This window comes from Parus major, chromosome 1A (genome assembly GCF_001522545.3).
Source record: "Parus major isolate Abel chromosome 1A, Parus_major1.1, whole genome shotgun sequence".
NCBI lineage: Eukaryota > Metazoa > Chordata > Aves > Passeriformes > Paridae > Parus > Parus major.
In genome coordinates, this window is record NC_031773.1 from 18,053,794 (window position 1) to 18,125,882 (window position 72,089).

Genomic DNA, 72,089 nt, shown 5'->3' on the forward strand with positions numbered 1-72,089 from the left:
TCATATAAAAAGTCTCTCTTCCTCTCTTTTATAAGCCCCCTTAAAGTACTGGAAGGCCACAATGAAGTCTCCCAGAGTCCTCTCTTCTTGAGGCTGAATTACCCCAGCTCTCATCCTATATTTATAGGAGAGGTTCTCCAGCCCTCTGAATACTTCTGTGGCTTCCTTTGAAGCTACAGCAGCTTACACTGTGGTAGGATAAGATGCTGCATTCAGTCTCTTCCACTGATGAACCAGAGCTCAGTGAATGCTCAGGCCTTTATACACTGTAGAAGGATCTCATAAAATTAATTGCAGAATGCATTGTTTCTTCACAACAGCCAAGAGAAAATGGGACAGTCTTTAGAGGTGGGGAAACCATGGCTTCACATCCCTGGAGAAGGAATTGAACCAGCACGCTCCCAGTACACATCGAAATGCTCTTGCCTGTTAGGAAAATGTGAACACTCTCACCACAGCAGTTCCTTTCTTCTAAAATGAAAAACCTTAGCAAGTAAGGGTTGATTTAAACTTAGTAGAAAAATCTAAATAATGTTTCTCAGAAAATTTTAATTTTGTTAAATGTTTTATTACATACAATATGTTTAATGAAATCTACCTGAATGATCATTTTAACATATTTTTTTCCTTATAGACCAAAGAGTATAACACCCAAAGACACAATTATAGGAAGAATTATATGGGACATCTGTGAAGTGCGGAGTGTAGACTTTTTCTTCTGCAAGTTACCCTTCATGTAAAGTTCAATTTACTAAAATTAGTTCAGTTTTCAGAGGAAACAGTAGAGACTCTTTACTTTTAATTACAGTTTTTCGTAATCAGTGGCCAAGATTCTTGCATAAAGGAGCCCCACACTGGAGTGTTTAATGGTGATGGGAACTCTTACACTCAGTTGAAATGTTGGCTTTTAGCACAGCTTTATAACTTTTTAAATTATCAATACACTTCACATTAACTAGCATGATATTCTGTTAAGAATTGCTTTAGTCTTGGTTTGTCCAGCTTAGACTTTTCCCATACAGGTTTGTAAATTGATTCAGTTACTGAATAGCATGATTATGGCTCTTTCTGTTCTCCCAAAATGAGTAGCTGTCTAGTGCTTTGCACCAACAGAGAACCAAGACCATAAAAATAATCTGAAATGTTATCAGTTCCACAGATATGACACTTAAGACGAAGATAACGCCACCTTATCCTTTCAATAAGCATTAAAATTATTAAATTATGCTTTACTATATATAATATATTAAATAATTTCTTTTCTTGTTATTCAGCCTGTAATGTAATTAATGGGTCCCTAAGCAATGAATGAAAATGTACTGCTTCTGCTGTACTCACTGAAGCTGAAGGAATTAAGTCCATTTTTCTGCTCATCCCTAATTAAGTAATGTGCTAAAATACTACATTCTCATTAAAGAAAATTTATTACACTGTATTTATGGCAGAAGCACTTTCAACATGGTTCTATTTAATGAATGCACATTCATTGTCTTGATGAAGATCCCTGGATTTGAACTCAAAAGATTGGCTTGGCATTCATTATATTCTGCATTCATTGGAAGGGGGAAAGCAATTATGAAACTAACAAGATTGTTTGTGGGTACAAAATTTCCATTGTGAACAGCCCCAGGCAGAAAATGGTTGCATTTATCACACAGAACAATGGTGCATGTTCTAGGTAGCAACTGTGGCCTGGATGATGATGCAGTACATTTAGAGATTAAACGTTTCTCCCAGAAATTGTGAAGGCAAGAGATAGAGCTACATGGAATTCAGTGCATAGTTTTTGGGTGGTTTTTTAAGAGATTATATCTAAATAAGTAGTTTCAACAAGTTGGGGTAAATTTTCAATTTTCAAAGGTTGTTCTTTTCTGTTTGGGTTTTTTTTTTGTTTCTTTATTTGATTTATATATATATATATATATATCCATTTAATTTCCTTAGCCATTCACTTAAATCTTGCACATTTTTTGAGTATCTTTTTCTTATACTTTTACAATGTAGTCAAAATTTCAGGAACATTTCAAATGTGTGTTTGATTCACTCTTGTTTGACTTCTCACAGATATGGGATAAGTTCAATTTCAACTAACTTTTAACAGAAAAGAAGGGTTTAGGGAAGTAGAACAGTGAAGGGGGAAGTGAAGGAAGAAAAATAAGTGCAGCATAAATGCATGTATAATATCTTTCTCAGAGACAGAGAGAAAAAGAGAAAAAGAGAAAAAAAGAAAAAGAGAAAAAGAGAAAAAGAGAAAAAGAGAAAAAGAGAAAAAGAGAGAAAAAGAGGGTGTATGGTCTGTGAAAGGATTTTGTTTGACCTTACAAGAGAATAAGAAAAACATGTTTTACACAGGTGAATGGGTTGAAAACATGATTTCTCTCTGAGTTTAATGAGTGTCATGAAAGTCATGCTTTATAAGAAGGAAATGGTGTAAATCATGCATTACTAACGAAGGTATGACTTTAGATGCAGAACTGTGAATTTTACAGTACATTGGGCTCATATGGGTTTTGATTCTATAAAAGTTTTATATATGTACTTATCTGCAGTTATCTACATATGTGCTCTTGTGTTTCATTGAAATAATGGCTTTATTCACTGCAAAAAAAAATTCAGAACGCATGTAAAGATTTTCTACATGACAGGTTTTAAATACACCAAAAAGCAGATATAAATTTCAGCTTTCTTGACTAAAATGTAACAAGCAAAACCAAAACATGCAAAAAAGGCACAAAAAAAACCAAAAGAAAACCTCCAGTTTCACTAACAAAGCTATTGATCTTCCCTCCATACTGCATGTTTAAACACATACTAAATGGCTAAATATTAAGTCAAACTTCCTGTTTTTCTAATTCAGAAGGAATGTACAGTAAAGGTTTGATAACATCACACAAGGGTACTCTTTAAATCCTTCCAAGTAAAAATTTATTTCTGCAGTGCCCATAACTGGGACCTTAATTCTTTATTATGTTTCCATATGATGACATAAAGCAATAAATGCAACTGAAAGTTTAAAAGTGGGGAAAAAAATTCTAAAATTTCCAACATTTTATCAAGCACTATAAAAATTAATCAGGTTTCTCCATAATTGTATTTTTCATTTACACCAATTTCCTGAACAAACATATGTTCAACTGGAGTTTAATGAAGTTTTTTGTGTGATATTATTTTAAAGCTACAGAATATTTCTCAACTATCAGTGATGTTTCCAAATATAATTCTAGGTGTGTCTCAAGAAATTTAAATGTGTAATCCCTATTTTCATCACATTGAGTACACACTTAACACCTCTAGAGATCTTTTTGAAGCAAATTAGCAACATATTTCCCACTTATTCTAATGGACACTCTTCCTAAGTCCTTCAGACTTTGAAAACCTAATCCTTTATAGCTGATGTTTTATTTTCTGGGACTTGTTTATTGCTGAAGAAGTCTGGTGAATAACTGATGTGTTAGTACATTAAACAATGTTTGAGAAATATAAATATACAACAATTTTCCTTTTCAGATATTAAATCCAAAATATCTTTAAAAACTTCAAGAGTAATTTTGATTGCTTGTGGTTCGCTGCCTTTGAAGTGACAGCTGCTTCAATTCTTGGCAGACTAGAATGAGAATTGTAACTGATGTGCACCATTTAGATATAAAGGATAAAATTTTATCTCAAATTTACATTTTAATATATAAACTGCTGCTTAAATAATATTCTGTTTGGATCTTTGGGGCTGTGATTATCTGTAGGTTTTGCCACCAGCCAAGGTGGATCCCCATCCCAAATTAGTCATTTTTCCCTTTAATAGCTACTTACAGAACTGCATTCTCCAAACACTTATTCACAAAATATCTGGATTATGAAGCAACTCTAGCAATGCAAATAGGAAAATCTGGCTATATGTCATGTTCAGACACCGTGCAAACTGTCTTGCAGTACCAGCCTGGTATGCTGTAGTTAGATTTTTAGCAATAAATATCTACCTGTGTTGGTAGCAGATCTATGAACTAAAGATTGTAACCTTTACTCAAGTTCAAAACACTGAACATATGAAAACATTAGTATTACTGAACACACTGGTTATTTTTAAAACTGTCATACACTTCTTTGAAAGAAATTTAGTAAGGTAGTTACAAAAATTGTCTTTAGCTGATGGAGAAAGAGTGATCAACCATAATATTATTACTTCAACCAAATCTTTAAGATTCAAAATCACAGATCACAGCAAAAAATTATTGTAACTTTTTTTTGCTTTTCAGGATTTCTTGAAATATTCTAATTTAAAATACAGAGGAGGCATTTTTACACATATTTAACTGAAAGGAAACCTTTTTCTAATTCACCTTTAATATAATTTGAAAATATATGTAGCCTATCTTTTCTCTTTAATGGAAAAGTTCATATTGGAAATAAATTAAATATATGTTTACATTAATATCTTACACTGGATATTGTTTAAGGAGTGATTCTTGCTACTTATTGCAAAAATATTGATTCCCAGACAAATAATTTTTGCCCTTTCCCATTCAATATAGCATTTTTTAACTATTGCAAACCTCATAGCTCTTTCAAAGAAGTCTGTCATAGGAATTCTTTTTGGTACCTTCCAAAAGCAAAGTTCTGGCAAGCAAACCTTAAACCTACTTTACAAAGTAAATGCAATTTTTACAAATTTTTTCATTAAATTCTGTTAACCTGAGGAAGGAAGCAGAGATGCTTCTGCCACCCCAGAGGGAAATTTACTCTTTCTTGACCCATCCTTTATCCTGACCAGGCCCATCATCTTGGGCAGCTTGACACAAACTCCTCACAAAAGGGTCAAAACTTATGAAGAAATGGAAATCTCTCCTAAAGCAAGTTAAACTCCAGAAATATCTTTAAACTGTTTCACTGAGGAGGAAGCTGGGACTCTGTGGCGACTGCAAATTCCCTTATTTCCGTGAATGGGGCTATTCCTGTAAGGCAGGGGTGATATCTACATGTCATGCATTGTGCTCACAGAGGGGGAAAATGAATTCTTTGAAGAGACAAAGATTTTGTGAACAAAGTCCTGTAAACAGATGTCCATGCCCACACATTTAGCAGCCCTCACATGATTTGGCACTGGCTGGAGTCAATTGAGATGTTTAGTCTGCAGCTGTTGGGAATATAAGCAGGATCATGCATGATTGCGAAAGTGTTTCAGCTGACATCCATTAGAGGTGGAATATGTTACCACAGCCCACAGCAGGATTTCAGGTGTTTAAAAACTTCTTGCTTCATCAGAGCAACACGGACTATGAAGACTTACTAGCTAAAAGGCATTAGCTGTAGGATTAAAATTGCATGTTAAAGACTCTGTTTCCACATGCAGTCCTACCTTTGTCAGTGAGTTTTTAATGAATAATTAAATGGAGGAATAAATTATTGGTTTTCCATCCAAAACAATTCTGTAATTGAATTTGAAGTGGAGCAAAATTATTTTATTAGCATATTTAATTAGAATTTAGTTAGGTTATGTTGGAATAATTGTTAAAATAATTCCTTTTCTTCCAAAGGTCAGCTTTTTCATTAGGACTTTATGGCCTTGAAGCTAAAACAATGAGAAAAGGGGTTTACTTGGGTTTGGTGCTCAGTTTATTCATTCTTTTTACTAATTCAGGATAAATTCACTTTGACAGCTGGTCACACACAAAACAACACTTGTAGTACTAAGTAAATGATGTGAAGAGCCATGAAATATGCATTGACTTCAACACTGTCTGAGTGAAGACCTTTCCAAAACAGTACACAAATGTCTTGAAATAAATTTATTTAAACTTTTAAAAAAATATATAATAAATGACAATTTTTAATTGCTGTGGATAGGCAGGAGCACTAATTTATATGCAGAGAGGAACCTAGAAGCTTTGAGAAAAATCATGTGTAATTAAGATTAGCGCTATTACAATTAAAATCTTTTCCAAAAGGATTTTTACAGTTTACTCAAAGATATGTAAACATATCATAGGCTTTTTCTGTTAAAAGGAGTGGAACATAAGGAATGTCTCTGTTTCTTGCTTGCTAAGCCATAGAGAATCTAAAAATGTTGCATGTTAAAAGAGCCACTTGCCAGATTCAAAGAGGTTCTATTTCCCTGAGCATGCCAATCACCAAGTCTATTTATCAAAAGCTTCATTGAAAGAATATAATTTCACCTTTAAGCCTCAGAGAATTTCTTTGAATGGTTTCTCTATCCATTTTCTGGATGGACTGAATACTTAAACTTATCATCCTGCATTGAATTAATTAATAGTTAATTTTATTTTTTTCATAAAAACCCAAAACATTACTTAAGTCTTGCAGTACTATTGCATTACTGGAGTGGAAAGGAGGGAGGAGGGTGGCATGATAACAAAGTTCTTGCTTCTCAAAATGATTTCAAGATTTAATTCCATTTAAATACAATATTTTTTGTTTATACAGACACATTCTGCCTGAAATTTATTAAAATAAAATTCAAAATAAATGTTTATGGGAGCAGAATTTACACTCCTAAGTAGCTTTGGGTGAATTTTTAGCTACAAAGGCCTAATTACAAGGCTATAGTTTCTTTGGCCAGTGCATGCATTTTACAATCAGAATTGGATCTGAAACAAAGCAAGACAGACATCCTCTAGTTGCTGTACTTTTCTTGGCTACCAGGTTGTTAGATGAATGCAATTTAGCTTCAGCCTTCTATTGCAAAACAACATCTGGATCATAGGCATATGTTTTAATTCATTTCTTTGAGGCAAAAAAAAAAAAAAAAAGTATATTTAGTATTTTAAAGAAATACTAAGAATGCAAAATGAATGTAGAAAAGGCCAGAAATATAAATTTTTCTCTCTTACAACACCTATCAGCTCTTACCATAATCTTTTCTCAGAGGATATGTTCCTTGTCCTGCATGAGCAAATGTACAGAGTTGTGAAACAGGAACCTTGTGGGAAAACCAAACCATGACCACATGGACTCTGACAATGCATATGGAGCACAGACACGCTCCAGGCAACCTGCAGCTCACACGGGTACCAGATTTCCAGGTGGATGCTTGGTTAATGCTTGGACTGCTTTGCCATACCAAAAAACACAAACTGAGCTCCTTTTTTACATTGAGTAGGATGCCTGAATTTGATCTAGGTAGCTCTTTGAGAAGTCCTGACTTGTACTGAAGTGCAGAAATGCCTGCACTAGACATTGAAGAGACAAGTTTGTAAAAATATAATTTTGGCATTCCCCGATTCATTAATGATAAAGCTGCACAGTTGTTCCATTTAACAGAAATACAGCTACTTGCCTTTCAAAGTTATCACTGCCCCTTGTTTGGACTTATCAAAGCAAGATTTACATCTTTGTGATTGAATATGGCATGAATGCAATGATAGAAGAATGTTCTTCAGCAAAAGCTAACTTCTAAATTTGATTTTGACTTTTGGACCTACTTTTCCATGACAACCTTCTCTGTGCATCCAAAGATTGTTTGTTACTGGCTTTATAGAAAGCTGGTTCAAACGAAGACCTTGTCAGCCCCAGCTTTCAAAGTATATTCTGAGTTTTGTGATGGAAAAAAAAAAAAGGTTTCACAGTCTCTCATTAAAAAAATAAATATATGAGGTGAGAAATTTTATCAGATGGTCCTTGAGCTGCATAGTCAGATTTTAATAGGTATTTTATGACATCTGAAAACTCCTAAACACAATACCAATGTGAGAAGAATGTAATTTTGCAGAGTGTTAAGAAAATGTTCAAGGGTACATCTCATTGCATTTCAGTTTTAATCTTTATCATAGGTGAGGGCTAAGTTTTAATAGTGATCCTTATTACTGCACTTGCATCTCTTGGTTGACGTCATCTTTAAAGGGATTGGCAGCTTTTTTTTAATGTAGTTCTGTGTGGAATGCATTTGTAGGAATTCCTCCCTGCACTATGATTTTTACCCCTATGCTATGGATACTCAACATATATTCTCAGAAAATACAAATATGAGAGTGGAGTTTGCTGTTTTTGAAATCAATAACCAAGATAACTGGTAACAAACAAAATAAATTGCCGACCCACCACCATCCTGCCTTGAATGGTGCTAATCTCAAAAATATGGAAACATTTAGTAGTTTCATAACAAAAGAAATAACCATTTTGTGCTTCTGCCTTTGCTTAGCAGAACCACCCATTTCATGTCTGATCACATTTAAAGTTTCCAGTTTTGTTCTAAAACATTTGTGGATAGCAAGATTTAAAAATTAACTGTACAGCAAATGCCACACACTGAAAAGGCAAAACCAGATAAATTTAAATCACATTTGTTCAGAGCTTCCTGCTGATGTGTGGTGTGTAATACTCCTACAAATCTGTGCAAAGAGGCTGTTACACTAAGGGAGATTTTTCTTATATGCAATAAGTAACATGAGCCTATATCCATACCTCTAATATCTGGTGGTTATCATAGAAAACAGCATTAATAAAAAGTATTTTTCCTTCCACTTGCCCTTATTCAGACAATATATTGACTCATCTCAGCGGGAATTTTTCCCACGTCCCAAATTCAGGACAGAGATCTGAGAAGAAAGTTCTGGGTTTAGCTCCAGATCCACCACAGACTTCCTGTATGACCTTAAGCAAGATATTTAGTTTTTCTTCAATCACTGTTATTATGCTTGTTTCATTAATATATTAATTTCCTGATCTTTAAATGAGGACAAGACCACTCTTCTTTGTCCTTTGTTGTTGCAATACTTACACTGAAAATTGCAAGGTTTATAGTAGTGGAGTCAACACCTATAGAAACATTTCATTTAGGTTCATCTATTTTTCTTACTGATCAAGAGCTGGATTAAAACTGGGAAAGATAACTAGTTTTAAGAGTGAGATCTTATATATATATATATATATATATATATATAAGTTATCTAAAATAACAGAAGCTATATATCAGCACACATAAATTTACATGACTTTACAAACACAAGTTACTGCACATATTCTCTTGAAAATTATAAGCTATAGCTGATTCAGATATCTGTGAAATAAACAGAAGGAGTTTCAGAACAGCATCGCTGAAACCATCTAAACCCTGAGCATACCATCCTTGACTCCTTATTATCAGTGAAGAGAAAGTCTTTAAAGAGAGAGCAGTCTGGTCCTAACGTAGATGTTTGGGATTGGACAGATGAATTTCCCAACAATAGGTTGATCTATGATTTATTTCAGTTTAGATGTCTAATTTTTGGACATATAAAACCAATTAACTGATTCCTGCAGGTCTTCAGTGGTATTATTACTGACTTGTGTTCAAAGGCCCCAGTCAGAATATACACACGTGGGCATTTACAAAACTTACAGATGTTTAAAAAACATTCACATGCTTTTTTTTTTTTTTTCTGTTTTATTTAGCCACAGTCGCAAGCTTGGCTGGCAAATATACAGGGAAGCAGAGGAGTTGCACAAGGATTGAAGTCCTTTTCTTTCAGCTGTTACACTGTATGATGTTTGAAGAGATATCCTGGCTCTTTAGAAATAACAGACCAGAAAGAGTTTAATAAAACAATAGGTGTGTCAGTTTGTTGGCTTTGCCCCTCCTTTGTGCATAGTTTGGCACATCTCTAGTCTAGAAATCTTTCTAAAGCATCTATTCAACTTTTCTTCTCTGCCCATGTGTGTAATGGAAAAAGAACTGGAAGGCAAGAAAAAACATTCACTCTATTTAGTGCAAGGATGTCAATGAATTAAAAGAAATTCTTTAATGACATTACACAGTTAATTAATTGACATGTGTCTGGAAAGCCAGCCTCTGAATACCTTTGCAGTAATAACTCCATCCTGACTAGATGTCATGGTGTCTGACAGGGAGTCATGGTAGAAATCTGAGCTGTTGATCAAATCTTTTCCTGAACAGATCACCTGGGCTAGCACTCATCAGGTTCCAATTGTGGCAAAATTAGACTGTAACTCATCTATCAGATATATTTTCCTATGGGAAACAGGTTATGTCAAGTTATTTATGGACATCAAAGCATCAGATAACAAAGGCATGGAATTTAATTTAAACTCATATTTTTTATTTTATTTTTTTTTAAGATTACATAACATGGTTTAAGAAATCAATTTCTGCTGATTTAAGATGGTCATTTGCAATGAAATGGCCTGAAACTATTGCTTAGTTGTCTGAGGTAGGGTGTTTATGGTGACATTTTCAATTTGTTTTACTGACGTATGAGACATATATGGGGTTTTTTTTTACTTTATCATGGGCCAGAGCTGTGAACAAGAAGGTGAAAGGGAGAAAGGCAAGGGAAATAAAAAAATAAATTATTTTTCAAGTAAAAATAGTATTTTAAAATTTATAAAAATATTTTTTTAGAAGGTTGTGATGAATTTGCATTTAAGAAACAAAGGGAAACCCCTACAGAAGTTAAGGCTGCTGGAGGCTGATGGGAGTTTTTCTCCTGGCCAAAAGTAACAATGGAGGATTCTTAAAGTAGATTTATACTTGATTTCTTATCATGCTACAACTTAGCTGTCTTGGATTTCCACTTGAAAAAACAAAGATATAAGTACATCCATTCACAATTATGTTTTTTATTACTACCATGGGGGATTGAGGTCATTCATACTTGGAATTTGCATAAGGATTCAAGGGTATCTGCCAACAGAAAAATATTGAATTAACCAGAGAAAATGCCAACACACATATTTATCCACTTTTGTGTATACTGATTAACAAGAGTCAATTTGTAACCATCTTCACACACTATTTTTAGAAACATCCTTCCATTGATTTACCATCTGCATGAGTTTTTAAAAGATTTTTCTTTCTTTGGTAAATATTTCTGAGAAATATTTAGAGTGGTAAGAGCTTAAGAAGCTCTGCTTGGAATGCATAATCATCCCCTACTCATTCTAAGGCAGTCTAGATATCTAACTCAAGGCAAACATAATTAATGTGCATGTGGATTTTAGAAATAAGAAGGGAAAGGGAAAGCTCCTGAACTAATTGAAACAAATAAATCTTTGCAAGACCTGTCTCAGGAAAACTCTTAATCAGCATGTAATGTTTTGTGTTAGGCATAAACAGGACATTATGCAAGATGAGAGAAAGTGATTTTATTTTTTTAGGTATATATAATTTATATAAATGAAGGAGGCTTGGGTTCATGTTGTCCTCTAACATTTCCTACTATTTTTTAGTCTTTATTCTGTGAGGTGTTCTACCAGAATACACAGAGGAAATAAATCTCCAGGCAGATATTTATTGTTTTCTTGCACAAGCAGAAGCTGAATGTAGAGTTTTAACTTTGTGGCTCAGGTTTCTTTGCTACAGTTATTTTGTATCCACGTAGGTAGAGCATCCCTAAGGACAAAGATTATTTTGTCCCACATATCCATTCATAAACTGTCATGAGATTACCTTAATTTTTATACATAATTTTGGAAGAAGGTTCCATAAGTGAAATATATTCTAACATAGTATCCAAATTTATCCAAATGTAAAGACATTTGGATTACATCCCTTATTTGAATATATAAGCCAAGGTATATCAAAATTTATTAGAGATGAAGACTTTTATATTGCAGATTTGAACTTCCCCACAAGTTTTTATTTTTTGTTTGTTTGTTTGTTGCATAGTTGATTGTTGTTGGATTTTTTTCTTTTTTTTTTGTTTTTTTTATTCCCTCTGAATTATGTTTCATGGATCTATTTTCAAGACTCGTTTATAAACTTTCAGGAATACTGAACAAAGAGCAGTATTTAGATTATTCACAGTTGAATTAAAGTATGGTTCTGTTATGTTTTTTTTTAAATTAGGTAACCATCAACTGAAAAGGACTTTCTATCCAGAAAATAGCAATAGAAACAGCACTCATAACATCATATTTTAAAATACAGCCAAAATGTAGATGTTTAGTAAGACTTTGCTTCTGATCTACAAACAGCAAGGATACAAATAAAAATACTGTAATTCCTTAAGAAAAATTATTTTGTGGAGGGTATTGATACTCAGGTGTTTTAAATACCTCATTTGATTTGAGTGGGGACTCATAAATATGCAAACATGAACACTCTGATGAAAGGACTGGTGAAATGACTGAATTTCAAGAATGACAAATAATACTGTATAACACCATCATGAATTCCAGTAAATAATTACGTAAGTTACTGAAATTCTTACACTTTATTTCTTTAGAGGTTTTTCAGAATATGTAAAATAGCCATGTAAAGTTGCACAAGTACAGTTGATTCTGCCTTTGAGCAGGGTCAGGGTGATGTTCTCTTGGAGTTCTTACCACGCCCCTTTGTTTTCTTTATTTGTAAGATTTATACTAAGCTTTACATGTCCGTGAATTTCAGTGGTCTGTCTCACATGGATGGAGTTGAACACATAAATAGTTGATTGCACGTGAACTGGAAAAATTATGTATGGAATTATTTAAATACAGAGAGTGAGAGACAGAGGTGAATGCGGACATAATTATTCCTTTGCTTCTCCATGGTTCTCAGAAGGAAGTAAAATATAAAAAACATGTTTTTAGGCTGAAAAAAACCTGTGAATATCTTCAATAGAAGCAGCAACATTCCTGAATATTGCAAGGAACTGGAAAAAAGGCCTACTGAGATGGTGTTAGCATTCATACTTAGTGCCTTCTATATTTATGATGGCTCCCTTGCTTATCTGTGTCTTGAAATAAAACCCTCTCTTATGAGCCATTTGAACAATACTGAAAACCACAGCCAAGCAGTTCTGGGAAGGGCTGTAAACATAAGCTCTATTTTATATTTTTTCTAAAAGCATGGTAAAAATTTTTTCTATATGTAGACAAAAACTTAAATCTACATGAAAGATCAGACTTGCTAAGAGCTATTCCAGTATATAAAAGGAAGTTTAAACAGAGATATATAAACAAATTATATAAACACTTACATATGACAAACTATGTATATATATATATACACATAGTTTGTCATAAAGTACTTCTAGATTTCTTGTGGCTAGCCAGTTACGTTTTGCATGGATGTTTTTTGTGAATGTGCACATACATGTTGAAAAGATATTTTTTTTTCCACATATGTGTGCACACTCACAAAAACACTCGGAAGCTGAAAATTTGCAACTATGACCTGTATTCTGTAAAATATTATTTAAAGTTCACTGTAACATCAGGACCCTTAAAGCTTTTGTAAATGGAATGCAACTACTGCATTACATGGAATGAACCGCAGACCTGAGGTAAAAAGTCTCTCTCCATCTTTCTTATACAGCGAAAGGCTGCAGTGAGGTTTTCCCAGAGCCACCTTCTCTTCTCCAGACTGAACTACCCTAACTCTTGATCTTTCCTCGTGGAACGGATGTTCCAGTTAAATCAAATAACCTCAGCTGGATTTAATCTAGGAGTCTGCTAAAGAGCTGCATTGTCTTACATTTCTAGTCTTGGCAGACTTGGATTTTACCTTTTATTTTGCTGAAATGTAAAGCAAAATCTACTGTTGTTAGTAGAAGTACAACTCTGAAGGCCCCTGGGAATTTTCAGTTCATTCATGTGATCAAGTCTTGACCTCAGATCTGTGGGGAATCCACTATTAAACTGAAAAATATAGTGTTTAAAAATGTAGCTAATTTTTTTATGCATGGGCTACATGGAAAATGTGACATGATTGGTATGACTGAGAAATTTCTTCCTCTAGCACTAATATCTGCACTTTTCTTAAGAAAACTGAATCCACTCACATGAATTTGTAATTAAGTGGGTTTTTTTTTAAATTTTAAATGTTCCCTCAATTTCTTAATTTGTTTTTTTTTTTGCGTCAGTAATTCCTTCCTTTTGTTTTTGTTGATGCATCAGTAATTAAAATAGAAAAAAATCAACAAGGAAAACATTTCTTTAATACCAACTGTTGAGTCAATGAAATTTGAAGTGGATGATGGAATGCAGACCTTACCTAATTGTATTCTACATTTTACTAATTCCTCACAGGTTCAGGCAGGCAGATGCAAGAGGTTTAGACAATACCATTAAACATCCCACAAAAATGAGGAATAACTTGCTGAGACTAGTATTTTCAGATTTCAGAGCCTAAAGCTATTGGAACATGTTAATGAAACAAAAAGAGCCTCTGCATCATTTAGTATTCAGGACATTTGAAGAATGCTGAACACTGAACACTGAATGTTGAAGCATATAGTGGAAATATGAAGGTTTGATTTTCCTTCTTTTAAATACTTTGAAATTTTCCTTCTCAAATATTTTTCCAAATACCGAGGGAGAAAAAATCTCCAAGAAAGTGATAATAAATGAGCTACAACTTAATGAAGCTTTTATTCAGATTTTCAAATTCTTTTGTGTCTACAGTGACTACACATGATTTTTCAGTAGCACATGATAATTTAGAGTATCTCATTAGGTATCCAAGTTTGAAATGCTTTGCCATCAAGTTCAGGAGGTGAGCTGTCTCCAAAGGAGCTCCTCTTTTATATAACCTAAATGCTTGTACCCTTGTTTTGATTCCCTTGGCTTTTAGGTTTGTTTTTATACTCCTTGCTGCAAAGGGCACACTGTTTGGTGAGCACAGGAAATGCAACAGCTTTGAGCAGAATACATATTTCATGTATTTCCGCAGTAATGATTTCTTTTTCTCTGTTTGCATGGCTCCCTGCACATTTCAAAAGCAATCCCTGGCAAGAAAAATCCTGACAAAAAATTCTCTGGGGAACTTTCAAATTGAAAGCACAAGGTATCTTTCTATGTGCACTCAGAGGCAAGGTGGCCTTGCAAGGGCCCAGGAGACGAGCTGTCAGATCACTGGCTCCATTATTACAGTCTGATGTACTTTTGGCCAAGGCAGCATGCAGTATATATTTGACTCAAGGTTTTCTGACCCTGTGACAAAAGCATGACAAAAGTTACTTATTCTACACAAAAAAAAATCATCTTGCATTTAACTGAAGCAGAAAGGGAGGAAAAGAGTCAGGTAACTTGTAAGTACAGTCAAAGGGGCAGCTGTAAAGTTGTGCAAACTCAAAGGTAATGCTATTTCAAACAAAATTCTATTTTAAACATTATTCTCTGAGACAGAAAGCCTGAAGCTTGTCTTGTGTTTTCATGCACACTTGCACTGAAAAATTGCAAAACTGATATGAGTGCATACACATTTGATTAATCATAATTAAGACTCAGGAAAAAGGGTGCAAAGGCAAGTTTTAGATAAAGTTAACAGAAGTGGTGAAAAGAGATGAGTTAATATGAAAGTACCATTTTCCATTCAAATAAAAATAGACAGAAAAATAACATATTGAAGAAGATACTTTTCCACCAATGTCAGCATCCAGCTTTCCTTGAAATGGAAAGGATTTCATTACAACACTTCAAAAACAGGACTCGAAATGGGGTGCAGGGCTGCATCAATGTTAGTGCAATAGTTACACAACATACTTGTTCTTACAGCACAAAGTTGTGTCAGTTGCTCATAGCTGGGTGGTATAACAGTGTACAAATCCTGTCACCCTAGCTCAGGTGATGTATGTATGGCCTATATACATTTAGGCTGCATTAGCATAAAAAGAACCAGCATACTGAGGAAAGGGATTCTCTCCCTCTGCTCAGCACTCAGCTGAGTCTCAGCTGAGGCCACAGCTGAGCACTGTCCCCAGTTTTGGGTCCCCCAGCCTAAAACAAGCAGTGATAAACTTGAAGTTCAGCACAGCACCACCGTGTTGACTGGAGGCTGGAGCACACACCCTGGGAGGACACACTGAGGGAAAAAGGCTGGTCCAGCCTGAGACAGAAATGGCCTCAGGCAGGAAAAACAGCTGCCCCTTGCATCTGGAAGGAGACACCAAGGCAGAATCAAGCTCTTCATAAACATGTATTGTGGGAGAAGGAGAAGAAGCAGACATCAACTGAACCAGGAGAGGTTCTGACTTACAAGAAAAAGCCTGTATAAATGAAAGGATCATTTTTAACCTATATATATAGGAAACGGACAGTAAAGTAATAAATGTGAACAACTTTCTGTGACTAATTATTCCTGACATTCTCTTGTCAGGGAAAAAAAAAATTAAAATTTTATTTTTAAAAAAAAAAATTATTTAATTTTTAAAAAAAATTAAAGCCCAGGGCTCTTAGAAGCAAAAATGGCTTATAGAAACCAAAGCTATAAACTCAGCTTCAAAGAAAATCTCAAGGGATAACACTATCATGTAGAGGTACCTCAATAAACCAGTAAGCAAAATAATGGAGTCAAATATGTAACAGTCACTTAGGAAGTTATTAGAAGACATGGTGGAGAACAGACTGTTAATTATTGTATATCACCTAAGAACACAGCTTTAATATTATCAGCGTCACATATATATCAATATGACATATACACAATCTGGAGCTGAGTCACATGCTGCATCTATACAGGTGTCTGGTGACCTTATAGATTTTTTTTAAATTATTGGAATAATCTGTTTGTCTTTCAAAGGACTACTACAGCAATCTGTTTAAAGCCCCAGCACAAATATTGCTCATTATCACACAATTATTTGCTTCAGTGGATCACAAAGATCAGTGAGAGAGATATTTAATGAAGTAGAAGGAAGGAGAATGATAATAGGGAGAGAAATAGTCATTCCCAGCACCTAAGTGGACAGTAAATAACCTTTTTTAGAAGCATTTTGTATTGTCATACTAAAACTGTACAAATGGGACATGCTGAGTGCAATTCCTTGCTAAGGTATTGCCCATTTGTAATTTTTTTTGATTGCTTTTGTAGCATGCATTTAATTCCAAAGCCTGCAGATGCATCATTAATTATTTCTGATAATACAGAAGTGCTCAACTTTTCCAGATATTTCCCAAATACCTGACATGGCAGATTCCCAGAAGCTAAGAGCTTCAAATGGACAAAAAAGATTATATAGGGAAATAGGATGGAAGATAGCCAGTGATGGATAAGGTGGAAAGGCAGGCAGGCATCCTGTTAGTTTCAATTATTTCCTCTACCCTGCAGTTTTTTTCATGAATCTAAATTGACTCAATTTTAAAAGCAAAAATAATTAAACAATCTCTCTTCCCTAGTAAGTTTCCAGCAAATTTGTACTGTAACAGGGGAATAATATAACAGGTGCAGAAAAAATTCAAAAAACCAAAAAAAACCCCAAAGCACACCTCCCTAGTTCAAAGATTTTTCTGAGTATTTTTGTTTGGGTTGTTGTGGAGCATGTTCTTCTGTTTTATGTATAACTTTCTGCAGTGAGGATAGACATAGCATAGGTTTCTGCATTTCTAGAGATGAAAGAATTTTAAAGAAAGGAGAGAAAATATGGTTGTTCTGGCTGGGTTTTGATAAAGGAGTAGTGGAGATAATAAATTGTCTCTAAGGATGCAGTATAACTAGATACCCATTAATGTTTTCTGTAGCACAATGAAAGCTGCAACACACTTCATATAATTAGTGAGAGCCATTGTTATGCTGAAAATGTTCTGAGACCAAAACAACCTGGCCAGTAAGTTACCAGCCAAGAGACAAAAAAAGGCTGACTTGGAACAAGGGCTGCTTTACTTGCAAAAGATGCCAAGAGACAAAACTGAGGTATTCTCAGTTGAGGCTTTAACAGCTAGAAGAAAATAAAAAGTAGGGATCAACTGTTCATAGAAGATTTGATAAAATCCCTACTGGATGGAAGAAATTAATTTTGTGTAGAGAGGTGGAACATAGTAGCCTGCACTGAGTAAGACCAGAGAGTAACCTGTTGGGAGTTGGGAGGAACCACCAGAAACAACTTTGTGGTCCTGGCCAAAGCACACTCTTGCAAGGCACTGGGGGCCTGTGAAGCAATCAGGTTCCACAGTGAATCTTACTCTGGTAAAATCTCACACAGCACTAGTTTTAACCATTTGTACTAAGTACATGTTGAGGTAATTTAATTCACTATATAACTGAGAAAATAGTATATTTTTATATTTGTTTTTTGAAACATCGGTTTAAACCTAGTCAGTTATTTACTCACACTGGGCTTGCCTTATTGAAGAACCAGCTGGCAAACTGTCTGAACACCTGTTTTGTGGCAGGTTTCACCAATGAGCAGCAGTTTTCCCAACCAGACAGCCTCATCTCTGTGCTTGAAATGTGCTTGAAAGTCCATGAAATAGAATTTCCTGGAAGATGTGTCAAAATATATGGAAGACAGAGAGCTGAACACTTGGCTTCATCACCTTAAGTTGTCTTTTATGGTGAAGCAGCTACATGAGTGGATAAGAGAAGATTTATGGATGTCATCTATTGAAACTTCTTTAAGGCCTTTAATGCAGCTCTCCCCAACTGCCTTACCTCTAAATTGCAAAAATATTACTTTTCCATCAGATGGAACTATTAGATGAGTTAGGAATTGGCTGGGTAGCATGTCCATTGAGTTAGAACAATAGCTCAGGTTCAAGTGGGACCCAATAATGGGTGATGTCCCTCAAGGTTCATTGTAGGACCAATACTAATTAATGTCTTCATCACAGACAAAGTAGAATCCATTCTATAACTAAGAGCAGCATTATCTGTGTAGAAAAAGAAAAAAAAAAAAAAGGCTATAATGTGAATTTGTAGGTCTTCCTGAGCCTTGGGAGTTCAGAGATTTGACCAGTCGGAACAGTGATCACCTGGGTGTGCAGGTGGTCCTTTGAAAGGATGATGACTTGGCCTTGGCTTGTCCAGCTGTTCCTTCACAGTCAGGGCCAGTAACTGCCCATCAGTCTCATGCCAGCACAACACCAAAACCAAATGTCCTGTCAGTCCATGAGAATGTCACTCCTAGGGACAATCTTGCAAAGCATGATACTTAGTTGGCTGGAATTGATTCTCCCATTCAGAATGCTTCCCTGAAGTAATTTAGCAAAAGATAATTTACTCAGAAGAAATTGTTGCTACACTAGTTCTATATTAATCTTTTCTAAATGAAACACTAAAAATAGATATTGGGAAGTTAAAAAGAAAAGGAAGATAATTACAGCCAATATCATCCCCAAAACATATGTTTGAAGATTGCCTGAAACCAATAAATTGTTTCCAGATTTGCTACTTGGTTAGAAAATGGATATTAACTTTCAACCATGATGTAAGAACACGTAGTACAGTTAAGTAAATTAACAATCCTCTGCTGTATTCTAAACACTGGGGAAATTGTTGGATTTTGTTTGTTTGTTTGTTTGTTTCTGTTTTTCTTTTTCTTTGGTTTAAACTCTAAATTTAAATCCATCTTCCAACTAGAATACCTCTTTGCTAGGCAGTTCTTCCTGACTCAGTTGTCCTAAAAAACAGAATACTTGAGGAGCTGTTTTTTGCTTTGGAATTGACTTGTGCTGACTCACCTCAGCAAAGACAGCCTGGCAGGACTGGTAGAAGGACCTGGAAATTACTTGGCAGCTTAAAGAAAGTCCTCTGTAAGCCACACTTGGCTATCAGTTGTATGTCTGACTGGTGATACAGGTCTAGACAAGGTTATTATGTGCTGTTATTCCAAATCTGAGGTCTCTGCTCCTTATACTGAATGTATTATTGTTTATTGTTCAATAAGATTAGTCTAAAACTGATTCTTAAATAAACCTCTGTGTTTATGCTATGAAATCTTGCTTTAGGACTCTGAGGATGACTATTTAATGGAAAATACACCCTCACAACATTATTTGTATTTTTATAAAGTGAGACAGAGTAATCATTGCTTTTAAAACTGTGGATCATTGTACAGAATTCTAAGACAAACTCAGCATGCCACACTGAAAGTGTTGAATTTGTATTCACTGTGGAGAACGATGAGCTGAATCTCTCCTGCTTGGGAGAAAATCTGTTGGGGAAAGTTGCATATAATATCCTTTAACATATTGTAAGAAAATAAATCTAGGTCAACTTCACTGACAATCTATCTGAAATCCAGACTATGGCTGACCAACATATCTGTGTTGCAGTAGTGACCAGAAAAAACACTGACTTTTTTGAAAGTTTCCAGTGGACCTGAACTATCTTCACGTCTTATAGTAGAGTCCAAGACATTACACAATCTGGTTTTATATTACAGTGGAATTTCAGAATGGGTTAGCTTCCTAACCCAAAGCACAGCTATCTTTGATTCTTTTCCATTTCAGTACAAAAGTAAACTAACTTAAATTGTTAACATCACACCTGTTGGAAGTTGCCAAATTTCCAGCTCACAGGCGTACAACATACACCCTAGAGGCCGATTTACATCCTCACTGGAGTCCATAATAGGACAATTAGTTAAAAATTTCTAGTTAAAATTCATCCAGTTTGATTTCAAACAGATTAGGTAAAAGTTAGAAAAGTTAAAATAAAACATATTTTTATGGTTTTCTGACTTTACATATTACATTTATCTTAATAACGTGCATATAATTTGATTTGTATTTGGTCAAAAGTGCTTAACAGATATCTCTTTCTCCTAATAGCCTTTGCAAACACCAAGTTAATCAAAATTGAGAACACCTTCTGTTCATATAATTCTCCCTTTCAAGGCATTGAAACAGTCAAGCTACCACCGCATTGTAACAAAACCAGTTACATTTTCAAATAGGTATGTGAGGATTCAGATGTTTTACTGACTTAAACAGGGCTAATGTAGGTAAATTCCTATGTTTTGTTTTAAATGTTTATCCCTTTTAGCTTAAGGAAACCTATACACTGAATTCACAATAGTGGCATAAAGGTGTAATAACAAACAGCATTAAAACCTCCTAGAATTTCCCAAAGAACTTATGAGTACCCTTCATATTACTTTTTTTTTTTTCATAGTTGAGCAGAGAAGCCTGAAATAACTATAAGAAAATCAAATTCTTTTTTTATAATGAAAAGTAGGGAAGTTTATTTGTTGTAATTTGATATGCAACAAATGTTTGTCTAAACAAAGAAATACATCAACACACATCATGCTGACTTGAGGTAGCAAAGGCGTTTATGACATCTCATTTATCTATTTCCCCAGTGACTCTCTAGTCCTTTGGTTTATTATCTGTCAAGCTCTGCTTTTGATGGGGTTTGGAGACCTTAAAATGTACTAGACTCATTTCTGCACAGAGTAAAATATTCTGGCAAAGGTAGTTGCCATCACCTAGCAAGTTCTGGTAGGCTGCACCTTAGGTACTGAAACAAATCTGTGAACAGGACGTCTGTAAATTCATATCCATGATGCAAAAGTGTTTGGAAAAAAAAAAAAAAAAAAAGTTTTACAGAACTGGATATTATTGCTGAAAACTGCAAAAAATGGCAAGTGAGGAGACTTTATGAACATCTGCAAATTACCTTTATCCAGCTACAAAGTGCTCCAGAACAGAGAGTCTATCTGAAGAACACAAACACATGCACCTCAGTTTAGGATTTCATCTGGCTAAGTTTATTAATTTCATATGCAGTGGTGTGCTCAGATGGAAGCATATTGCTTCAAACTCAAGCCCCTGAAGAAGTGAGTGCAAGGATTTGGGAAAAGGTACATTTAAGGTGGCAGGAAAATGGAGCAGACAGCCTTAATTATGAAGTCTAGAGCAGCTAGGCTGTGACGTCTTGTTTCTGGGAAGAAACCCTAAACGGACAACCTGAGGCCAGGAAATGTATTGGACAGGCACAGAACAGGGAGGGAGGCATGGCTCAAGTACCTGGCTCAGCAGACTTGGAAGCAGCACAGCAATCTAGTGGATGATGTGCAGAGTGTAAACGGGCTCACAAAGCTTCTCTTTCATTTTCCTTCTGGCTTGGCCAAGTTCTATCCCTAGCCCTATGTTACCAAAAAAAGATTGGCCTAGTTATTCATCATTAAAACTCAGCTGAGTATTGGTTAGATGACTTTGGAAGCTTCAGAGCTCATTATTTCTGAATACTTGGTGGCCTTTCAACATTAATGCATGTCATGTTATTAAGAAAAGGAGATCTAAATTAGGCTTTTGGGCAAGCATATATGTCCTTAATATTTCTATGAACATAATGCAAATGCAAATTATTTTTCTGCTATTTCAGGTGTGGTACTGAACAATATAGAATAAATTTATTTTAGCAACCAGAATTATGTCCTTCCCTCATCTTCACTTTCTCACTCATTCAAAAACAACAACAAAAAAATTACTCTAATTTAGTGTTAAAAACTTTTCAGACTAATACTGTGGGCAAATATTTTCTTTGCTGGCTGGATGCTTGAGAATATATAAAAAGCATATCAATTATATGTATTAAAAGACATGTAATATATAAGGGATGAATATAAATGTAATACGTTCAAAACAGAAACTTGCAAAATTAGCAAAAGGCAGTAATTTTCAGTTATAATAGGATGAATATTCATGGTAAGATTATAAGATTCATTCATAGTAAGATTTAAATATATTAATCTTAAATATCATGGTGCACAAGTTGATTTTTTTGGGGGTTTTAATACTCTGCTAGCTGATTAATTAGAGTACTATTTTGCCAGTCCACTGGAGTTAGTGTTTGGTCAATGTTTTTGTGTCTTTCATTGTTTCTTAGCTCTGAAATAAAAATTGGCTGTAGGGTGAAACTTGGTATCGTAGGTCTGTTTACAATAGGAACAAATGTATTTTCACTAAATTTCACTTAAATGTTGTATCTTGAAGGTCTAGAAAAGATATAGCAAGATGTGTTTGTGGTTTAAAAATTTTACTTCATTGGAAGCAAAAAAGTTTGGTGTTTAAGAAAAAGATTTCTTAAGAGAAAAATATTATTTCCCCTAGAATCCTAACAGTTGCTGCTAATAGTTTACTTGTGGTTTAAAAGCTCTCCAAAATATTTAATTGTTAATAGTTCTGGCCTTTAAATAATCCTCTTTTTCACACAAATGTCTTCCTGCTTGCCTGCTTCCCAAAGTGCAAGCATTAAGAGCCACAAATTCTACAGTGTAAGCAGACAAAGTATATGACAGAAAAATGTTTCTTTTCCCTAGTTTTGTTTTATTTTATGCTTTCCTGTCTGTGAAATAGTTCCTCACATGGAGGACAGCCCAAAGTCGTTATCAATTGCTATTTCCTGACTGGTACTCCCTCTTCTTCATCTTTGCTTGTTCACAAACAATAAAAAAACAAACTATAAACAAAGAACACTGTCTTCTTGGTGTGAAGCACTGAATGAACATACATAATTTATGCTTTACTTGCCAGCAGTCACAGAAGAATTGCTATAGCTAGAAGAGCACAGAGAAAATTCAGTTTTAAACTGGACACTAAAACATGCCAGTGACTTTACCATGAAGACACTGTGTTATATTCCTAGAGTGTCTATAGATTTCTGTTATTATATTTCTGTAAATAGATTAGTGGAGTAAATAGGAAGTGGAGAATTGAGATAACAACTATCTAGTTGTTATTTTTTTTTTTGTACAAAATCTCCGTCATTCTAAGGGATATTTGACCATGGGATATTTATTTTAGATAAAAAGGTCAGTCACAAGCTGGTTCAAGCAATATGGATGTTTACTCACCTACTCCAGTGAAGGAATGATCTTTTTCTCTAGGAAAAAATACTCTTTATGTGTCAATCACATTTTTTTTGTTCAATCAACACAATTTTACTCTTTACTGCAGGCTATGCAGGAATGTTCTTAGTCTTTCATCCAGACAGTGATTTTGTCTTTCCTCTGTTTCATGACAGTATTGCCAAGTTCCAACTTCAAGATTGTCACAAGACATAAATTACTGGTGAGAAATAGAATTTGTACCATTAAAGCTCTTAAGTACTTTGAAAAGGAGTTCCTCCATCAGAGGCTTATTGAGCAGTTTCTCTGGCAGAGAGGCTGTCAGCAGCTGGTGTGGATTACTGCTGGCAAGCCCAGAGTCAGGCACGCCTGACTGGAGCACCCACATGGCAGAAGAGAAGTGGCTGTAGACACATCTGCAGATGTTAGCAGAGAGTAGCAATGGTCCATCAAGAGAGAGGCAGGAGGTTGGAAAGCTCTGGAACTGCCAGGGGTGATTCATTCATGGAGCCTGAAGCTTTTAGCTTTGTTCCAGCCATGTCAGCAAGCCAAATGCACTCATAAGGGGAAGAGTAGCATCTCGGCCTTGGTTCTGGAAACCCAGAAGCACCACTAATATTTTTTTGTGGAGGCCTTTTGAAGCTATTATTTTAGCAGGTCTATTGCTCTGTTGAAGAAATATACTGAAGGTGCAATAATTTTGATTTTTACTGATTCATCCAGTACATTTATAGATTTTTCGTCTAGTCCTGCTATTCTAAATTGATTCTGTAATAGGATTGAGTTCACAAAATCATTCAGCTATCACAAATTGTTTGCTTTTGCTCACTTACAAATGCTATTGTGCCTTTTTTTTTTCCCACGGCAGAAGTTATATATTGAAGGCACCAGAAGCTCTCACATGGCATATCATGGTTATGCAAGTAAAACTGGTTATTCTGTCTGTTCACTCTGAGTTGAGTTAGGTCTCTGACACCAATTCTTACCTTTGAATTTATTTTTGCTAACCATTTTTTTTTTTCCAAGGCCTTAAACTTCGGCTGTGTAAAAAGTTGCCTAAACAACTGGTTTTAATTGAAAAAAAAAAAAACCAACCCTTCATCATTATTGAATACTGGCAGTCCTAAACAAAAATCAGAATTATAAATTTTATTGAATTGGTAGGTTACTGAGATTTTTGCATTTCAAGCTGGTTTTTTTGTTGATTTTTTTTTTAAATTCATATCCCTATATCTCTGACTAATACATATTTATTCAAATCAGGAGTATACCACAAATAGTCCTCATATATTCCTTATTCTAATGTAATCCCATTATATTACCCAAAGTTGTCAGTTATTCCCATCACAGCTACTGTTGTTGTTCTATACAAAGTTACAGCTGTACATCATAAAAATTTCCTTCATCTAGATCATTAGTTCTCCTCTATTAAAAACGCTAATTATCTGAAATATAATAGAGAATTTCTCCAGTCATTCAATCTCCATTTTTTCTTGGAATAATATCCAGTTTGTTTTCTAATTCACAACAATTAGGTAAAATCACACCCTCCTCATTCAGTGCAAAATTATTGCAACATCAAGGTTTTAACAACCAATTTAGAACACATTAAAATTAATATGGTGGAACTCACTTCGATGAGTAACCAATGCAATATCTAATGAACCAGGATGTCAATGCAGACTTGAAATCTGAATAGTTTTTTTTTTACTTTCCTTTGCCAAAACAATAGGAAAATAATGACATTTCTAAAACAAATATTCTTTGAGTAGTATCACTGAAAACTCAGAGTACTGTGTTACTGCAGAAATTGCTATATTAAATGCATTAGCAGTGAGGGAAAAAAAAAACTTTTCAATTTAATAAAAAAATTAATGCAAACATTTATTGTGAATTACTTTGATGTTTTGCAACTACTTTAAATCAGTAATACACTGAATAAAAGTTTCTCAGGTTTACAAGGAAGTTTGACCTTATTTCCGTCATTGTGTTTGTGTATTTGTAGACCTTTAAAATATAGCCAAAATGGGAACTAACCAGCTTCTTAACATGCAATTCTACCATGATTCAGCCTTCCTTAACTACAAATTCCAAAGATACAGCTAAAATGCTGACAGAATATCTGTGGTTCTTTCCACCACATGGATGTCACCAGCACAGGAGAATCTGGAAGTAACATCTGTATCCATCTTGGTAGTTAATGGATTTTTTCCTTGAGGAATAATCTGAGCATGATAGAAGAGCAAAGGTTTGCTCTATCCTGCAGAATGTCCATTATCAAGGAACTAGCATTAGGGAAGAAAGGTAATTGACAAACTAAGCACATTCAATATGGGATTTATTCAGAATACAGATCTCACCTGCAGTTTCACTGTTGCAGTTTAAGGTAAATAGCATAGCATTTGTAAATGCTGGATCTTCTCACATTTGATGTATGGTATTAACCTTAGTTAATCTTAGTTAAGATCTTGGTAATACTGCATTCCTTCTTTTTGAGCCTACTATGTTTAAAAAGGTTTCTTAATGAGATTAAAGTTCTCCAGAATGTCTGTTACTGAGGCTTCTGTGCAACATATCTGCCCTCATACATTATGCTGACCTCAGTAGAAGATTTGCCTATTGTTTTGACAGGCAAAATTTAGGAAAATTAAAATAATGAAAGAAAATTTACCTTTTTTTTAAACAGTTTTAGAAGTGGCTTGTATTTTAAATGCTAAGTTTAATGGATGTGGTGGCCTTGTAGAAGGTCTTTCATTTATCCTTTTGTTCTAAATCTGAGTGTATCTATGAACTCCCTCCAGGACACAGGTTTCTGTTAGTCACAGTAGAGAATTAATGGCAGGAGAGGTTGGCTCACACGTTTAGATGATCATTTCCAGAGTCTGCATATGAATAACAGCAAAAACGGATTTATTTTGCCATTAAATGTGCACACTATTTTAGGGTTTGATAATGTTCAGTTTGTTAATCACCCATTTCTCCTTGAATTTCCTTCTTTCTCAGTTTTAGAGCTGTGCTATGTTTTGCAAGAGTAACAAGATATTCATAATTACTTGCACTCTTCTTCATTTTACTCTTAGTAGCAAAAAAAACTAGTGTGTGCTCTCCATCCCTTGGCTAAAGAGGTGCTGTGCCTTAGCACCATAAGTGTCACAGGGATCCATTTGATTCCTCACAAAAGAATAATACAGGTCTTAGAATTCCTAGGATTCAAGTAATGATGCATGGCAATCTAAAGCAAAGATTTTTCACTTAGGATTTCCTCCTTGGTTGCTTTATTTCATGTTGGTGATTCTAATGAATGACTATCCCAATTCTAAAGATTGAGGTGAATTCAGGTGAAAATATCCATAATACTTTGGCTCAGCATGTAACTATTTAATATAAAAGTTTCTAAGTCATATTGTTTTTAGAGTGCAGAAAACTCTTTCCATATTATATTCATTTGTTGAAAAATTGGACAGATAATCTTCCCAAAAATTAAGTAAATAAAAACAGCCTTAATGCTCTATTCCACAACATCATTAAAAAAAATAAAATCTTTCAAAGCATCTAGTAAACATAACTTGGTGTTTTCAATATATTTTTAATAGATGAATTACAAAGAAATGTGAGGCTTCAAAAGGCTCTCTGGTCTCAAATAAGGCTACTGGAAACAATTTTCCATCCATTACAAGTAACAGGCAGTAAAAAAACCACAAACAATGAACTCTTTAAATTTAAAATAACACATTATTTTAACAAAGATTTTGCTTCTTCAGGCTGTAAAAGGAAAACTCTAAGTTTTTTATTAAACTCTGAGGACATAAAAAATGGACTATGTAAATAAAGTAGCAAAGAAACAAGATAAAAACGACATTTTATTTTTAGGTATACATCTAATCTATGGGTCTTTGTGAAATCAGATCAGACACCCCTACAATGAAACAAAAGACCATGAGGAATGATCACAAAGGTTTTCAGCCTATTTCTTTTAGCTCTGTAATTTCCCTGGAAGTCAACAATCAAACAATATTGAACACAGGGGCAAGGTATTTCCAAATGGCACAGCAAAAGTGTTTGTAAATAGTGTAGTGTCACTACTTATGTAGGTATAGGGTTTTTTGCTTTGTTTGGATTTTTTTTGCAAGAATTTCTAATTCTTCACTGCTCCTCATTTTGCTATGGCAAATGTAGAAAAGATCCTTCCTTCCCCACCTTTTATATTTTCAAGGTGACATTTTTCACAAAAGAGGAAAATTTAATTAATATAATAGCTATCTATACCTGGTTCCTAGAAGACTGTAAAAAGTTTCATACTTGAAATTTAACACCAGTAAATATGTTTCATAATATCTGAAATAAATCTATTTAAAAAAAAAAGAAAAAAGTTTTAATTAAAATTCATATTTACTGACCTTTTGACAGAGAAAACCATCACTAGATATTAACAATAGGAATCATGTGGGATTGCAGAGCTTGGAGTAATTGTGTTATCTTGTCTTAATCCTCACTGAATTAATGAACTTAATCTATGTTGTGGTCACCATAGTTCAGAAGCAGGAAAAAACCTTCTGTGCTTGTTAAGGCAAACTGAATGTGACAGTTCAAGGTAAAGTAAAATTCACAAAGTACCAACGACTCTTGTGCTTTATGCATAAAACCTACCAGCTGTAGATCATATATACTATGTGTACACTGATTCTACATCAAAAGAGATATCAAAACATATCAAAAGATAAACTGCTGATCAGGAATGGTCATCTAACAGATCAAAACTTCAGCTAAATCTACATACATATTTTTAAAATTCTTTTTTTTTCATGGAGTTATTTCACTGTGTTGTGAAATTCCAATTACACATTCTGTTAAAACACCACAAAACAAAACAAAACAAAAGCCCTCTGCCACAAGAAAAAGTTTTCCAAATAACTGTAGAGGATCATGTTGCTAATTCTTATGGGTTTGAAATAATCTGACCTAAGAGTTCAAGCTTTTGCTCTAATCTGACAACAAAGGAAAAGTCATACACTTATGATTTTGTAATGCATGGTGTGCTCCGATGCAGTTTTTGTATTTTATGTGGATGCTCTGCAAATCCATCTGTCCCTCCACAGGCACCAGCAGAATTTTCTCTGAAAAGAATGCAAATTCCATAATGCAGCTGCAAGGACAAAGGCACATGTCTACTGTTGGGAAAAATTAAAAATGTTCACATTTTATGTTCTTAATTTCTGCAATAATTAGGTCTTACCTTTCATTTTTCTGGCCTGAAGAATGAAGTGATGTCTATAATTTCAAACCTTCGAGATCTGGATATCTGAGGGAAAATGAAATGTTGAAGTTGCATGTCTTTCCTTTATATGCAGGCACAGATATTGACACACTATTTGTTGGTTTCAGTTTTTTGAGGGTGTTTTTTACTTTGTAGCATAGATTGGCTGTGTTAATTTGGCTGTGGGAAACTCCAGTCCATGAGGAGAGCTGATATCATCATCACAAATAAACAAATATAAAGATTAATTTATTTAATTTTTTTGTTACACAAGATGAAAGCAAAATTTCAAAATATTTACCTCTCGTCCACTGAAGGATCAAGAGCTCACTAATTAGATTTCCTGTCAGGTCAGGAGATATATAGGAAATTGCTATTTCTGTTCAAAATATTTAGTTTTTCCATATGCAAATGGAAAAATTTTCAGCCTCTCCTACCCTACAATCTTTTAAATCATATACATGCACCTGAGTGCAGAAGACTGTAGCTTATTTAATGGAAAACTCTCTTAGAATAACAGGAATGCCACATCCCTGTACATAATCTGTAACAGTGAGAGGAAGATGCTGAGCTACACCTCCAGCACTTAGGTGAGTGTCTTTATAAGTAAGGTCTGAGACACAATATGACTGACACACACCTGTGCCCATAACTGCTCCTCCCACCTCCGTAAAACAAGAAGGAAAAGGCAGCCAAAGCACCTTAAAAGCCTTGCAGTCCCAGAAACACCCAGGTGGAGCTGACAATTCCGATGCAGGACTTATGGGACATCTGTGCCATAAGGAACAGGCATTTGGATAACAAGAAAGATACCCTAGGACAAATTAAATGGCAATAGATGCCTCTCCCCAGGTAATTAAATAACACCAGGCTAATAGCCTGAAACCTTTTTGAGAAAATCTAAGTCACCTATCCCAGTTCTTCACAACAGATTAAGGTATTATATTAGCACAAAGTTTCGAGTAGGAGTTTCTCTGTTCAGAGAAAATCTCCCAGTCATCTGCACTGACAGTACACTGATTGCATGGCAAAGCCGATTTTGAGAGTGCTGCCTGGATCCCGTGTGGAAGAAATTAAGACAAAGGGCACATTCCTGGAGTGCAGCCCAATGCAACCCACCTGCTAAAGAGCACCCAGTCTGTGGAATCAGAGTAGAGCTTAGCCTAAGCAAGAAATCCCGAAATACATAAGACTGGATGTTGGGACCTTATCACCACTTCTTTCACTGTGCTGACAATTGCTTTGAATTATATTGCTTGCTAAAGTAGATATAATCAACTTATAACCTGTTTCATGTGACTATGTAGCAACAATATACCTCCTCCATATCAGCTTAACTACCCTGTTTCTGTCAAAGAGATGGAAGCATTTCCTGGAGAAGAGAGGTTCTCTACCTCTGCTACTGAAACCATCCTCCTGGTACCAAAGAGCCCTGAGGAGAATAGGTTCCTAAAAAAAACCAAACAAACACGGGAATCCAGATGCTACCACAGCTGGGTTGTATATATGTTCATCTATAACACTCCTAGAGAGTATCCATTTCCTTTCTCAAGGTCCCCACGCTCTACAAATTTTCCAGGCTTCTGAGGATTAGTAATCTGACTGCTGCCCAGCCATCATTTCTCATTACTATTTATCCAGCAGTCAGTAGAAACAGAGGGGTCTTTAAACAAATTTAACTAAAGCATTAGGAAATCCTCAAAAGAACTGAATCTGATTTGACCTTGAATATACTAACAGAGATAAAATGTGAAGATTGCATAATCTACTTCTTGACCATATTCTGTATGTGGCCTAATTAAGGACATTCTTAAAAATATAGGCAGCAAGGATATGATAAAACATTTTCTCAAGATTAATTAGGCAGACTACAGACAGTGTTGGACTTCAAACTGTATAATTGTAAAGGTATAGCAGAGATAGGGATAATATTTCTCTGCATTCTTAAGCACCTAAATTTAGGCATTTAGAAAAATTTGCTGGAAAGTCTTAGAGACTTAAACAAACCTGAAATCAAGTCAGACTACACTGCTGTGTGATACTTTGTAGATTATAAATTTAGTGGGATTTAGAAGGAGTAGATCTGGCCTGGGAGATTACTACCATGAGATTTTTTTTTTTTTACTAGACCTAGCTAATAATTTTTTAGAAACATTTATTGTGAAGACATTTCCCTATTTGATAGATTTCTGTGTAATTTTTATCAGTTTTGCTAAAAAGCCACAAACAGCAATGAATGTAATAGACACACATGAAAAAAAAAGCTTTGAGAGTTAAAGAAATAGATGCAGTTCATGGGCATTCTGAGAATGTTTTCAGTACATGTTAGTCTTGAACCGTATTAGTGTCAATGACAGCCTGCCACTGCCTTTATGCAGGGCACTGGTAGACTATTGCATATAGGAAAATATGATAATTTTACACAGATTCAGTGGTTTGGAAGAATGAGGTGATTATGTCTGTAACCTTTGAACCCTCGTATCTAAAGCACAAAGGATAATTTCATTGACATGTGTAATTGCTCTCTTCAACTATCCTAATGTCTTTTTCATCCCAGACTCCAGTGCCATGCTGTTCTTTTGCATCTCCGCTGTGAGAGAGGCTCAAATGGCAGGCTGTGAATCATACTCCATTAAGCTCTGAATAGAGCTGCATCTACTTGGAAAGGTTTACAGCTGCTGTTTGATCCAGCCCCAAAACTTAAATTTGTGTGACACTGCATTTGCTCATCAAATTAAATTCTTTTATTTAAAAAATCATTATTGTACTATGAATGCCACGTTTCCAATTATTTCAAACCACAGATGTCACTGTTCTAAATGTATGTCTAAGTCTTAATGACACATTAAAGTAATGAAAAATTGCATGCAACTCAGGAACTTCTTTGTTTTCCCTCATCCAAAAGTTCACTACCTTTTTCTAGGGTCTGGAACAATTTTATAAAATATTGCATGAATATATTGTAATATTGATACATATTCGATGTTTGGACACTCTCTTGTTTTGCTCTCCACAGATCTTTCCCAAAAGTATACTATTCATTATTTTTGAATAAATTATTATATATTTTGACTCTTAGAAACTGAAGGGATAAAATAGTTAGACTCCCCAGAATGCTGACATTTCTAATTTCTGTCCAAACACCTCTAAGAGATATCATAACTTTTTGACATTTAAGATTAAATAAAACTGAGAGGTAAAAGGCTAAGATATGGAAATGAAACCAAAGTATCAATCTTCACTTATGACTAGAAGTGAAATTATAAGGGTTTTTAAGGAAACATTTTAAAATGTCTCTTGGGCACAGTACCTCTGATTTCCACTGTGCAGGAAACAGAGTCTGTTAAATATTTATCATCCACTTCTGCTTGCTTTGTTTTGGGAAGGTTTCAGAACCTCAGTGTGACCATGGGGAAGTATGTAAGTAGCTGAGACAGACACTGCAAGCACATCTAAAGCTGTACTGAGAACACGTTCCATTTGTAAAGCCACACAGCGAAGAGCCCAGAGAAACTGTCCTTCTGAGACCTGGCACAGACATCACTAAAGCTTCCTAGAACAAAAGAGGTCCCATCAACCTCTTGAGGATGTATTAAACTAGCATAAATCAGGTCACTGGCAGCTGCAAGTTGGGTGAAGCTGCAGCTGTTGTTTCTTTAGCACCTCTTTGATTCACATTTCTGTTTGTGCCTCCCGGTGTGTGCACTGGCTGCCGGTGCCCAGGCGCTGCCATGGGGCTCTGGGGTGGCCTCTGTGATGAGGGGTCAGGGCTGACCCACACCAAACACACACAGATGGCTCCAGACTGTTTCAGAACAGACCTACAGTGGAACATGATTCAGGTCCTCAGCCAAGATGACAGTATTGGGGAGAAAGTGTATTTAAGAAAGGGTAAAAAAAGTTCTGCATGGCAGTTTTGAAAGCGAGGAAAAAAGTGTCATCAATAGACCTGCAGACATGCAGATGAAAGAAGGAGGTGGAGGAGTCAAGCTGGACCTGGGAAGCAGGGTTGGGGAGGTGTACTCATTTTTTATTTTTTTTCTCACTATGCAAATCTGTTTTAATAGGCAATAAATTAGATTTATTTTCCCCAAGTTGAGCCTGCTGTGGTCATGACAGGTAAGTGGTTTCCCTGTGCTTATTCCACCCCGTGAGCTTTTTGATCTTATTTCCTCCCCTGTCCTCTTAATGAGGAAGGTAAGAACATGGCTGAGCAGGGGAGTTGGCAGCAGGCAAGGTCAGCCCACCACAACGTACATTGAACCATGAACGCTCAGGTTTACTCCTAGATCTTGCAACTGTCTTCCCAACAATTTTATCATAATTCAGCTTCACTAATTAGAAGGTAAACATTAGTTATAGCAACACGTTAGGGATGGATTCCAGCAAATGATAATGGAAGTACAGACACTGGCAATGGTTATTCTCAGGGCTGGTCTGCCTAATGCTGACCAATGAGGGCAAATCTTAAAAGCTCAGAGGGAAGTCTCTGTGTTACACTTTCCATAACTCTCTTCTACTCTTAGATATCTACAATTGGTTATGACTTACTTCTTTTTTCTTTTTTCTTTTTTAAGAAAAGAAGGGGAAATGCAAAAAATTTTAAAAGTTAAACAGGGTACTAAGTATTCTGTTGTGCTACCAGTGTCACATTACAAATAAAGGTATTCTAATACTACTCCACGTGTCAGTAAATTTCTCATTCCACTGCAATTGGAAATGACTGAAAACTCCCAACATCTCAAAATGTAAATTTCAACACTATAGTTTCTATTTATGACTAATAGAAATCAAAGAAAACTACCTGAGTGGATTTAAAAACAAATCCCACCCATCTCCAACAGGCAAGCTAGTGCACTAGTGGTCTCCTAAAGCCTAAATCTAAAATATTTAAGAAGAGGGAGAGTTGTATGGTAGCATTCTAGCATAACAATGTACAATAGAATTCTTTTATGAGTGGTGAAAACTTGTATTACTTTTAGCAGTACCCTGTCAATTATTCAGAAAATAAAAGGTTTAATGGAAAGAAAATTAATAAATGCAGAGCAGCTGCAGACATTGACTCATTTGTCTATCAACAGATGTCTATAATTTTTATATATTTTACAATGCTCTCAAAAATTCTTTCTTCATTTTTAAAAATATCTATAGTTATATATGCATGGAACATATGTGCTGGACCATATTTCCATGGGCAACATTGAACAGCTGGTCCTGCAGAGTGCCTATTGCACTATTGATTAGTGTCCTGAAGCAGTCTCATAAATTTCTGAATATAGACAAGAAAGCAAATTGCACTTTAGCTTGCACAAACACAACTCATGATTCTAAATCAGTATTGAACTAATTTGCCTTACTCATGATGCATGTGTTTGAGAATGTCCCTTAGTCTCACTGGTTTGAAAGAAAATTTATCAAAATAACATTATGAATATATCAGCACATTCTAACAGAAATAACCTCAACTTACTGACTACCCCATCTGTTTTTATTTAAAAACAAAAGCAAAACCAAAAACCGAAAACCAAAAACAAGCCCAACCAAATCAACCCAAATCAAACAAAAAAAACCAAACTATAGAACAATCTCTGAGCTATCCAGGCTGCAGTGCTTGGAACCATAGCTGATTACAGTTTGAGTTTTTGATGTGTTTTTCTGCTGGGTTTAGGTGTCCTGCATGCCAACTTGCATTGCCAATGTCACATCAGCTAGGTTAGGCATCTGCTCAGGTGTAGAAGCTATGGGGGAAAATTGTCACAGGCCAAGAACTTTGCACTTCATGACAGACTTGAATGGTTTTGGAGGAAGACAAGGGAGCTCTGTGAGTGATAGAGACATTGTGAAAGTTCACAGAGGAACTCAAAAGCTGAGGAAGATTTTCAAACATATGCCAGGTTCATCTGTTGTTTAAGGAACTTTCTTTAAAGCCACTCCATCCAAGACTTTAACTGTGTGTCCAAAGCCTCTTTACAGTAGGAGGCTCCAGTGAGTAAGTGGGTCTCACCCAATTCCCTACACAACCTACCCTCACACAGTCAGAGCAGAGTTCCCCACAAGTTCAACCCCAGGTCTCTCACAACACAGTCTCAGAGTCACTCATTTGGTTCTCTTAAGTAATGGAATCATGGCGCAGCAGCATAACTCATGCTGGTGCCTCCAGGGTGTAAACAAGCAAAGTGGTCTCTAGGCTTTCATACCCTTACAGTCTATGCACACACTCTTCATGTGCTTTGCATTAGCCTCTTGGTCCAATTGTAGATTTTGGTCTGGGCTCTTCTCATTTCCAGTTGGGTCCTGCAGGGGGTCTGGTGACCAGTCCCCTGTCCAGCCAGTGATGCAGCTCTTCTTGCCCTTAGTTAGACCAAAAGTCAGTGCCTGTCCACAGCTGATTTCAGGAACTTCAACCATTTCTCACACCCAGGGCACAAAGTGCGGCTTGGATACTGAGCTACCTGCACTGGTGATATTCCTCAGCATGACAAAAGGTACACGACTATAATGAGCACATGTACAAGTAATATAGCTGTCTAAAGTCCTTTCATACCGTTCGTCACTTTTACAATGGATTTTATCTCATCTTGGGAGATACCTAAAACAGTCAGGCCCCACAAGTGTCTCCTTTTCCCCACTGGCTGTGAGAAAAGCTTAAAATCACTGAGTTGGAGATTGTCCTCAAGCACAGGAATCACTTCTTAACTGAAACACCAAATACATTAAGCTTTATCATGGAGCATTCAGCTTGCTCCATAAATGCATGGACCTCCCATACATCCTTTGTCAAATCTCCAAACCCCGTGCAGATGTCTCTTATATCCTAGGATATTTCAAAAGTCACTAGCCAGTTATGTGAGAAGTCTTTACTTGTGGTCAGCCAAATAATTCTCTATGTTTCCGATTTCCTCATTGACTCACGGATTTCCTTTGACTGTAACTATAGACTAAAACCAGATACCCAGCTCACAGGCTGACACCTATAGATGCACTCAGTTCAGTGTTAACCTGCACATGAACAACAGGGTATTCTCGTTTTGGGCTTGACCTGGCTACCTGAACATAAGAAGCCAATGCTATTTGAGATATAGTCTGTCCAAGACAGCCTCAGTGATCTGGTGCTGTGACATGGGACTTGGGAAAGGTGGTGGAGAGAGGCCTGGTAGAATATCCCATATAGCACAGTAAATAGCATTAGATGCCCATCTTTTAAGAAATCAGGGTAGTCTTCATTTGTTTAAACATAAGGTTCCAGCTCCATGTTAGTTAATGTGAGGTCTTCTATCTGGCTTTCATCCAATGATTCAGAGACTGCAAATCACCCATAAGATCTGAACAAAATGCAGCAACTACACATCATTCTTGATTTCCCTACACTGTTCCAAAAAGGCATTAAGTGTCCCTCTACTACTGCATGGATGCCTTGTATACCTCAAGACCCTTCAGTTGATGCTAAACACACACAATCCAGCAACCAAACACTGATGTAAGAGTCATGGAAGGATTAGAGTTATGTGAGGAAGAATCCAGCCTGTCCTTTCCACCAAGGCTCAGACATGAACAAATGCTGTGAGATTCAGATTCTTCTGTGCCTCTCTGTTATGCAGTATAAAGTGCTGAAGAAATTGGAGGAGGATCACCACAGTAAAAGGACAACTGAGCAAGAACCCGTAGAACCATGATCATGATTTTAGCAATTCATGCACAGGCCTGTTTTGGCCTTTAGTATGAATTACCTTCTGAACAAAACTATATTGAACTCCTTGGTTTTTATTTTTATTTAAAATTAAATTGTCCTGAAGTACAGAATTGTGGGTGGAAGGAAACATAAGACACAGAAAAAACCCTATTTCTAAGAAACTATGCTAATATTTAGTCCTAAAGAAAATTTCCAAAGTGACTTCTTAATTTCCCCTTTTGCATATAAAAAATAATATAGGTGAGCTAGTGGTGAAAATTTTAAGTAGTGTATAAGTAGTTGCAAGTCCCTATTATTTTTAGTGTCAGCTCAAGGTTTTTTTTGTCCTTCTTAAACCTACATTCTATTTCATCTTAATAAAATATAAAAGTGTGCAAAAAATTTAAACTTTACATATGGGAAGAATATCTAATGTGAGTGCTGTAGGATTGCAATTATTACAGTTTCCATTTTTATCCTTCATTGTAGGACATTCTAATATGAATTTAGATATGCTGACACAATTGAATACTGTAAGATATTATTTTCTCCAGAATGGCTTGCAAATGCCCCAGTTTTGAGAATTTTTAAGGACAACTGTAATATTGAAGGGGAAAACTGATAATTTTATTTATGCAATTAACTGGGTAAGGCTGTTGCCATCATAGAAAATCAGCATTGCAAATCCCAGTTTTCATCAGGTCAGCAAATTGATCTTGGCTTGAATCTTTTCATTCCTATTGATGGAATGCTTTAATGCTATTCAGCTAAACACCAGGGTCATCCTGATCTCAAATTATGTGGTTATTTCCAAAGTACAAGCTGTTTCAAGGAAAGCCTAGCCTGTTTATTTACTGATGCATGTCCAGATGTGCTTTTCAGACTTTAAAGAACTGAATCAGAAGCAATTCACAAAAGTTCAACATGAATAATTTATCTAGTTCTTACACATTTTTAAGAGGAGAAGGGACTCTACATGTTAGCATTTTATCAATGCAGTAAGAAAACATTGCTAACCGGGAGTTGTGTCATAAGTGTTTTGGTCACTGGGTTTGTGATGTTTGCACAATAGGTGTTTCATTATTCAAAGGTATTCCAGATTGTCAAAACTCACTGATGTGGCCAGAAAATCTGGATGCCTGCTGATTTGTGAGTGCCTTCAGTAATTTTCTTCCCCAGCTACTGATGGCATTGGAGAAAGTCTAACATTTTCAATACAGATGAAAATGCTCCAAACAGTGACTGCTCTGTTGTGAGATGACACATTTAGAAGATGGCTTATTTCTTTTGTGAGTTCATATATTGAACATTTAAGTATTCATACAAATTCAGTTTGGGACAGGCCCTAAAGCTCCACATATTCAAGCACTCCCTTGTTAATGCAACACACAAGACTAAGGAAGGAAGTAGGACAGGGGAGCCAAAATGTGATTAGTTTCACCTAGAATTATGCAATGTCTGTATGAAACTGTAAGGCACTGTTGAAGGAGGAAGAGATTCTCTGTCTGAGAAGGTGGCATGTGTCACCCTGTACTACTGAAATCTTTCTGGGGTATATACATGTTCAGGAAAAATGAACAGGGTGGGTACTGAAATAGCTAACATGAAAAGGGAATGGAGAAAGTTCCTCCTGAGATAGGTGTGTAAGAGTCTGCTTATCTAGCCTAACAAAATAAAAACTGAAAGTATCACTGCTGTCTATAAATGCACCAAGCAAGTAAATGCCTGGGAAGGACAAAAGTCACTTAAATTTAAGCACTACTAAGTTGGCACAAAAACAGAACACAAAAACCCTTAATAAATTTAGGCTACAAATTAGAATGACATTTCTAACAACTAAAGCACAGATATCCAGGATTAACAGTCTTTTAATAAGAGCTTTAGCACCTTTTCAAGTTTATCAAACCTGATAAACTTATATACTTTGACAAATTAATGATGTGCCCAAGTAGGGATTAATGAACCAAAAATTTGACCACCAGCTCTTTTTCTGACCATGTATATTCAGAAAAGGATATTTCTTATGGGATTATTTAGATTACAAAATTCTCTCACTGTATACTTTTGGGCAGGCTTCATTGGCTGACTCTGCTTCAGCAGATATCTTGGACTATATAATTGAGGTGTATCTCTTCCAATTTTAATGATTTTCAGAGTCTCTGATCCTACACACTTCTGGAAAACTTGCCTCCACCTTTTTAATAGCCTCCCCATAGGTATTTAGTGATGTGGTTCAAATCCATTAAAGTCACCTATTTTTCAAGGTAGAAAATAGTAGCCTCTCTTCACAGGGCAAGTGCTCTAGCCCTGAGCCTCCATGGTGAACTGACTCCAGATATTGATGACTATCATATACTGGGGGGGCTGAAACTGATGAGAAACAAGCAGAGGGGCTAATCCCTCTTTTTATGTGCTTTTATCCCTTAATGCAGTCTAAGACGCTGTTCCGGGCCACTGCCGGCTCATGCTCACCCTGCTGTCCAGCAAACCCTAAGTTCCCTTTCCAAAGAGCTGCTCCCCAGCTCTCTGTCCTGAGCCTGTACCATCTTCCTCCCCAGCTGCAGGAGTTTGTATGTGTCCTCTGTGAATGTCATAAGATTCCTGTTAGTCTATTTCTCCAGCCTATCTAGGTCCCTTGGAGAGTGCCCCTGCACTTGAGCATCTTGATGGGTCCTCCACAGTTTGGTGTCACCTACAGACTTAATAAAAGGGCACATTGATGTTTTCTCCAGGTAACTGATGGAGACTACAGTGGGCTCTTGAGATCCTCCACCTGTTACCAAACTCCAGGTAGATAATTAGCCATTAATTGCTGTTCTCTGAGCCCAATCCTGGAAATAGCTTTTTACACATATGCTTGTCCACACATCAATACTCTAACTGAACTTGATGTAATGTCCTGACTTGTTTTATGGCTCTACCTCCTCATTTCAGTTCTCTTGTCCCACACTGATAATTTGTAGCTTCTTGAGATTTTTAAGAAATACTTTAAGTAATGATGGGTCTAGGGATTAGAGCTAGTTCCAATTTCAGAGCTGAAATGGAAAGACAACCTTACTGCTAAGGTAATTTGCTTAAGTAGGAAAGAGTCCCAAGGTATGAGTTTCTCTCACCTCATATTAGGTGTTTAAGGAGCAGCCAGGGATCCTGGACTCCTGTGACAGTCAATGGAAAGAAATAGGTTTCACTAGAGTAAGTTTGATATGTTTCAGACTTAGGAAGAAATAAATCATTGGCTCTATACCCTTTCTCTCCATGAACCACTGAGTAAATTCTTTAAATGCCTGAATTAGGACAGATTAATCTACTTTCCCATTTTCTGTATAACCCAGATATTCCTGATAGAGGTTCCAAACAGTCTATCCCTTGCTCATGATCTATATGTGCACATTATGTGTATAAAAGGCCCAAGCCACAGTAGAGATCAATCATTTAATTGAAGTAAATACAATTTAAAGTGTAAAATGTTAAAAATTGGCTGTAACAGTTAAGATGCAGGACTGGGGATATAAATAAAGTGAACTATATTCATCATTGTTCTGTATTTATCTGCCTCTTATGATGACAAGTTACCAACATACTCTTTTTCCCCAGTGTATATGTTATGTTCATCTGAAGTTTCCACAGAGTAATTAGTATACTCTGTTTCATTATTAATTTTTATAAACATTCTTGTTAACAGTTCTTTGATCAAAATAAATGCTTGTCCTTCCTGAGGTCTCCTAGATGATGCTGGTTTAGATTAATTGCTTATTTTGTTAAAAAGGATTTACCACTTAAGAAATGCTGTAGAAAAAAGTTGCTGACTTCATTAGAATATCATGCAGTATTTATGTAACGGGGAGAAGAGTATCAATATTACTGTCATATAAAGATCAGTGTAATCTATACACTGATTTCTGAACCCAACACTTTATTGGACTATTACAAAGTGCTAAGATTTTTGTTTACATCTTGAACTTTACTTAAAAGCTTACTCCCTCTTGATGATTTGTTTTAGGATTTTCACATTTTTTTAGAATGTTTAATTGGTACCTTGCTCTGATTTTGGTTTCAGCCAGAAGTAAATCTACTGTTACCTTACGGAATTAAGCCCATTACCTTTTCATGAACAACTCAAGTCACAAAAATATAACTTCTGTACATATAGGCCAATTCTTTCTGTGTACAGAGGCATAACAGCAATACATTACCATACCTAATGTCTATATGCATACTGCTTTGCTGGATTTAATATGTTGTATTGCATAGAGCTTTTGATAAAACATTTGAGTAGAAGTGTGTTGCACATCTGTCTAGCAGGAAGGAAATTGAGAATGAAAAAACTGACAGCACAAAGCAATTGCCAGGCAGTGGTTGTAACCATGGGGAATATATCTGAGGCACACCTTGTAAAGGCAAAGCTGTTTATCTCTCTTTATCAATGCCCCAGAATAACCACTTTTCTTCTATGAGAAGCTCAATATATAACAGAAAAATGACACAAATCTAATCTTCAGTACTTTCTAGGTTATTTCTTCCTACTGAACTGGCAAGGCCCAACTTGGACATGCATCATTTTCTGACTTTTTTCTGAGAAAAAAGAATGCTTGAGCTGTGACACCAAACATGCAGTGGGAAACAGTCTGTTATCATTACAGATTACACCACATGAAATCATGAGTGAGTCATATGAACTTCATATCAACCTTTTTTTAATATCTCACAGCACGGCTATTTGTGTTATCATTTTTTTAATGACAACATTTGTGCATGCAGCGAAACATACTCAGAAAATAGTTTTGGAAAACATAACTACCTCTTGAAGTGTTGTGCTCATTAGCTTGGTAATTCAACCAGAAGGAAACAGCACAAATTTCCAGTATTTTTCTTCAGAAAATGTTACAAAATATAGAAAAAAATTACTACAGAAACTATGATTAGACTTAATTATTATAATTTTTATTAATCAGTGGCAAGAATATAATTTTAGAGACTGCCACATAAGATCATAAGCTAAATAAAAATTTAAGATCTTTTTGTAGTCCTCATCTCATTATGGCTAAACACTTGAGAGGAGAGGCTCATTCCCCTCCTTTTGGGCAACTAAACACATCAAACTCTGTCCGTATTTTGTGGCTTGATTACTCTGTCACTGATGCATGCAATCTTACCACGAACACAGCCATCCATGAAGAAGCTATCAAAAACATTCTTACAGCCATCAGCTTAGACTGCACATCTGGTGCAAATTCTTCACAACTTCTCTGCTGCATTAGAACTTGTTTCCACTCTTTGTAATGTCACCTCTTGTTGTTACCACTCATTCATTTTGTGGGAGTCTGAGATCATTTTTCTTGTTTGAGCTTTCATACCTAAGCCTCCACAAATATTCTTCTTTTTTTGTTTTCCATCTTTAATACTCTCTATAACTGCAATACATATAAAATAAACTTATAGTTGTTAAACTCCAAATATACCAAGGACAAGAGCAGATCACTGTTTTTTCTGCTTCTCTGTTAACTTCTCTGTATTTCTGCTTCTCTGCATTTCCATTTTTCTGTTATAGATAATAGACTGTAAAGGTAGGGACCCTGAAAGTGCTGTAGAGACCATTTATTTGCTCTGCATTTCTGCACTGACAAACACCATAGAGTCATAATGTGCCTGGGGTTCTGAACAGTGTCATGATTGTAAAAATTATAGCAAGCAACACTATTAGGAAATAAATGCAAAGCAACCTCAGTTTAAATCTGAAAACAAAAAAATCAGGTTGATAGGAAATTGCCCCTAATCTATCCCTTCTGATTTTGTTTTCCTATAAATCTAGGGGAATTTTGACTAGGAAAATTTTGCCTCTCAGACAAAATACCTATACAATATAATATTTCCATATAACAAAAAAGATTGTGAGAGTTATTTGTTTTGGATTGTTCACAAACATAAGTTTCTATGTGTTCTTGAGAGACGAAAGGGGGAAAACTCCAGAGTATTATCAGGATACAACAAAATAAGAATAAGCAGAAAAAGAAGTGAAGAAGAAGAACAATTTCTGCCTGCATTGGAGAGGTGTGCCTAATTTCCCACACAACAGGATAAAAGTGTTTCCATTCTGTACATTTTTGAGATTATACATCATAATATTATAGCAGCCTTTTTTTACATTCCAGATTGCAGGCTTCAGAAATAGTCATTCAACAAGGAATATTATTAAACATTTAATTTTTTTCTGTTTCACTTCCACAATAACATTCTTCCCACAGAGGGAATTCTCTTTCTTCTCTGATACAGTGTGGTTAATCATTATTTGCTTTCCTTTTCAGAGCTGCAGACTCATTATAAAATGTGAGTAGCTAGCACTTAAACTTCTAGCTGAAAGCCACTTATAGGCATTAGATCTATGAACTCTGAACCCCTGTGCACTCTTATCATCGTTAACCTATGAAGAAACTGTCTTATGGCGTTGGGAAGTATATCCACAAAGCTTTTTTGTGCCACCACAGAACCTGTGTTATACATAATTACATGTTATGTGAGACAGAAAACATGAAATGTTTGTAGAGAACAGGGCATTCAATATTTGCAAATTCTAAAAGAGCCAGCAATAAAATTTTGCCCAATAAACTCTAATGGTTTAAATGCCAATAATAAGTGCTTCTTCCTGTAGTTAATAAAGATTGACAACAGGAATAAAGGAAACCAATATATAAGTGAAAGAAAGGAGAATTGTTAACATGAATTATATTGGTGAAGTTGAGAGTAAAACTGTCTGGGTGCTCAGGCAAAAAAATAAATTAACCAAGTGAAACTGGGAGACAAGAATTTTATAGGGCATTGTGCCAGAATTGCTTCTGCAGAATCCACTGTATTTTGGCAGAGAAGATATTAACTGGGGAGTGTAGGTACCCAGCCTGTAAGCAACTAAGCCAAATTAACACCAATATAAGATTTTTCATTGAGATTTCTTTTCCATTTAGATGAAGTAAATAAAATCTGTCTTGTATTCAAGTGTAACAGATAAAATCACTGGGTCTTACATGCATTTCATTCTGTCAAGTGCATGCAATTATTTCCCTCTCGGATTCTCTACATAAGACACTCATAATGACTCCGTAGAATATTTCAGTCAAATTATCATCTAGGGATTACATGAAACCACATGTTATCCAGGTTAAATTAATGCATTGCACTGGATAGAAAATAACATGGATAATTTGATGCTCATTGAAGAATTTCTTTTAAGCAGTTAAAAGTAGACCAGACAGAAATGCTTTTTCCATTCTAGCAGAACAGGAAAAAAGGTCTCATGATTAACAAGTTGAAGTAGCAAGGCAGTGGAGTGCTGCTGATCACTCAAAGGATTCCTCTTGGGTGGATCCCTCATACAGTTAGAAATTTGATCTTTTCTGTTGAAGGGCAGGCACCTAAAGTCCATGCAGCCATCTCTCAGAGCACGGCCAGAGAGCATGAGCTCCCTCCCACTTACATCTGCCATTGCAGTGGATGAAGTGTAGTTGCCCTAAATTATTTCAAGGGGAAAAAAAGTTATCTTGTCTTTTATGAATCCAGTAATGCTATATTCAATAATTAATAGACCAGCTTCCCTAGCATTTATTCATTTCCCCCCTCCCAAAAAAAAACCAAAAAACAACCAAAAACAAATTCGACATTATGATCATGGATCATTCCTGGTTATTTAAAAAAAAATAAAAAAATTTTAAATACTGCATGGAAATCCATGAAAGTGTGTAATCCTAAAATCACACTACTGCACCTGCACAAGATAGTTTTTTGCCTATTCATTGTTAGCTCTTCATGCAGCTCACTCTTTCCCTGGCCGATGCAATGGTGAGTGCCCGTGTCATGGCTGTGCTGCTGGAGCCTGTCGATTAGGATTTATCCGAGCAGTCCAAAGGAATGCAGCGCACAGAACATTTTTCTGCTGAGCTACACAGGAACACTGCAGCCCCACTTAGTTCTTCCTGCTGATTGCTGCATAAATGCTAACCAGCTGGAGAGCAGCTACACTCCTCAAGGGCAGGCAGCAGAGACCTGCACCTATGGTGTGTGGATGTCTGCAATAAAGGATCACTCTTGCAAGCACTCTTTTGAACACAGTGCCCTGCTGCTTAGGGAAAGGAGGATGCTGGTTCCTGGCTTTTCCTCAATAAAGAAACAGTTCAGCACAGGATTGGGATTTTTGGACCAAAGAGGTCCAGATAGTGGTTTTCCATTTCCAGTGCATTCATGTAGTCTCTTTTGTTTCCAGACTGGCTCTGGTCACAGAGATGATTAATAATCAACAGATCTATTAATAATAAGACAGACAAAATTTTACTGCCTACATTTTATACAGATGAAGGAACAAAATTAGCTTTTATAATCACTCATTAAGATAAGGTTGGCACCTTACCCACCACCGCTTCAAGAGCTGATTTCTGCATACATACTTGTAAATGGTCAATACTTTTGCAGATGGTTCTTAAATCAGAATAGTAAACACAAAAAGGAATCAAACCAAACTGATGGTGACTTGAGTTGTGAAAGCAATCAGTTAATCAGAGGCTGAGCATGGTATGGAGCCAGATAAGTAAACTAGATGGAGAAAAAGCTGGATCAGACAGCATAGAGAGAAAGTAGAGAATGTAAATTAGCAGTCAGACCCAGTGGATGGAAGAATCACAAAGTATTTTGACTACACTAGTGAATGGTCATGCAATTTTAAGCTTGCTTTGTAATACACAAGTGCACAGGGATAGAATTTAAGTAGTGACATTCTTCTGTTTCAGGAATTACATTTTTTAATTTTCATGGTTTTTTAATGTGGCAGGATTTCTTTGGAGATTTTGTATATAATTTATATGAATCTCAGTAACTTATCAATTTATAATCGTGGTGCAGAGAGATCAGAATAATAACATGCAAATCATTTCCAAGCTAGTGCCACTGGCATTCATCCATTTTTCTTCCAAATCCCTCCTCAAACATCACTTCTCACATAAAAATTATATATCCTAACTTATTCAACACTTTCTTTCAAAGAATGAATTGGCTACCTCTAACAGAATGAGTGTGTGATGACCCTAGTGTTCTTTGCCTTGAAAATGGCAATATGCAGTCTAGAAATTCTTTAAAATTTGATGTAAATATATCTGCAATTGTTATTCAGTCAGGTGAAATTTTAACAGTATATGTATCTGAATTTTGGATAGCTGAGTTTAACAGGCTGAGCTTAACAGTCTGGGTTTTCAGTTCCATTCATGATAAGGTGTAACTTTAAAATAATCTATCATTATATATCTTAATAGTTTTTAATGATAGTACATGAGCCTGGAAAATCCATCTGGAAATGTTACAAAAGAAAACAATCCAGTATATCCTAATGTCTTCCTGGTACATTATATTTTACTTGGGTCCATATATGTCCAAAAGTACAGAAAAGACATTTTAATTTCAAGATGAAAGATCATATAATAAGGTCCCCGAATAATAAGGAATTAAAATATAAAGCAACCCCAAAGAAACTGCTATAAACATAAAATGTAACACTTTATGTTTAAGGTTGGAATATTTGGCTTCCATCAGTTTGCCTGTTTAAACTTGGAAACTTCACTTAAAGATTGAACAAATAATAACTTTTATGACGGGAAATGTAGGCATAAAATCAGTTGCAAGAATGACTTCAAGACTCAGCAAATTTCTCTTCTCACATAATACTGCAACCTTGCAGCAAGCCATAGAGTCTAGAGGATAATCCTCAACTCTTAACAATGCTTTTTTCAGAACAAGAGGTATTCAGCATTCAGTCAGAAATTGTCTATTTTAGATGAAGAAAAGAGCAAGAATAAAAGTTAAGCTTAGTTGTGTTTCTCTCTCCTGGAAGGATTTCCAGATAATAAAATTGACTTCAATATCCTGCAGACATTATGAACATCTTAATATTAAATGGATGATCCTCTAGTGATCTCTAAATGATGTAGCAACAAAATACTAAAAAGTAGATCCAGAAGACAATAGGGTCTAATAGAGTGACTCTAGAATATAGTTCAATTTACTCCCCTTTCTTGCAGGGAGTCTCAGGAACTAAAAAAAGAAAAAAAACCTAAACTGACCAATGTTCTTAAAATATGTAATAGCAATTAGTAGAAGGACTATAATTAAGATTTTTATTGCAATACTTTTGTCATCACTATAATAGAGTAACGAGAGACATTTTTGAATACTTAAATCACAAAGCATTAATATGATAATCCTATCATTAAAGTTTTTGTTTGCAATAATATATCTCACAAAAGCACTATCATGTGGCTAGCTTTCTTTTATTTCTGTGTTGTAACAGTTCTTTTTTCATAGTGAAAGGGACCATATAATTTGAAGAGTTCTTGATATGTGCATAGAAATAGAAAGATGAGTTCAGAAGCAGTCTCACTGACACACTGGCCACTCGAGACTGAAATAATTAGCCAATTGAAATATATATTGTGATTTTATCTAGAAGAGATATTTCTTCTGTATTAGTATGTGCTTGGCTTCCCTTACAAAGATGAGAACTAGTTGAAGAGAACTGAATGAGGGAACCAAACATGATCAGAGGTTAATTAACCCATGATCCACAATAAAGAAGAGAGAAAACAAATCATAAGGTACCTTTATATATTTCTTCTCTTTCAGCTATTATCAGACCAGTTGGACTGTTTGAATTCCCTCTCCAGTAAGGGGATAGTTACAAAATGCTTTTAACAATCCTCATTACTGGATTTCTCAAATAGACATTATCAGGCTTAACATAAAATTATGCATAATACTATAACTATTACATACCTGCCCTTATATAAACACAAATTGATTAGTTTTGGGGTACTTAAAATATGTTCCCAAAGTTTTAGCAAAGTAATGCAGATCTTTTGTCATCATCACAGATAATGATAAAGCCCTCTAATATTTTCACAAAGTTTATAATTTTTAGCTATTCTCCAGCATGGACAATTGATGAATTTCAAAATACTTTAAATATAATTAAGCAATACAATATCCCATGAGCAAAGAAATGTATCTCACTCATAAATTTGAAAGATCAGATGGATTGATTAAAAAGAAATCCTTCAAGAAAATACCAGGTTGATTTCTGTTATCTTGGTGAATTATAAAAGAAGATAAAAAGTTGCTACAGAGATACTTTAAGAAATAAAGGAATATGAAAGCACACACTAAAAGCCATACATGATATTCATAGCAGACATATGACAAAAATTAAAAAAAAAAAAAAAAGGTGGGCTCTTTTTCCTAAGGTTGGAGGTAATATGTCAGCTTTTATTCAGCAACATATTTGGGAAAATTCTTCTCTTTTGAATAAAAGATTTGCGTGGTAAAAACATACTAATCTGGTGGGTAAATATATTACTTAAATGGCAACATTTAAGAAAAGTAGAAAACTCCAAATATAAGCACTGAATCTACTGCTGTAAAGAGATAACCACAAATGTCAGACAAAATGAGAAAACCATATTTTCAAACTTCAACACTTTCTCATGCCTAAAAATATTAAAGTCACTAGTCCCACAAATATGTCTATATACATACATATATGTTTATGCATATTCCTCCATGTTTTATCTTCGCTGTGTGGTAAAACTAATGACTAAAATGTCATTTTGTAGCATAGCAACATGGATTTGGGATATGATGAGACTTGCAACCTTCTCCTTTGCTTCACATGGTTTGCAGTAAACTACAGTGATATCCACTGTGGATAAAAACAAATGTACCCAACACTTTTCAGATATGCAGTGGAGTAAACAAGTCAGTGTGTAGTAAGTGGAAAAACAATGCAAAAGAGCAGTGCAGAGCTTGTGCTTCCCTCATCTACTTCCCCTTCCCTTTAACACCGAGATTTGCTTCTTCCCTGTCAGCTCTGCACAGCCATTGGGTGCTGTGCTGATCCTTGTAAATTCTCTCATCATTTGGAGCCTTAAATAAATACATGGAACGGCCTTTGGCATAGTTATTTTTGTTTGTTTGTTTATTTATTGGTAATGATATAAAGAACCACCTTTCAATCACCATGCAGAATCAATGAAGCACAACCAATATTTCATTTATAATCAGTGGGAAAACAGGTGACTAATGTGTATGAATAAAGAAGAAAAAAAACCTCCTATATTCCTGATGATCTTATTATGACAAAAAGAAAAAATATGAACTCAATCAAGGAAAATGTGAGAGGGGGAAAGTTGCACTACAATGAAGTGTGTGTCTCTGTTATATTGCAGTTGTTGTAGAGAAGTATTTCTACTCAGTCACAAACTATTTAAAGAATTTGTTACATTAACAGTGTAATTTCTTTTCAGATTTTAGAAGTTTCATAAATGTCTTTACTTATGCTTATTTTCCTTTTTTACTCCAAAGTTCTATTGTGAATTTCACAGTCAGGAATAATAATTATTTTAATATAAATTTACTAAGATATCATGTTTGATTCTTTAAGAATATCAGTACAAAACACCTCCATGCTGCATTTTGAGTGAATGTTTTTCTACTGCTGATTGTTATAATACCTCATCCTCAAAAATGCATGCCAGTGGTTTCTTCCCCTGCTCAAAGAGTGAACACATATTCTCTCATCTTGTTCCCCCATTTCTGGTCAAAATTCTGGGGAATTTTGTTAACTTTGTCAAATCACTTCCAAGACTGGCACAATTTCCTACTCATTAATACAGATGCAACCAATCATTAATTTTACCATTTCACTTGGAAAAAATGTACACTTATTTCCAAAAATAATAATGAATTTAAAGGATTCATATTACAGAAAGAGTACAGTCAGTTCCAAAATAGCATCATAACTTACTTGAGAATTTTCATTCTTAATTGCTTACTGACATGCGCATGTTGTGCTTCTTTCCATTCATATGTGTTGGCATGAATAAAAGGCATTGCCCTCATATCAGTGTGGGGTTTTTTTGCATTCCTTCAGAGGAATTTCTGTCTGGTGTACTGCATTTCTATTTTCTTTTTTCATACCTGTCAAGTAGCATATTCTAAAGTGTCACCACAGAACTAATAAGAGCTTTGTAACATGAACTCACAGACACCATCTGAAAACATCTAGTCCCAGACTAGACAGATATTGACTGAATCACATTAGTTCAAAATGGAGAAAACTTAAAAAAATTCATTACAAGTAAAATCAAGCAACCTTCTCAAACCTGTCTGTAAATCAGCCAATCTCCTAACATTCAGGAGGAAACTATGGACTGTGGGGCAAATAAACTCTAGGGTTTTCACAGGCATAAGCTGACTATCAGATTTTGAAGTGAGGTCTTCACAGAATTGTTTCTAGTGGACTCTCTATCCTGGAAGCTGTACAATGAAGAGGCTCTTATAGCTTACATTTCACTTTTTTTCTTGTCCTCCCAGTAGCTGCTACTGACACAGACTGAAGAAAAAAAAATTTGTCTATAATAATTTCATAACAAATTCTTTTTAGGAGAATTCTTTCATAATAAATGTCTTTTTGAGGTGACACAGGCTTGTACCAATATTTACACCATATTTTGTATCTTTTTTTTAACTATTTTGTTAGTTCAATTAGAAGTCCACCTCTTTTCTTCCTATTTTTCTTCCCCCATGCATTCCTATGAGGCACACATTTAATGTCAAGAATAGTGGAACACTGGTGTACCTGTGAGGATGAAGCAACAGTGGATAATGTTCTGCACAGTATATATTTTCTGTCAACAGTTTGAGAAGTAAACATAAAGTTCTCTTAATTCAGCAGCTCTTTATAGCACATAGAGTTAAAGGCTCTGTTCATCTGCAATATCAGTGATGAACTAGCATACATGAGTGCTTTCTTTGTGCTAGCAATAAATCTGCTACATAAGCTGATGCAAAGCTCAATTAAGACAAAATATTCTTTTAAGAGCTGAAACTTGTCCATTCTCCCTCTTTTCCATTTTAATCTGACAAGAAAACTCATAAGTTTTATGATATGTGTCTGAGATCATTGAATGATTACTGCCACCTAGTTAATTCTCGATGCAATGAGTTACATACAATTAGTACAAATGAAGGTCCAGGCCCTCAGTTATGTATCTGACAGGAGATAATAAAAGATGGTTAGAACATCCAGTCAGTTTTCCCATAGGAAAAAAAATTGCTTTCTGACATATATATTTTTTGTGTTTATCTAATCTTCTTTTACAGGTCCCAGAAGGCATATTGACAGGGATGGTTTTCCCTCAAATCAACGCACACTCTTGCCTAGGAAACACTCACATGTATGCTGAGCTTTCCCTCTGTGATACAGCACTTTCCGAAGCATTTTGCCTCTATGTTATATGTACAATCTCTGAATTCACAAAGAAAGGAAAAAGCCCTCAGTTAAATGCTGAGGAAAGGGACAGATTGTGCATGACACACATCCCAAAGGCAATCGTAAGGGGTAAGACAAAGATATCTCATGATAAGAGTGCTGCTGCTCTGTGGCTTTATCCTCTTGATTAGAGGAAAAACTTTGTCATTAGTGTCACATCCCACCACTCATATCTTACTTTTAATACCCATATGTTTCTTTCTACCCCAATTTTTGACAGCTCCAATGCACACCTCCTTCTGAGAAGCCACCAGTAGTAAGAGGACAGAGCAAGCCTGTGGTGCCTCTCTCAATTTTGTGAGGTCTCTAATGACAGTAAACTGAAATTCCATGAAAAAAGATCAGTCCATGAACTCTGCTTCTCTCTGTCTCAGCAGAGTCTAAGGCATCTGAAAGGGACCAAGTGTTATTTGGCCAAGGCCCTAAACTTCTAAAGACTACTTTGAACACAGAGCATAACTGGGGACGAACGAGCTCTTTCCCACCAGAATTCAGCTCATTTGGAACAGTGCCCCTGTTATCCCATTAAAAATAAATAAATTATGCAGACTATCTGCCTTGCCCCCAGATCTTTTAGTCATGCCAAAAACTGCTTGTGTGCAACCAGTTCTACTTTGTCAGTCCTGGAAAGGAGAGAAAGCTTTCAGAAGGACTGGTGAGAATTCTGTATGCTAATTGCCTTTCTGACTGGAGAAAAATGCATAAAAAATTATTATAAGAGAGAACAATGAAAAATTAGTTGCTTTGTCTAAATGCTTCCAGTTGTTGATAAATGCTTACTGTTTAGACTCACCATTTTTTTTTAGCCTGCAGCTGCAGAGCCAGTGTTCCTCATTCCTTGCCATGACTGTTGATCTGACTGTCTGCCAGATAATCACCAATTCCTGCTCTGCTGTCTGCTTCAGTTATTTTTTTAAGAGCATTTTTTCCCCTTTTCTTGAACCTGATGATCTCACAACGGAAATTCAGCTTTTTTTTCCTAAAGAAGAGGGTCTTTTGTGATGGCAACAGAGCACTCTTACAATCAGCTGGGAGTTTTCCTTACTTAGGCAAGAAAAAAAATAAGGTCAAGAATTGACAGAGTTCCAGCAGTGCTTAAATTCTAACAGCACAAAAAAGCTATTTAAGGAGCAACAAAAAACTAAAGACACATTTACTCTGAGGTAATGGTGACATAATTTTTTGGAGAATAATTCCCAGTTATTTTAACCTATTTTTCTTTGCTGTATTCAGGACCAAAATGTGAATAGGATATAGACGTAAACTTTACATGGAGACAGTGTGTCTCACAAATCAATGTAGAAATGTTCAGCACAAAAATGTCTCTTTACCTTGACAATAAAGGCCAGTTTGATAGTTTATTTTCTTTATTCTTACAATGAGCCCATTGAAAAACCTTCATCATTTTTATTCTGCTTCAATGCCTTACAGTTTTCTATTCCTTTTAAAGGAAATAAAGTTACTGAAGGCAGTTTGGAGACTCTGAATGAGATCTTGTTTTGAAGTTTCATAATGATTTCATGAATTTATTTTGTACTGTAAATTACAGTCCCTTGATTGCTAACATGAGACTTTCAGGTTTTTATTAGGATGTCTGTGGCCAAAAGACTGGCCAAATTTACTTTAACCTTGATTCAGGTTTCAGCAGTTCCCTTACTTTATAAGATCCCTTTGTGATCAGAATATCTTTACCTTGCTAATCTAATTCTGTACTCCCATTTTTCATTTCCCACTTGACTGCTCCATGTCTTCCTGCACAGATATTCTTGGAGAGGAGCTAGTGCATATAATATTATGGGAAAGCAAACCTGCTTTTCACCACCATTTTGCCCTTTAGAAAGCCTTTTCAATGCAGTTTCTAGAAACCAAGTGTTGCATAAAGCAGTGGAAATTGTCCAGTTTATTCAGTATTCTACTCCCTATGCTACTGTATGCCTGAAAGAGTATGTGGCTCATTTCCCAGATGTCACAGAGAAAAGGTAAACCAAGGCATCCAAACTGCTGTTCCAGAATTCCTGAATTACCATTTTGACCCATTTGTTAGAGTGATATCAAATTATTCTACATGGAAGGCAAAATATGGAAATGAAGCTCAAATTTACATCAGACATCTTTAACTTTTGGAAAATTTTTTGCATCACTTAATTCACCTGTAAAGATGATGAAGATACAAGGTGGAGGATTGGGATGGAGGGAGGGAGAGGGAGATGATGGAGGTGGAGAGAGATGTACATAGATAGAGATAGATACAGACAGATAACTGTAGAGATATAGATCTTCTACAGTCAGTGTAGCAGAGTTGTTCACATCCTGAGAACATTTCACTGTATTCAAACACCTACTTTCAAATGCAATGAATGGTCCCATGCTGGCATCTGTATCTTTAGGGGTCATAGGGTCAGACAGAATGATTCCCTTTAGTTGTCTGATACAGGGACAGAGAAAGCTGGGTGTCAGCTGTCACAAGGTCCTGGATGTGAGCAGCTGTTACAGAGCGAAGATATTGGGGTTAATTTACTGTTGTGCAAAAAGGCAGCTTTTGTGAGCCCATCACCCGAGCAAGATTGGCAGTCCCTGCCAGGACCTGCTCTGCAGGTGAGGACATAAGGACAGGAGCCTTAGGGAGCTGGGGGCAGGAGCATTCTAGCAGGTTTGTTGCGTTACAGGGGATAAAAATATGCCAGCTGAACATGGCATTAGAAGGCATAGAGCTCTAACATCACTGTTAAACACTTCCCATTGGAGAGCCTGGGCAGCTCTTCAACGGTGAAACCAGATGAATTATAAAGACAAGATTGTCAGTAATGAAAATCTCCTCCTCAGGTTCAGGATGAGATGCTGATTATGCATGTCAGATTCCACTACTTATTCCTGAATTTATTCTTTTGAGTCTTCCTGCCCTGTCTCCATCTTTGAAGGTTATGGTGTACATGAACAGATATGTCTTTCTTCCACACTTCTTCTTTCCTTCTTTTCACATGAAAATAAATGAAGCCTTGAATGGAGAAACATCTGCACTGCCCTTCCAAAACAACAAAAAAGTCCAAGATTTTCAGTGAATGTAGTAATTCACAACAATTGTCATAACTGGCAGCATCTCTGCCTCTTTTAAGGGAACACAATTACTCCAGACATTCTCAGTTACAGCAGACTGATTTGAATTGTAACAATTGCAAGTGTCCACTGTGTAGATCATCTTGTCCTTTTTGCTAATACATTATTGTTTCCTCTGATATTTTCCTCAGTGTTTCATCCAGTCTAATTTTTCCACTCTTCTGGACAGAATATTTCATTACTAAATAGGAGTATTTTTAGTAAATGCAACATTTACTCAGTCCCCATTTCTCTGTGTTCTGTGGAATCCCATTTTTTGTCAAAAGCAAGTATATTTCTCAATGCCACCTTCATTAAATGTTCCTTCCTTTTTATGAAACCATCAGCAGTTTGCATGTTTTTGGAATCTGAGACAAATACTTGTCAGTTTGGCAAATATGGGCTGGAACCGTCATGAAATGTTCTCGTAAAGGCTCAGGTTTGAATACCATCCCCTCATTATGTCAAATATCATCCTTCATTATTTTAGCACTTTTGGTCCTGAAATAAATTCCAGACATTCAAGAAAGAATGAAAATGAAAGAACTGAAGAAAATATTTGATCCATATGTTGGAAAAATTTCACATTTATTTTTAAATTAATAAGCAGAAAACTGAGATTATAGTTCTAAATATTTATGATACAGTTAGGACATTGGCTCTAAAAAATAACATTATCTAGTTCACTTTTTTTTTCAATAATTATGAACGAATTAGAATTCAGTGTTTAGTATAATCTTGAGTTGTATTTGAATTCCCCTGGATATTTGTTTGAAAAAATCAAAGCCACATTGGTTTCCCAGTGCATGAACAAGATGAAACCAAAGTCTTCCATGAGAACAATAATCACCACCTACTTATGATTCACATTTGCAAAATGAAACTAATTTACTTTTATGAAAAGTAAATTGTGAAAATGCAAAGATAAAGCAAGATCTGCTACATCTATTTTCCATTATTTTTTTCCTAAAGAAACAACCCTGATGTGATTTGTGTTCTTTGTGCAGATATGTCTCTTATTGTCTGTAGTGACTTTTGAACCCACTGGACAATTTCAGTCCAGTCTGACAGCAGGAACACAGTCACACTTCAAAAAAAATTGTGGAAATTAACTAAGAATGGAAAATAAAGGCCAATTTCAAATCTTACTGAGGAAAGGTAAATTAAACTTGCTTATCACACACTTTGCCACGAATCAGTTGTTTAATCAGCTAATGCACAGCTTAGATGAGCCTGGAGAGAAGAGGAGCTAAGAGAGGATACTATAGGAACATAATAGGACTTGTTGTATTGTACAGTACCAGTACAAAAATTTAAAGTACACAGATCAGTAAGAAACCACAGTTCTTTAGGTTGACTTATTACAGAAAAAGTTCTCTCTCCCTAAATCAGCAAGTCACTTAATGTTTTGTTTCTTCTGCTTCTTTCCTATTTTGTATGCCAATCCATTCCATTAATAAAGCAGTGAGAGGTGGACATCAGAGTCCAGAAAGCTACCTAAAAAATATCTAAAACCTCTACAATTGTGATCAAGCCAGTTGATAACTGCCCATAGCATAGTTTTATTTTTCTTCTCAAATAATACAGAATCAAGGTTTGAACATTAAGCAGATGAGTAGTCCATTTTTACATTTAGAATAAGTAACAATTAAGCAAAAGATTCATGCATGATTTGCTAATAGCAATCCTACAGATGCTAATTTAATTTTCATTCTACTAGTTCATTTTAATCATTTCATGTTATTCTTATGATGGACAATATGAAAAGAAGTCTGTAAGAAAAAGACTGTCTATCTTATTCCTGACTTGTGACACTGATTTGTTTTGTAATCATGAACAACTTGTTTTACTTTTGTTTCCCATTCTAGTCTTCATCAATCTTGTTTGTTTATGAAAGCTGCTAAAAAGAGAAATGCTCCACTAAACATTAGGATCCAACATAACTGAAAGAATAAGGCTTTTGCTTCTGTTATAATGCTGTTTATGGTATCTTTGTTGCTATTATTACATAACTAATGCAATTACTGTAAAGGATCTCCCACAGCTCTATTTTGCTACCTTGGCAATGTATTTATAGGTAATTCCCTTCTGATGAAAAATTACCATTGACTTCTACCTTTACATATTTCTGTCCTATTACAGAAAGAAAATGACAAAGCTTGGTGTCTTTTTATATATGAAAGACTCTTTTATTTTAGATTTTTTTTTACAGCAGGGAAAGCTTGCACTTCTTGACAAAGCCATTCAAGACTGAATATCCATGATCAGACTTATATAGGATCTAAGTAACTCTAAAAATCATTCAAATTTACATGTGAAAACATGTAAGTTCTGATTTGTAGCTGATATAACTGATTATAATTTTCAAAACAATTCATTGTAGAAGTTCATTAAAACTGAGTTGTCCTAATCACTGATCTTGAATCCCTCACCATTTAATTGTAACTTTTTTACCAATTTGGCCCAATCAATTTTACGAAAGATACAATTATGCCCAGTAGCTGAAAATATCGAAGCTAAGACATTTAAACACAAATATTTCTTTAAAACAAAACAGTTCATAATTTTGGATAAATATCACTGTTGCATAAAGAATGTAGATAAGTGTATTGAACTGGTTAGTAAATAATCTTCAACTAAGGCTTTTGTTTGTTTGCTTGTTTAATTATGTGGGTTTCAAAGATCCAAACTAAACTTAATTAAAATGTTTCTGACACGAGTTAGACACTTTGTAGAATTTTCAAAAACCTTTGAGATACGATCCACAAAGAACATTGTGCACCCTGCTAGGACCTAGAGTATAACCCTAGATTTTAAATCCACAGATTGCTGTTCTAGTGCTGTTAAAACTTGGAAGGTATTTAATTTTCACAGATGTTTAAATGCCAGGTGTTGTCTCATCCCCATTCCACCTGGGCCCCAGACAGGCCAAATTCTACCGAACTTTTTACTGTCCACACAAAAGAATGATAAAAGAGAACAAGCATTTTTCCAAACCGAGCTGCCAGTGGACTGGCAGTGACCTGACAAGAGTTCAGACAGCCTTAACATCTGTTACACCATGACCAAGCATGGAGTTTAGAAACTGAGGTGTTCTTGTTAATGTAATCACCCTGAATGATGTAAATTTTTGAAAATCACACTGCTCTTTATGGTAGGTAGATACACCAAGGTGCCTTTGCAAGTTCTGCCCTGTGCGTTCACTCTCTCTTTTTCCTCTCCCTCTTGTACTTTCAGTTATTTTATACTTACTGTCTACTTTTTTCTATGTGTTTCAGTCATTTGTTAATTTTCTTTCCCTTATTTCAGATCTTTCTGAATCTTCCAACTGATCCAGTTACCTAAGGAGCCAAACAATATCCAGACAACCACTGCCATTGAGATGAAGTACCCACTTAGTGGTGTTCTTCTAGGCTTCTCTAGCAAAACTGAAGGTATTTAGTCCTTGATCTAAAATGCCATGATACCATTGACATCAATGAAGTTACATAACTTTGCATCAGCTGAAGACGTACTTCAAATTTCAACAGCTCATTACAAGGACTCATGACACAAAGGCATATTTTAGGTTTTAAAAGTCACACTTTTTTTTTAAGGTAGCTGAGCAATGATTTGCAACAATGGAATTAATTGCTCTCATTATTTTCATTTATACAAGTACCAAACAATTTGTATTATTGATCCAAGTGTTACGGTGATTTCTTCAGTGATTTGTTAGATTATGTGCTCCAGTGGCTGTCTATTTCAGTGATTATTGTTAGCACAGCCTTTTTCCCCAATGTTCATTTCATAGTACAATGATTACAGTTATTATCACTCCTAAAATTATTGTTGTGTGCATCAACAGGTTCTATAAACACAATTTAATTTTTTTTCAAATGAAGCAACATAAAATCACAGTTTTTCTGTTCAAACTATTCTTACGTTTTATTAGTTGTACTCTCATCAGCTTCTTTCATAAAAAGACACATAGAAGGATCCTGCACTGGTGAGTTAAGAGGACATCTGTGATGCTGAAGAAATCTCATTGCTGGGGTCACACCACCTGTTAGACCCACCTCCAGGGCTTTCTCTTGATGCAGGGAAGAATAGGTGCATTTACACACTTCTCACTGCTGGTTCTCTCATCTGATAGAGCACAGGACTTTGAAAAATATAATTTCATCCCAAATTAAAGATACTAATTAGGATTGCTTACAGTACTATCCTTATAGGTGAGGGTAAGGGTTAAGAGTAGGTTGCTTACTGTAGCATGATAATGACCAGGAAACAGATTAGAAAGAAACTAAAGAAAACTTTATTTTGTGCATGCATTTTAAGGACCTTGACCCTAGTAGCAAAAGCATCACAGAATATTTTTAATGCTTTTTCTGTGTCTGTTCATCTTCCCCCAAGCCATGAAAATTCTGATACATCTGCACTCTGTTTTCATGGCTGGTTTTACTCTGAGCTTCCAGGTCTGCAGGAAATTTAATAAACTGCATTGTGTATGTTTATATTTTGAAATGTGCCTAACTAACAATGACATCCATGTAATTTAGGAATGCAATAACTTCTTTGGTGCATTGATTTTGAAGGTCAAAGAACCAGTGGTGCCAGTTGGAGCTATTCTGATTCAGCTTGAGTTTAAGGGCTGTGTTCAGATCAGGTTGTATTTTATCTGATCCAATTCACCTACTATCCCTGCTGAAGATACAATTTCAGGAAGACAGGACAGTGTCTTTACAGATCAAAGAAAGCCAGAAGAAAATCAGAGAACCAGGGAATGGAAAGTACAGGAAAGAATAGACTCTTCTTGCTGACACAATTAAATAGAAGACAGTTATTGAACCATTTAATGTGTCTCACCTCTCTGCATGAAAAGGCCATAAATAATGTAAGGAGAGGGACTACTTTTCTTTACAGTGCTTGCACAATGGTATGTGCTGAAAATGACATACACAAGTCCCCATCTGTGAATAAAGGTTTAGTTAGATGTTAAGTTCATGAGCAAAGAGTAAAAAAATTAAATACTGAAAGAAAAAAATCATAGTAAACAAAATTCAGGTCTCAATGGGTTTATTCAAAAACAGGAAGCAATATTGATAGTTTTAGTATTTTTCAACTAAATATTAATGATGGAATTTTGTAGTAATATATTAGAGTTTAAAATCCAGTTCCCAGTCTCTTTGATTCCTCTGAACAGTATTCTTTCCAAGCTGCACCAACACAAGGTTAGTGTGAGCCAGAACTGGATGGTTGGGGCTGTGAAGTTCTACACAGCCATTTTTCATCAAAACTTTCAAAAATGCCTTCTGAAAACACATCCAGAACAATACATACTTGAAAATAAGGTCATTCAAAAGAAGAATTTTTAAAGTTCATGTTAGAGAGTTAGACATAATATAATATTATAATATTTATAGTATTATAATTGTATTATAATATTATCCCAAAAACTTGTTTTCTAGGATGATGCAAAAGCCCTGTAGCCATAAGCACATTCCTTCCTGTAACTATCATTTTCTGTTTCAGATCTAGCAATGTCGGAGACAGGTCACCCACTTGACCACTAAACTGAATCAAATTAAAATTACTGTTCTGAAGTTGGAACAGTGTGAAGATTTCTGCAGCAGAGAGTAATTATGTGTACAGGACACCAAAGAGAAGCTCTCCTGGTCTTTCTAGAACTTAACACAACTTCCTATGTTCACAGCTTCCTACCCTCATACCTTATACCCTGGGGAAGGGTTGAGTCTCTAGGAATTCTATCAGAAGCCTTCTTCACTACTCTCCTTGTGACATCTGGATTTTATGTCTTATGCATTATCCAAAGTATATCAAAATGGCATTTTCAACCCATACACAGCTTAAAATGGGCAGATTTGTCCATCAGCCCAACCACTACTCCAAAAAATAAATCCTAGCAAAATATGCTGGTGCCTATCCACCACATCCTAGAAGAGTACTGAAGACAGCATGCATGGATTTCTGTGCATGAAGTGTATTTCTCTTCAGACATGGTGAGGGCCCTCTGATACTCATTAGCCATATGCTTTTAATTCTGTCTACGGTTCAAAAATTCCAGATCCCAGACTCAAATCTCTTCACAGACTTCTGTGGACAGCTTTCTGATAGAGAAGGGAAAAAAGAATAAGAGTAGATGTTTCTATTAGAGTCTGCTATCCACAGACAGAAAAGCAGTTATCTGTGAGACCTGTGGTTGCTTTCTGGGATCTGGGTGCCTTTAACATGGGAAGAGGCCAATTACAGGCTTCTAACTCTCTGAGTGTTGTCAGATGATGCTTGTGATGAAGAGAATGCTCAAATGCCAGAGAAGTGAGATGACTGTTAATTCAGAAAATGGGGAATCTTCCAAAGATGCTGGCAAAGGGACACCTGACCCTGCAGACACCTACGACATTCATCCTGTAAGTCTGCTTAAAGCAAGTATAGCAAGTTCTTCACCACAAATTTTCTAAAATTTGCAACATCTATTGACCTTCCCTAGCACCATGAGAGTCCCTGGAATAGAATTTATCCAGGATGTTTACAATCTCTTTATCTTTCAAGTCCATAAGAAAACTTTTTGAGCCAGTCTGTGTACATTCCTGAATTTCCCCCTAGCACCATGGACTGGGTGATGCTAGTCTACAGGACACAGCAAACAATAAGCATGACACTAGAGCTCGAGGAGCTATCGACATCTGGAATACAGTGGTACTGTTAGTGAATCCCTTCACTGTGCTGTCATATTTTAAAGCTCCCAAACTCTTTTTTTCCGCTCTGTGAAGTGCTTCCACAAAACTGATGTATGATCTTGGGAAAACAGAAACTCAATCTGCACTGACTTATACTATCAAGACAATGAAATCACTGTAAAAACAGAGTACTGTTTTTTTAATATTAGCTCTGCTGGATGCTACTTGTAAAAATATTTTTCAAGGGATACCTAATGGTTTCATCTGACAGCAGCAATTTTTAAAAATCCTGAACTTAAATTAAAAGACCTCATGTACCAAAGTTTTCTTTCTCTCACTAAGATTCTTCTTGTATGTTTTATACCTACCTCCACACAGTCAGTAGCTTCTGTGTTGAAAAGCATGTAAAGAACATTTAAAGAAACATTGTCAGCAGTTCTGACTTATTTATTCTAAGTATCCTTCTGACTCCTAAAAAAACTGAAATCATAAAAAGGTTGCTTACTATCGAGGTCCATTGCTCTCCAGATGACCCTCCTAGTTCATTTCCCACACAAACTTTCACCATTTATTTTTGTATTTCCAAGCTCAGTTCCTGTTCTTTTCTAGAATATCTCAAGCCTCTATTTCTTATGACTTTCTTATGGAAAGATTGATGCCACTTTTCATGTACAGGGAGGGAAAAAAGCCAGCACCATGCAAAGAGCTACAGGTCTTTTAGCTCCTGTAAGATTTATTGTCAGAAGCTCTGTTAGAGATCAGACAAGCCTTGAAATGAAGCAGAATCTTGAGATTCAACCTATTCTGTGTATGGCCTAGAAATGGGAGAACATTGCCAAGAACCTCTACTCTGAAAAAAAGTTATTTGCTTATCTTTGAGAATTGATTTGGGAACCCTTTGAGGTTACACTTGGGTTTTATGAACTGGCTGACTCTTTTCTAATACACAATCAACCAGTTTAGTGTATTCTTGTCTAATATTACCTGTCTGAGGAACCAGAGGGTCACAGTTATATGTCTGGAAGAAAAAGTTACATACATGCTAGATGTCTGGTCTGAGTGGCTATGGTTTGTGGTCTAACAGTATGAAAGTGGTAAAATTCAGAAAATTAGTAGATGGTCCTGGAGTGCACTTCAGCAAAGCGAGCTGAAGAGTTCATGGGCTTATTAGTAGGGTCTGAGGTCCTGGCAGGGGGATCACATTCAGAGAGAATTTGCAGGTAAGAAAAAGACCATCCTGAGACTAGAAGGACTTTTACTTTCCTCCAGCAGGCAAAACAATGCTCCTACTGTATCAGGAACCAACCACTGACCAGAGTATTGGAGCCAGAGGGGAGAGAGCGTTAGTGTGCAAGGGAAAGACAACTGAATAAGAAAACCATAGGAACTAAAGAATCCACCTATAAATGAACAAAATCAGCCACCAGTAACAAGGGAAGGCAACAAACTTAGGGTAGAGAAGAGAGAAACTACAAGATTCCTTCAAAAATTTCTTGGGGAAATGGCTACATTTAATCAACTGGGGAGACAGCAAAATGTGGTCCTTTCCTTTGAAGACACAGAATTGTTGGCACTTCAGTGTCAGGGACAGCAATTTCTTGCTGAGCTCTGTATCTGCTCCATCTGACCAGACACAAAAAAGAAAGCAACAAATGCTGCTGCATTGAAAAAGTCCCAAAGGACGTCAAAGCCCAAACACTGGGACCAAGGGAAAGAGAGGAGTCCAACTGTCTGACCTTGCAGGCAATTTACCGAATCAGAAGCTATAAACAGGCTAATTCTGATATAATCGCACGCATAAATGTATCCTCCCAAGCAGCTGACACAAATCCCTCACTGATGTTTTTGTTTATCTAAGATGGTATTCACACACTACCATTTGATACCAGTTTGGTATTAGATACTTGTACAGTCAGGGAAGATGAAGGCTCAGTAAAATGTACAGTTAAGGTACATGCTCGGCAATTAGGTAATTTGAAGTATATTTACATGTGCCTGTATCTATTTGTAAGGTGTTTTGCTTTTCTTTAACTCTGTTACTATATCTGTTAAGAGCAATTTACTTGATTACTGTTAACTGATAAGTGTGAGACTCATCCATTCAAAGGCCAAAATAAAAAACAGTAATGTTATAGCCTGGCCTCTTGTATGATTGCAGAAATTGAAGAATCAGGGACAATAAGATCTGTTCTTGGCCCAGGTCAGAAAATACTTTCTAGTTCTGTTATTGGCTTAGCATCCCTGTTCTTTTCCACTTAATTATTTTATCCCCATTTTGAGCTTTCTTAACTGTGTAAAAACAAGATAACTTGGCATAAAGCCACAGAAAGGGGGCCAATATGATCGTTAAGGAAGGGAGTGGAAAAGGGCAGTGTAAGGAGTGGGGATACAAAAGAGAAGAACTCAGTGGGACTTTAGTACCTCAAATAAACAGCCTATATTATTATCATCACTCTTCATCCCTGTGTTTCTTTACCATAATGTAGGTGATTGCTGCCAAGCCTGAGGAAGTGTCAGTGATGATTTATCTTTTGAAGTTTAGATATTTGTAGCCAAATAAATTTAATTTGATTATTTTCAGAGCTAAGTCCTTTGTCTTGGAAGAATATCCCTACTTCAGTAAAACTGCTCTCACTAAAACCTTTCCTCAAGTCTGTTTTCAAGCTAATATTAAGCCCATTTCACCCTTTAGCACACCACAGAAAGAGACAGAAGAGATGTTCACTACAATTCAAGAAATTGAAGAATGCTGAAATCTAACCTGCAAACAACCTTTCCACTTTCACAGCTAAATGTTACAACTACCCTTTATTTCTTGACAGCCTGCATTCCTGGGTCCCAGGTGTAAATACTTTGGAAATCTGAGATACAAGGCTTTCAACTGTATGCTGAAAGCTGTAAATATCAGGCACAATTTCCTTTTATTTTAATGAGTGTGTTGTCATGGAAACTTTGCAGTGGACTCTGGCTTCATACTCAAAACTCTTGAGGTTTCTGGCAGTTCCCTGATGGGTCCTGTCAACTGCTCATTCACAGGAAGTGATAATAAAAATTCACTTTCCTGTTCAGTGAACCTTGAATGAACTGAAGGAGAACAACCTCAAATCCTCTTGCCTCCTCTCACTCTAAATTTCATATGCATGACTGATAGTATCCTACTTAACCCTTTCAACAACTTTGTAAATAGTTGAGTAACAGCTGAAACCCTCTCTTGTTCCATGATCTTGAAATTAATTTTATTTTTTCATTAAACAGGTATTAAATCTGACTTCTTAAACATTTATAAATGCTGACCTCTAAGGTGAGTTTGAAGATTAAAATGGTAAAAGAACAAAGTTCCAACAATTTTAAGCAGAATACTGTTGTTTGGTTTTTTTCTTTCTAGGTTTATTTCCTGATTTAAAGCAGTTTAAAGCAATGGCAGAATGAGGATAATTTCCTATTTTCTATTTTTTAATATATTTTATTCTGTAAATGTCTTACACAGGTATGTTTTATTAGTGAATGAAAGACAATAAAAAGTCCTAAGCATCCTTTTCCAATTCACAATGATGTATTTTTCAGCAGGATTCCTACATTCAGAAAGTTCTGCTGTAAAACACCTTACCATTATGAATCTACCGTTTGAGTACTAGTTCTTCAAGACTTCTTTAGCTGCTAAGGGAAGGTTCCTGAAATTTGTCCTAAACATGATCACCAAAATATCTGTAGTTAATCAGGAATTTTTGCTCCTTTGGTGCTGTTCATACATTTGCTTTTGGTTTTCATATTTCCCAATTTCACAGCTATTACATTTCAATGCACTGACCCAATACTGTGTATTAAACTGACTTGTCCCTCCCATGGCTGACTATAGATGTGTCTGCAAGGCAAAGAACTGCTTGAAACAGGTGATACTGGGTGTTCATTGGCTTGCATTGTCGAGTTTCATTAACAACTTCAGTAGCATCTCTGGCGTATGTCCAGCCTCCCTGGAAGGTGAATGACACCAACACAGAGCACGTTTCTGCTGTGCCTTCACTGTTATCCATCAGGTCTCCACTTGACTGCACAGTCAGTTTCTTAGGTTAAGAAATCATTAATTGTTTTACCCAAATGCTGGTTTCATTGAGAGGAAGCTCAAAAATAAGCAAACAAGCAAACAAAATCCCCCAGCAGTTCTATATGTCTATCCACTAATACAATAAACAGGACAAAAAGCAGAATTGCTCGCTCATTGCAGTAAATTCTAAATAATACTACTTAATCCTTCTGGGAAATTTTGTGTGATTAAATATTTAGAAACCACTTCTTCAGCCATTTAGAAAGAATCAGATAATAAAGAAGGAAGGGAAATGAAGAGGTATTAATTGCCACCAACAACACACAAGCAGTGCTTACAGATCATGTTCCTATAGGTAGAACATTAAATAGGCTCAGATTTGGTGCTGGTTTTGTCTGTTCTTATTTATATAAGAAATAAGGATGACTACATCTGTAGACACTTATTTGAAGTACATGTAAAATGGAAAAAAGAAATATATACACATTATTTCAAGGAATTTCATTGTTAGAGAGATATAGCAGATTTGTTACCTGTAACACTGCTGATCAAGAGGAAGAAATAAAGTAGTGACACAAAAATATGAGTTATAGCAACCTGATGTGGAGGTGCAGCAGAAGCCTCTAGTCTAAGTGAAGTCCACCGTAGGACTGAATAGCAACAGAACAAGATCTAGGTGAAGGGAAGCCTAGGTAAGATGCAAGAAAGAAGATAAAAAATATTTGAAATTAAGAACTTGCCAGTAGATGTGTGCATTTTTTCTACTAGAATTTTAAGTATCAAGATTGCCTGTGATTCCAACAGGTTTTTGCTAGATAATCCATCACTATTATTCTTGAAGACAGATTCAGGGGAAACACTATGGGTTTGTGTGGGCAGCACTGACTACATGACTTGGTCTCTTTTGATTTTAAAATCCAAGAAAATTATTATCATTCTGTGAGTGGAAAAATCTGTAAATCCCTTCTCCAATCCATTGCACCAATGTGAAGACAAAAATTCATGCTGAAGTGGCTGCTAAACTGCCAGATTAACGTACTCACTCTCTTCAAGCAAGCATGTTTTTGCAGCAGGTGCTTTTGTCTTTAATATTGTCTCAAAATATATTAACGTCTAATTGATTTCAGTTCAGGCACAGGGACACCCTGCAGCACTGTTTCCCTAGATGTGTGTAGATCTTTCCTAGGTCAGTAGCAAAAACTGACCCAATATGTCACTTTGTCTAGGAAAAGTATGATATTGCCCTACAAACATCTAACTAGAAAGTGCACAAAAGCAGAAAAATAAATTCATTCACATAATTCACATGTTAAATATGCACACAGTTTAACATTTCTGTTTGGGATTTCCATACTGACCTTTGGCAGAAATTCTTTTCAGTTAGAAAAATTGTTCAAATAATGATCAGCTACACCAAATTAATTATTTCTGGTTTCAGTTACTCTCTCTGTAGAAAACTACCATTTTAGAGTTTGTGTTTGTCATTTAACAGTGCAGCCCTTTCTTCATGTGTAACTACTTTGTGATGGAGGAAGAATTTGCATTTTGTCTTTACACGTTGCGGGTATTCCCATCGACTTCAAATGGCCTTGAAATCAACGGAGCTGTCACATCCATAAGTCATCACAGTGTCAGCCAGACCTTTAAACAGCAACCACCACGTCTAGCTACTTCTGCAAAAGAATCCAATCATTTACATATGGCACTTTTGAACCCACAGATGCCATACTCTCATCAGAGGTCTGAAGAGGAAGAGAAATTAAACCATCATGTGTCTCCGTAGGACCCACTATAAAATTTAGTCTTCTTTCTGTTTCTTCAAATCAACAGCGTTATAATGAAGTTATTAGTAAGCTTAAAGATGTTTCAAATTAGGCTCAGTCTTGTACTAAAGCAGCCTAGAAAATATAGAAAACATGGACCCTTACTTATTTGTGATCATACATTTCAGATGCTTGTCCTTCAAACTGTTTATGTGGTAGTTTCACAATCTCATCAAGCTTCTACTACATGAATGAAAATAAAACAATTGTTATGGCAACATGCTGAGACAGTATTTACAGTGCTTCACACACACAAACAGGTTGACAAACAATAGGAAGAAAATGGACATTAAATTACCTCAGCTGAAGAGAAAAAAACAAACATATAATGAAGTGGAAAATTATGCCACTAAAGTTTTCTCATTATACATGTGTCTCTACCAGTTATTACTGAAGTCACTCTATTTTCTGCATAAATATATGCAATATGCATAGTTTAAAAATTGTTTCAAACATCCTGGTTTATTTTCAATATTTACAGAGACACTGAGAGAAGGATGGGTGGCTAAATACATATAAGGTGAGACAAAAATATTTAATTATGGAAAAGGGTATCAAAATATATAAAAATCAAGAAAGAGAGGTAGAAGAATAGTTATAATAAATCATTTTGACATTAGTTAACATGACTCTGAGGAATTATTTGATTAAGCATGGCAAAATAAAAGAAGATATATATTTATGTTCAATCACACACAAGTGTTTTGAGCAAATGAAAAGTAAAAAAAATTCCAGCAATTAACAGGATAATTAGAGTATTACAAACTGGTAGCGAGAAAGTGGCTTTTTAGGTTCAACCACTTACTAGATTAATTTTTTATCTCTTTGGTTAGGCAACAGAAGGGAATAAAAACCTATTTTTCCACACAGACATGTGTAATCTCATTACATTAATTACATGTAATTAGGATGGCATCTTCTGGACAAGATTACATTATTGAAATCTGAAAAAAAAATCAAAAAGCTGTCTAATTTGAAAATGAGTTATATAAAATTTGGATGCTTTGACATAGGGATGGATAATTTGGATATGATCCAATATAAATTCTGATCCCAGGGTTTTACATTTTGAACTAGAAATGTAGACAGAAAACAGCAGAAGTTATACATGTGTATATACACTGGTCATACAAGTTTTATACCTTGAGGTAGTTTTGATACAAACTGTAATAGCTTTAGTTAAACTAAGAAATTTTCTTTTTACAGCTATACAGAAATTTAGAAAGATGACCCCATATCACTGCCTTGAGGCAGTGCAAGAGTAACAACCAGAGTAGATGATCCGGCAGGGAGGTTTCCTTTACATTAGAAAAATACATCTCAGGATCCTTTATATGACCTGAATGATTTAAATAACACATGAATGGAAGACTTGTGCTGCTACTTTTCTTTGTCACAATTGAACACAAGTCTCTGTTTTGCATTCAGGCACACCAGCTCACCTAAGATAGTAATTTAAATACAAATTCCCTCCCAGAAACTGAGGCAAATCTTGATGTGAAATGTTTGTGCTTCGCATTTGTCATGCTGCTGGCTGATACCTAACTTTAACTAAAATTCACATTGCTTTAACATTGCCAGTTTTGTGTAACTAGATTGGAAGAACAAGAAGTTCTCTGTGTGCATCTCTGTCCCAGCTGCTTATGTGTGTGTCCCCACCCCACCTCCAGGCTCAGCTGAGCTGACACAATCCTTTGTGGGGCTGCAATGTCACCAAGACCAGTGAGCACACCTGGCTTGAAAGTAAAAGGGTTTTACCTTGGGGTGGTTTTGGCCTGCATTGTTTCACTGTTTCACCCAAGAGTCCAGCCTCATGAAAGCTTATGTTAGCACAGCAGAGCAGATGAAGAGGGTGGAAATTCTTTAAACTGCTGTCGTCATGGAAGCTGACACACTGAGACTACAATTTGAGTGGAGCAGCATACGGTATTTTCCCATATGAAACTGATATCATACCACATTAAATGTTCTGTATCTCCAACAAGACTACATTTTTGGCCCTTGTAGGCAATGGGAACCAGATTTTCACTGCCCAGAGCAAACATTTGGTAATAATCTGCAAAACAACAAAAAAACCCTCTAATTAAAAAAAAATAAGTGAAATACATTGAAAATTCTTTCTTACAAGGAAAATAAAATGCTTAACATAAATGTTAATGTTTTTCCAGGGTTTCTTTTAAAAATTTCTGTTTCAAGTCATTGGAATATGAATGAAAATTGAAATATGTCAATTATCATTTCATTATACTGCTGGGGATCAAAAAGTGTACCAAGCATTCCAGAAAGTGCCCCATGAATCTAATCCTAATTTAAGGTACCTAATTCTAATTTAAGGTACTTTATTATATTCTAAAAGACTAATGGAAAAATCTGACCTGGGAATCTACTAAAAGTCAGGAAAGACAAGGATTTACTTAAGTCCAGTCAGAATGCTTATTTCAAAAGTATATCTTGTCAAACCAGCATGATTTCTCAGCTGTTCATTGTGAAGAAAAGTGCCTGAGAAAGGGTTTTTTTCCATTTAGTTTTTTTATTTCTGTCTGCCTCAGAATTGCATAACATAAGCTGTCAGGAGCATTGGGGTTTAACTTTGTATATTGCATGACACACTTTTTCTTAAAAAAAAAAAGCTCTATACAAAATAAGCAAGATGTACATTGAACAGATTATGAATTGGCTATAGGTATACTTCAGTGCAGGAACTCTGTTTAATGGTGATCAGTACTCTGTGTTATTCAGCACCTCTGTCATTGATCAAAAATTAAACACAGCATTGAATCTAGTCTACTTTGCAAAGTCATTCGGAAAAAATGGATAATTAGTGGACCGAGACAATAACATAAAGCATTCCTGTATTGCTTAGTAAATTCACAAAATTAATTTAAACACCACTAAACGCAAAGTAAAAAAATCTAGAAAGATGTGACTACTCACAGAATGATGGACAATATCCTGGAAAGAAGAGATTCAGACAGGAAGTGCTGGATGAGCAATTTGACATTCATTTTCAGTGGTTTGCATAACAGTCTTCTGCAATGGCAAAAAAAGCATACTTGTAACACTGCAGAGTCAGTTAAGGCTAGCATTTTCTAGCTAGCTATTTCTTAAAAATGACATTATCAGATCGTTCAGAAAACAAACCATAAACATATTTAAAGGTGGAGAAAATGTCTTTCTGTAAGAGACTCTAAAAAGTCCTTCTGCTTACTTTATAAAAATGCAGACAGAAAGGGAATTTGAATGTATTGTATAAAACCTTCTTGTGGAGCTATTCTCTGAAGAGTTCCAATCCAGTGGCAAAAAACTGAAACCAGACAAATTCAAATGAAAAATTATGACCACTCTTTGAACATTGTCAGGAATAAGTTAATGAAGAAAACTATCAAGAGAAAAGTTTTGTTCCATAATTGTTAATAAGTCTGAATGGAAAGTCCAACCCCAAAAACACAGGTTATAGATCAGCATCATCCCTGATTCAGCCCAGATAATGCCCTACAGGGTGAAATCTCTCCATCTGATATATCAAGGTAAAATGCATGATCTAGTGTTTCATTTTTGCTTTAAACTATTAGAATGCCTGCTCTCAGTGCCTGGGGGCTTTTACATGTTATCACCCAACCACAAAAAATCTATTGTCCTGTGTTAAATGAACTGCTATTTTTAACATTGTTTTCAGTGTTACTCTTCACAAGGTACAGGTCTAAGATCAATTTTCAATAAAAAGAAACATCTGCAGCCTCTGACATTGGAGATCAGAGGTTGCTGGTAGGCAAAAGAAAGACCCATTATCAGGCTAATATTTTCACTATATTCCCCAATTTAGAAGACCTCTGCATATGATTCTTCAAAGGAATGACATATAACCTCCTTTTTTCATTAATAAAACTCTAGAGCTTCAAATATTAACATGGTTTTCCCATGTAGTTCGCTGGAACAGACTCCTCTTGCCTTAGTGCGAGGGAATTCGCACACATATCTATCCATCTATCTACCTATCTATCTATCTCTACTCTGACATGCCCTTCCCAATACTTGTTTTTTCCTAATGTTAGAGATTTTCTTAAAAGGGCAGTGTTCTAGAAAGCATTGTGTGTGACATATTTAACAATTTAAGTATGGCATACTTTATATAGTACAAATGCACAAATATGTGGTTTTTAAACAGCCATATTGTAAAGCCAAGGCCTTTAACACTCGTGCTCTAGAAACCAATTGTCATTAAAATACCAGTCAAATGGTGTTCAAATTAGCCTCAGAAAAATTTTGGGATGCACAATGACTCAAGGCCTGAAGTCTTGCCATGTGTGGATTTGGGTTTGTGGCTCTGGTCCTGGAATTCACCCCTCAGAGACTGCACAACACACACCACGAAGGCTGGGGTGGGACACAAGCTAGGAACAGGACCATCACAGCTAGCAAAAAGAACAGAGGGTCAAACTGGTCAGAAAAATTATAAAAGAGCATGAACAATGAAATTCTATCTTTTCCCTGGAGATTTGCTCACATACTAGACTGGGCTGTCTGTCTGATTGGCTTTTTTGAACATGCATTTCCAAGCCCTCCCTGAGTCAGGGATGACCAGCTCCCTTCTCGCCATCAGGTGTCCAAGGAGGAGCTGGGGAAGTGGCTCTGCTTGCCTCTTGAACTGAAAGGTTCAAAGCCACCCACCACTGATAGCACTGCAGGAAGAAATGCAAGATTTCAGACAAGATTCAGGGGCACAAAAGAAGATGACTGACACCTCCTAATGCAGAATCCACTAGATGGGAAAAGGCTTTGATCAAGAGGGCTGAACTGGAGGAACATATGTCTAGAAATAAAATCCTTGGCATGAAGTACAAGATATTTTGGACAGGCACTACAGCAAACTCTTACTTGATGGTTCTTAGACTTCAAAGCCCTTATGGTATTAAATCTGAGACCTCATCTACCTTGCATTTATGTATTGTTATTACAGCTATGTCTCAAATAGCTACATTCTCAATTTTAGGTGTACTACTTAGTTTCAGCTGTAGTCTAAACCTGAGCTCTTTCCAAAATATTGTTACACCTCTCCTCATTGTTCTAGTAAGAGCTCAGACTTGGGTAATCTGCACTGGCAGACAAGACTTCTAGCATTCTTGTCTACCTCATACTGTCTAAAAGGCAAACAAGATACAAGAGAAGGGTCAGAGCATGCCAAGGTCCATTCACACTTCAAATAAGCTTATCACAGAGCATCTGTGACGTCCCTAAGGCCTTCCCTTCCCTTCCTCTTTTTTCTCCTAGAAGCTGATGAGGAAAACAGATTTTGAAAATACCTGGAAGCGTGAATTCACACAATGGGTAAATGCTTTTATAACCCTTTAAGCAAAGAAGATTGACAGCTTACTGAAAAAGAAGCACTTCTAAACACAATGCTTCATTAACCAGCTAAAATGAAAACTTCTTTCTGCAAATAAAGTGGCATCTTCTTGAGAAATATATTCTAGGAAAATGCTGCAGCTGTCATTGTGAAAAGTGACAAAATATTTTGCCTGACAAAATCTTGATAACATTTCATTTTATGTTTCAGAGATTTATACTCATGGATTCATATTTTCAAGGCCAGAAGGCCCCATTAGATGCCTTGCATGACACACATCTTTGAATTACAGCTCCTTATTCTTGTACAGTTTTCAACAATGTCTGTTCTACCTAACACTTATCTTTCAAAGAGGTGTCAAGTCTTGAGCTGAAGAACTAAGGATGTTAT